We start from the raw sequence: 71,303 nt of genomic DNA, 5'->3' as shown, positions 1-71,303 counted from the left end.
AGAAATCAACTAATATTTTTTGTTTAAGTATACACATTGTTTGAGAAATTTAAATTATTAAAAGAATAGCTAACTTTGTGGTTCTGATTTGAATTATGTCAGTAAGTAATTGATTTACATTTGTGATTTTAACTGGAAATCTTGTTAAGTTTATATGAAGTATTGAATATTTTAAGACAACTTAAAAATAACCATACTTACAAGTTTAATGTATTAGATTTACAAGCCTTCTTTAAGTATTTAGGAAAGTTTATTTGCTGATTAAAATACTTTAAAAGGAAATTAAATGTATTACACTTAATAGTGAGGTTTGAAGTGCTTAAAGGAATCAATTTATAAATTTATAAAATGAGTCAAATGTTATCAATAACCCCTAAAATAGGTTGTTAAAAATTGCCTGATAATATGATTTGTAAGCTGAATTAAGGCTGACCCAGCTTTATAATTTGCATTTTTTTAGTAAATTGAATATTAATTCCTTTTTTTTTTTTTTTGGTGGAGGTGGGGAGGTAATCAAGTTTGTTTGTTTGTTTGTTTACTTGTTTATTAATGGCTCCACTGGGGGTTGAACCCAGGACCCTGCGCATGCATTGAGCTATACCCTCTCCCCGAATATGAATTCTTAAAAGCAAATGGCCTGTGAATATTTTTTTTATTCACATAATGAGGAAGTCTTACTGGCTGGAAAGAAGTTTGCTAAGGTCACATGGCCAGCAAGCAGCGCAGGCAGGACTCCACCCCATGCACCAACCCTGAGACTAAACCATCGGTGCCACCTTATTTTTCTATTGACATGATTTTCTTTCCCATTTGCCTGTGAGCCACAGGCTTACAGAGACTTTCTTTCTTCCTTGAATCCCCAGTCACAACACAGTGCCTTTTTGGCACCCCGCAGGAGCTCACACGTGTGTTGAATAAATGAGTAAGGAGACCCTAGTGAGAGTAGCATCCTGGAGTCCGAGAGAGGGGACTATTTCAAGCAGGGAGGGCCCCAATGTCAAATTCCACCAAGCAGTCATGTAAGACAAAGTCCAAAGGGTGTGATCAATAGGAGGTTGTTGGTGACCTTCTTAGAAGCAACCTGAATTCTCTTCAAGTCGTGTCGGGGCAACTGGCCTCCATATAATTGTCAAAGTCTGAGAAGTCAGGGGGCTGATAGAAGACACTAGTCACCGTCACATCCTTATGGAGATGCCAGCAGAGTCTGCATAGCCCTGCAGAGCCATCAGGACTCTTGACACAACTCCCTCAACTGTACCATCAACAGGGCAAGACAGCAAAATAATATGTGACCCAGTCTTGCATGGTTGGATGTTGAGGTGGTCCCCAAGGTCTTGTCCCCTGGACCTTTCCAGCCTTGTTCCTGTGCTCAAGGAGCTCCAGGCAGTCTGCGCTTTCCTCATTTCTGTCCTTGGGCCATTCTGGGCTTGCTCTTCTCTGCCTGCTGACTCAGTATCTGCCCACGTGCTCACCAAGCATGTAGGAACTAAGCCCTCACCGTATGCTGACACTGAGCTGGTCACTGGGACTTGAAAGATGAAAACGGTAGGACTGCCCTCAAGGGAGGCTGGAAGGCACTGAGAAGAGTGTGCAGATAAGCAGACACTTATGGAACAGCAGGGTAAGTGTTACCATAGAAGTGAGGACGGGGAAACTGAGAGGCCCAGAAGAGGGCACTGTTCTAGCCTGGGGTTTCAGAGAAGACTTCCCCAAGGTGGTGATGACTTTAGTGGGGGATAGGAGGATGTAGGGGGAGGTAAGTGAGGCAGGTGGCAGGGATTTGGCAATCCAGTAAGCTGAACTGCAGGAGCCAATTTATAACTGTGAGAAATCATAAGGTGTGTGGGGGAGTCTGAATGTGAGACTTGGTGACAGAACATGAGGCCAAGAGGCTGGCAGGAAGTCAGCAGATCCTGAAGGGTTTTGTCCAGTAGGGCTGTGACCCTGGACTTTACCTTGAAGGGGGTGGGGAGCCTTGGGAGGATTTAAAGCATTGTCAGCCTTGGCTTTAAATAACTCATTCTGGTGCCTCTCACACATCTTTCTTTCACATCCCCTTATTTTCATACCCTGTGACTCAAATATTACATGTGATTAAAGTGGTGAACTCCAAAAACAGGAAACACTTGAAGGCTGACACTACATTTGCACAGTCCATCAGCTGTCGTCAGGCAGGCCAGTCTGCTAGTGAATATCATGGGCCTTTCTCTACCGTGGTCCTTGCTCCTCCTTGGTCTTCTTACTGGTAAGTCTATCTTTGCTGCTATCTTCCAGGCACCTCTACCTGCCTACATGTTGGGTTTCTCCAGCAATAGGTAATTTTCGCTGAAAATGCTGCCTTCCTAAGAGCCAGAAGTATGTGGTTATGTATGTGTGGGTGTGTGTGGGAGGATGCTTGTGCTGTTACCTCAGGCCACACAACCCAGATTGTGTCCTTTTCACCCTCATATTTCTTCTGCTAATGAGCCACGAGGAGCCTGGACGTCCCCAGAGAGACTGATGGTGGGCCCATGAGATAGAGGATCCTCCACAGCCAGTTCCAGGACCTGCCTCTTGTCATTTCAATCCCCTTATGTCTTTCCCCTTCCTGCCTCTCCCACCAGCCCCTGACAGTCACTTTCATTGTGAATTGACTTTCCTTTCCCATAAATGACTTCAGCAGGAGATCTCAAACTTGGCACCTTGCCGCTGTTCCCCTCCCTCTTTGTTTTTCCTGCTCACTCCACCCCCAAGGACCTGAGTGGTGGCAGGGGATAGGCTTGGGGAATAGAGCTCTTGAGAAATCTACGGTGAGGAACCAGGTTCTGCTCTTGGTCTCCAGAGTTGCAGGCTTTCATTCTCCTTCGGGGGAAACCAGGTAGAACTGATTATCTGAGTCACCTGTCTTCAGGTGGCCCCTACCCCAGCCTTAAGGATGTCTCCTAGCCCACTATAGAATCCCTTAGATGTGTTTAAAACTTGGCAATTTATAAAGAACTTTTATTTGAATTAAAACAAATCTGATCCCCACGACAATCTTGTGATGTAGATAAGGCAGATAGTATTATGCCCCTTTTACAGATGATGGACTGAGGCTCAGAGAGATTAGGGGACATCTTTTGACACATGGCTGGTAATCTGTGAAAATGGAAGTCTGAGGAGCCCAGGTGTGGGACTGAGCAGTGACAGGGAAACTCAAGAACCACATTGTCCCCAAACAAAGTCACAGAATTGAAACCCAGAGGTTAGATTCTTGGAAAGTTCCCCTCGCCCCCACTTTCCTATCCCCCCACAGAGCAAGCACATCCATGAGCTTTCCTTCCTCCGTGGTGCCCAGGTCAGGTCCTTGGAGTTCACTAGCCACCAGGGCATCCCTTGGGCATTTGGCAAAAGAATAAGACAGGTCTTACCTTAAAAATCTTCATATTCCTTAGGTTCAATTCTAGAAATGTCTATTAAGGTCTCTTGTGTGCCGGGCCTAAGGAGTGTGTGTGGTAGGGATAGGGGTGGGTGGTGCATAGAGAAGAATTAAGTCTGGTGAAATCTTGCTGCTGGTGGCACAATGCAGTCATAAGAGAATCCGCTTTGGGGTCAGGCGAACTTGGGTTTCATCTGGATTCTGCTGCTTCCTCGGTAGTGACTCTGGGCAAGTAAGTTTCCTAAGCTCTTTGAGTCTCATGGTCTTTATTTGTGAAGTGGGAATAAGAATATCTGCCCTGCTAGTTCTTCCCTTACCTACTTTACTTCTCCGACAGGAAAGGTTAAATAAAATAGCATACTTGGCACAGGGTCTCGCACTGGGGACTCATGTCCTGATCTGATCTCTTTGTGTCTCTTTCTCCTCAGTTGAATCCAGGAATAGGATTCAGAAAAAGAAGCTCTACACACACCCCACTGCCCCTAACCATGCGGCTAAACCATCAGCCTTACTTTACTTTATTGCTCACATATTAATTCCCTTTCTACCGTCTCCTTTCCTGGGGGAGCTCAGGAACTATTGGGAAAGACCAACAACACAGCCATCTGTATGAGGCAGAATGAAGTAAATGCCTAAAACCAAACAAGCCAACCAAAGCCCAGGCTGAAGGAAACCAAAGGGAGACCGGAAGTGTGTAGCTCAGCTAAGTCTCCGGACAGGCAGCAGCACTTGAACTAGGCTTTGAAAGTTACTGTGCTCCAGGGTGAAGGGTGAGCACAGCTGCTTAGTCCAGGTGGAATCCCTCCAGGCTAGACTTCAGGTCCTGGGCCAGCCTGGGACGTGGAAGGTTCATCTGGTGCTAGCAGCCTCTGTCTTGCCCCCTTCCAGCCGGCTTGCATGATCCTCCAGGTGGAGCCAGAATAGCCCCATGGCAGAAATGAGCACCAGGGCATTCGGTGGATTGTGAGATGGGCACACAGGACACTGCACCTCCCCCAGTGTGGGGTGCCCACTCCCACAAGACGGCCACCACTCCCCTGCCCCATCACTATAGCTACTGTCAAAGGAGTTCTCAGTTCCACTTTTGGCAGAGAACCTCACCACCTGGCCTAGGAATTGGCAATGTAGCCAGTGCTCTGGATTTCGGTTTGATTCAGGATCCGGGTCAGGCAGCCTTTTCTCTTTAAACAGCTGTGCAGACTTGAGTCGGTTTCAGACTTTCTGCCTCCTGGGATTGTGTGTTAGTGTTACAAAAATTGTCTAACAGAAATGGGTCACACTACTTAGGAGTGTTTCTCCCACACCCCAACATTTTCTCTATGAGAGCACTAACTTGTTTTGGTGAGGATACAGATGAGATGGAATAAGTCACCAACTTATTCCAGTGACATTAAGTGCCAACAGTGAGGCCTTTACTTGCATTATCTCATTTAACACTCACAAAGTCCCAGGTGAGAAAACCAGGGCTCACAGAGGTTAAGCAACCTGCCTAAGATCACACAGCTAATGCCTGCAAGGGCTTGAACTCAGGCAGTCTGTCTAGTGCCCTGGTGCTTACGCTCTTCTCTCAAGTACATTATAGGCTGATATCCAAATGACTGTCCCACTGACCACACTTAACCTGGCTTGGCCAGCACAGCACAAACCCTCCCCCTGCTCTAGAAAGATCTATTCCCAGATTTCTGGCTGGGCCTCAGAGGAGCTGGTTTCTGTTTCAGAAGTGGCCAAACAAGCAATTATGGGGGATGCTGCAAAGCAGTTTGTGCTGTGGGCAAGGCTGGACTAACTGAGTTTGGGCCCTGTTCCCTGAATTGGCAAGAAAGAGACAGAGTAAAAGTAGAGCTCATCCCTTTGGGACCCTCCCAAGAATTTTCTTTGCTCTCCATGTCACTTCGTACCTGCAACCCTTAGGACAGCCTTCATCGATCATTTCCTTATTTGTTAATTAATTAATGTAAAGGCTGAAGAAGACCACTCTGGCATGGAGGAATGGGGAACATGACCTGTGTTTCAGGTCTATCGTGAACTAGCTGTGTGGTCTTGAGCAAGGCAACTAAATTCTGTGGTCTCTGTTTTCTCCCCTGCAAAATAGGAATAATAATCACTGCCCTGACTCTCTCTCAGGCCTGTTGTGAGCCTCCAACGTAATAAGCTGCTTCTGAAGCTTCTGTTCTGTGTCTGCAGGACCAGGGGCTTCCGGAGAGGACTCAGCCCCCGTGGTGGTAACTGGGACCCTAGGGGGGTCTGTCATTCTGCCCCTGCAGCTGCAGGATGAACAGCAGGTGGAGAGCATCCTCTGGATGTGTCGTTCGGTCCCCAGGGCTATAGCCACGATAACCCTGGTAGAAGCTGGAGGGCCAGATGCCTTTTCCCAAGCGGAAACGCCATACTGGGGTCGTTTGAGTGTGGTGGGGCCAGGCCGCTCCCTGCAGATCAGCGGCCTGACCTGGGAGGACGCAGGGCCCTACCGAGCCCACGTTAATCTGCGGAATTCCCGCATCACCCACACCTGGGAGTACAGTCTGCACATCTACGGTGAGTGTCTGGGGGATGGCGACAGGTAGGCGTGGGCAGAGCCAGTCTCAGTCACTTTATAGCTTTTCCCACTTCTCTTCCCTAACATTTATAATTTTCTTTCTAGTTTCAAGGCTAACGTGTTCACTGAGAAAAACGTGTAAAGTAGACTTGCCTGGGAGAACATCCAGAAAAATGTTGGGGCCCAGGATGTGCCCCAGACCATTTGCAGCAGAACCTCTGGGTCTGTAGCAGGCAGAGAATGGGATTTCAGGTCCCGAGAACCAGGTTTTGCCACAACCTAGCGGTGCAGTCTTGAGCTTCCTCTTTGCTAAAGTAGGAACGCTGCCTTCTGTGAGAGTGACATTCATGTGAAAGGGCCTCGTAAAGCTCTGTACAGATGTGCGAGAACACTATTATTATATTCCTTAACGAAATTTAAACAATTGTTTTAGCAGGGAAACTACGAAAGAGGGTGAGTGGAGGCAAGGGGAGTGGGTGCCAGGCAAAAGTGGCAGCAGTAAGAAAGGCCAGGGTCCAGCTGATTGGGCCAATGAAAATACAGTCAGGCCCTTTTAGACTCAGGCAGCTTATTACTAATATTGACAGTGAGAGGGAGAGTGACCGATGGTCTCAGGTCCCTGGGTCCTTGTCCCACACCCCAGAAAGGATGACACTGAAATAAAAGGGGCTGGATGACTGCAATGGGAGTTGCTGAGGAGCCAATTCTCGACTGCAGAGGAGAGGTTTTATAGTCTGCTGCCCTGTTCTGCGGGGGTGGAGCCGGAAGCCCTGCACCTCATGAGAAGCTGCCTTATGCCAGCCCCCTAGGAGAGATCAGTGGGAGGCCAGTGAGAGATGGCTTCAAGGTAACGTCTCAGAGGCCACCCTCCTCTTGTGTTCTGGGAGGCTCACAAGGCATTTTTTAAGACTCAGGTTAGCTGTGGTTCCAGTCTTTCCCTGGGGAACAGGATGCCATGGGTGGCAAAGTCACCGGGAAGCCATGGCAGAGCTGTTCCCCTACAGTGGGTGGTAGGACAGGTGCCGATGATGAGTGAGGATGAACACAGGGGAGCTAAGTCATGGAGAGAAGGTAGAGAACTTTCTCAGACCTCTTCCCTGGGTTGTATGACAGGAATGATTCCTGTTAGATGAAGGCTTTTTTTTTTTTTTTTTTTTTTTTTTTTTTTTTTTTTTTAGTGAGGGATGATGGAATTACCTCTAGTCCATTTCACATGGTTGGCGAGAAAGCATTTCTGCCATAAACTGGCCAGGGATGGCTATGGCCCATTCCTCAGATGGGATAAGGGAACGATGGGTGGGGGGCTGCTGGGATCCGGGGGAGGATTATTCACCCCAGAGGTGGTGGCAGGACCCCACTTGCTGCGCTGATGGTCATCCTGGCAGGACAAGCTCAGTGGGGGTTCTGGGCAGGATATGAGGCTGTGCTAACCAGCTGGAGGCAGAGTCTCCCAGAGAGTGTCCTCGGGGCTGATGCTCCAGAGGCAACAGTGACGATAAGGGGTCAGATTTTCATCCTTTGCAGGGTAGTTCCCAAGTTATTGGAGCCTCATAACAGCCTTGCTAGCAGGCAGGAAAAGTTTTTATTTTGAGGCTGAGGAAATTGAGTCTCAGAGGAAAAATGACATACCTATGACACAGAACTAGATCTGGGAACAGAGCTCGGGTACCTCAAGGCCACATCCTGCTTGGAACCCTGGTTCTCTGTGTTTCTTGTATGTCACTGTATTTATCTGCCTGAGCTAGAGAGGACACTGGGGAGAAAAGGGCCTGCAGAAGAAGTCACAGGGGAAGGGTTTAGACCCCAGGGTCTGGTCCATGGAAGACACACTGGGGTGAGGCAGCAGCAGGTTACCCCGCAGTGGAAATGTCTAGCTAATCTTCTCCTGGGGAGACATTCTGGGCTGTATGGCCTATTTTGCCCAGTTGAGCTGCCCCTGGGGGTGCTGTCAGGTGGGCAATAGCAGAGCAGCCTTCTCCCAAGCCCTGTGACTTGTTGAGATTGTCCTGATTGTCTATTGTCTGCAGCTGTTCTTGCTGCCGCCCCAAACCCTCCTGGTTCTGGCCTCGAGTGGCAGGTGGGCAAATAAAGGCAGTATGGATACCTTACGGAGAGCATCCGAGTGCCTGGTCCTGGGGGAAGAAGGGATGGAGTGGAAGTTGAAGGGAATGCTGGGATGTGGGAAAGATCTCCAAGGCACAGGGCCATATCCTCTGGAAGCCTTGTTCAGCATCTGGATGCTCAGTGAATACTGCAGAGCCCTCTACTGGGGAAAGATGTAATTACAACACAGTTCCATACTTGCCGGTACCTAGAGTCTTCATCGGCAGTGCAAGGGCGGGAAAGCCCGCTTTAAGTCAGATCCACTGGGCTTGGGTCCTGGATTCATCACTTAATTGATAAGACTCTAGGCAAGTTACTTTAAGCTCTCTGAACCTGTTAAATAGAGTAGGTATAACACCTTTTCTACCTACTTGTGGGAATCCAATGAAATATTAAGTGACATGCCTTGTAAAGCCCAAAGCTCTAGAATAGATGAGAGCAGATCTGCCTATGTGTACTCAGGATTGTGCAGGGTCTTGGCAGCAATCCCCACTGCTTCTGCCCTGAAAGGAAGGTCCAGACCAATTTTCCAGTCCTCAGTTTTTTCTCTTTTGCACGTACAGAGCAGCTGGCCCATCCCCGGGTCACACTGAGTTCCAGGATCAGTGGGAATGGACACTGTCTCGTCACCCTGACATGTGTGGCAGAAAGCAGAGGAGGCACTGTGACCTACAGCTGGACACCCCTGGGGCCCCGGACTGTTGTGTCCCATGGAGGATCTGTCCTCAGTGTCTCCTTGAGGCCTGGGGATGGTGCTTTGAACTTTACCTGCGTGGTCAAGAACCCCGTCAGTAACAGCACTTCCCTCCCCGTCTCGGTGCCGCCCTCGTGCACAGGTACCTGGAACCTGAGCACATACTCTGCACAGCAGCTCTGCACACGTATGGAGGTTGGAGGAAGGGGTCCTGTCCCCTTCAAGTCCTGAGAGAGGGGGTGGGCCAGGGTGGGTCCATGTGGTGAGGGAGAGGAAGGAGAAGATCCACTAGAGCCGATGGGGAGGGGGGAGGGGCCTGGGCAGGAGGGGCTTATGGGATATGTGTTTGCCCTGAGTGGGCAGGCAGACCCTGACACTGAAGCTGTGGTTTCCTCTCTCTGCCTGCAGGGCCAGGAGTCCTGGGAGGGGACATGGTAGGGGAGATAGTGATCGGCATGCTTGGGAGGTCAGCCATTCTGCCCCTGGAGGTCCCAGCAGGGCAGGAGGTGGAAAAGGTTACCTGGATATCTCGAAGACTTGTTGCAATTTTGCAGCCAGGACCAGCAGGCAAACCAATCCTGGCTGCTGGGACTCAGGGACCCTACAGCAGGCGACTGAGTGTCCCCTACCATGACTACTCTCTTCAGATTAGCCCCCTGGGGCCGCAGGACTCTGGCCCCTACAGAGCCTGGATGACTCTGCATACTCCCCCGATCAACATCACCAAGGACTTCACCCTGCGCATCTATGGTGAGGAGGGTGGAGGGCCTACACTTTAACTTTGACCTTTCCTCTCCTCTGTGTGGCTGGACCAGAGCTTTCTCACAGCTTGAATCTTCCCTTCTTGGCACAGAGAGGCTGCAGGAGCCCACTATCACGGTCAGCTCTCAGATCATGAAGGATGGGACCTGCTTCATCACCCTGGCCTGCTCGCTGGACCAGGCTGGAGAGGATGTTCAGTACAGCTGGGACCCTCGCGGCCAGGGAGCAGTTGTGTCACATGGGGGGACCACCCTCAGTGTCTCCAGGAGGTCTGGGGTCAGTGACAGCTATCGCTGTACTGCCAAGAACCCCGTCAGCCAGAGCTCCAGCTCCATCCCTACCAGCTCCCTCTGCTCAGGTAATGACTTCCTTCTGTGAACCTCTCCCTCCCAGACAGATTCTCAGCATCCTTGCCTGTCTTCCTTAGGGTTCTAGGAGTAGCTGAAGAGAAGGAGGGCAGGATTAGTTTGCAGCAGGGCGTGTCTCTGGGTGGCAGGAGATGTGGGCTCTGGAGCTACCGTCCTGCTCTGTCCACCTCCTGTCCATTGGCCTCAGACCCCTGGACTAGCGGCAGACTCAGTTGGGTATTCAGCTCTTTCCTGGGACTCCCTGAGGAAAGGTGCTTCCCCCCTCTCCACTCAGTCCTGCAGAGCCCACGGAGGAGGGGTCCCAGGCCTTGCTGCCTGTGTCCTCAACAAGCCCCAGCCCCTCCCCTCACCCAGAGCTGCCCTGGGATGGTAGCTGAGACTGTGTTCCTCTGGCAGGCAAGGGTGGCCTCTCCTGGTTTCTACAGGCCACGGCAGGAAACCACCTTAGTCCAAACACATTCTGTCCCTCTCTTCTTCTTGGCTAACTTCCATGACAGTTGCTCTGCTCCCTGTCTTCAGTTCCTCGTCAACTCTTCAACCCCTGGTGGCTGGTTTGCACCCAGTGGCACCCTGATTACTGAGGTCAGTGGCTACTCCTCAATTCTGTTCTCCTCCACCTGCTCTCCTCAGCCACATGTGCTGCCCTCTCCTGGACTTCTGCTCATGGGTCACCATTGTCGGCTGAAATAAATGTGCAGCCTAAAAGTTGAGAGTTATGTTTTATTTGACGGGAGGACTCAAGCCAGGATGACAGCCTCTCAGATAGCTCTGAGGGGCTGCTCCAAAGAGGTAGGGGAGGAGCTAGGATATATAGGAGCTTTACAACAAAGACCAGGTTGTTGGAACAGTAAAAGATTGCTTGTTATCTAAAGAAAGCCAGGTATCTCAAGTTCAAGAATTTAGTGCTTTTCTGGGTATGGGAGGAAGCAAACATTTGGGCTCATTGAATTCATTCCTTTGACAAGCACCTAGCTATCTAGGGCCAGTATCTTGTCCTGTCTTATTCTGAGTCCCCTCAGAGTGCACCATTGTGAGTGGCTGCAGAGGCTGGGCTGCAGGCTTGCTTTCACTGGGCCGATGACTTAATGGCTTCAGCATTCTTTGTTTACTGATACGGTTTTGCAGTATTTTTCATTCCCACCATCTTTCTCAGGACTGATGTTGCCCCATGCCTAGGCCTCTTCCCACCCCTCTTGTTTTCTTCCTGTCACCAAAGGCAGAAAGCTGGACGTCATTTAGAGCTCTGTCTTCCCCACAGCTACCTGCCATTGCTCACGTGGGCCTCACTTCACATCTTCCTCGCCTGGTCCCCTAATTCCTCTTCCTTCCCAATTGCTCTCCTGATTTGGGGCTAATTCTCAATGAAAGAAATGCTTGTGTTTCTTTTCTGCTTAACACCCTTTGATGTCTGCCCGCTATCTAAGGTATAAATATTCTGATACCTCTTCACTCATAAGCAGAGCATTTTAAAGGCGCCCTGTGTTGTTCTAGTTAATGAAATCAGTGAAGAAGAGGTCCAGATAAATTCCCACCCCTCAGGGAACTCAGTTACAATCATCACAGATTGCAGCCATCCCTAGTAAATGACTTTAGCAGAGCACTGCTCTTGCTGGATAATGGCCTTTGTGTGTGTGTCTGTCTCTTCCATTGAAAGGTGACAAAGTCCACGCTCACCCTTCTTTGCATGTAATAGGTGTTCAAAATGTGGATCTGACAAGTATTTAAGGAGCAGCCTGTAACAGGACACAAGGAAACAGGATAATTGTCTTCAGATATCCCCATTGTCCCTCCCTGTCCAGCTCTGATGAAATGATGGACATTTCAGCTCCAGCCCCAGATTTGGCTTCCTCAAGGGTCCTCTAGCCCACATCTCTGACTTTTCTTCCTGAAAAACTCCTTCCCCTGTTTCCTTGTCTTCCTGTCTCTTTTCTCCTCTTCCTCTTACCCTATTTCTAACCTGTGGTCATTGTTCATTCAGCCTCCTTCCTACCCTGCTCCTTGAGGAAAGAATTTCTTCTCTTTTTGATCCTGGGAGCTTGGCATATTGAATAGATTTGACCTTGACATGTGGAGAAGCCAAGAAGAGGAATGTGAGAAGGAGGTCACCCTGTGAGACACAGAGATAAGGAAGTCTACACAGAGATAAAGGAGTGTGACCTGATACCAGCATCTCCTGGTGTGAGTGAGAGAGGGACATTGTACTGATTAAGGCATAAAACTGATTTCATCTGCAAATTGAGTTCAAAACAACCTAGAAACTGCTACGTATCTTCTGTTTAAAATAATCTGTGCTTTATTTGTGTTTTAAAATGTTCACAAAAAAGAGGGCTTATTCATTTAAGAAAAATTGAAGTCTGAAACATAATTAATATATTATAATAAAACATAATTAATAAAATTATTAAATATTGTGCATATATGTTACTTTTTGCTAACATTCGAGTGAATAGGCACCGAGGGCCCAGTGTCAACTCAAATTTCATCTCCTGGGAGCAACCTTTTGACCACCTTATTTAAGTAGATCTTCCCTGTTATTCATAGTCATTGTACCCTGTTCGATTTTTGTCAAATTATCACTATTTGTAAATATATATTTATTTGTTAATTTACTTGTTTGTTGTCTGCTTCCCCCCCACAAGACATTCAGCCTATGAGGATAAGAACTGTATCTGTTTTGTTCACAAGTGTAAACCAAAAGGGTAATAGAATCCCTAGCTTACAGTAGATATTTCAATCATTTTTTAAATGAATAAATTACTAAATAGATGAGAGTTGAGAATATTTTCCTTAAGATTTGAAGACTATCAGGAAATTTCATAAAAATCTGGGGTCTATACCATTGTGTGTGTGTTTTTTTCTTTCTGCTTTTGATAAAAAGGAGAAAATGGAATCTTTATCTTAAATTTCCTTGAATGATCAACAGCTAGCAAAAGAAAGAAATTTTAAAAAGAAGTCTTTTCTGGGAGGTCCTGACAGCGAGCTGCTCTGAAGTGCTAAAAAGGTTGATCTAGAGTTTGAATCATATACAAACAATGCAACCAAAAGTATAATTCAGGTGGGAGAGATAGCCTGAACCTCTCTTCTTCTTTTTTGACTCAGTTGATTACCTTGGTTCCTATTTCACTTACAATGAGGACTGACAACCCATTACACACAAAGCTTCTAGTCAAGAAGTTAGTGATTTATTCCAAAATATAAATGGACAGCTGGGATCACAAAATATTTGAGGATAAATATGTTCTATTATGAAAGATAGTCTCTAAATAAATGGAATCATTTAAAAAAAAAAAAAGGAACTTTGGAGAGAGATAATGCAGGGAGCAAGAGAAAATGAAATAACCCCCTCCCCAAACCTATATTTAATATTCTTAGAAATGTATGAGAAGACATTGCATTTAAAAACAGGAATAGAATGGAAGATGGTGGCGTAGGAAGACCCTGAGCTCACCTCCTCCCACAGGCACACCCAAATCACAACTATTTACAGAGCAATTATTGATGAGAAAAACTAGAAGCCTAGCAGAAAAGATCTTCTGCAACTAAAGATACGAGGAAGGAGCCACAATGAGATGGGTAGGAGGGGCAGAGACAGGGTATAGTCAAGACCCACACCCCTGGGGTGGGCGACCCACAGCTGGGAGGATAATTATAGCTGTAAATGTTCTCCCCAAGGAGTGAGTGATCTGAGCCTCATGTTAGGATCTGTAGCCCAGGGTTCCTGCACCAAGAAGATGTGCCCCGAGAATGTTTGGTTTTGAGGGCCATCAGGGCTTACTTTAAGAAGAACCAGAAAGCTGTGGAAAATAGAAACTCTGCTCTTAAAGGGTACACACAGGATCTCACACAGCCTGAGACCAAGGGCAGAAGCAGTCATTTGAAAGGAGTCTGGGTCATACCTAGCATAACTCCTGGAGGGGCAGGAGGTCACCCTGGGGACATGGACACTGGTGGCAGCTGTTTTGGGTAACTTGTTCTACCATGTGGGCACTGGTGCCGACAAGCACCATTTTGGAATCCTGTCTCTAGCTTATTAGCACTGGGACCCGGCCTAGCCCACCAGCCTGTTGGCAGCAGTACTGGGATGCCAAGCAGCTAGCTGGGCAGTGAGTGACACAGCCCCACCTACCAGCAGGCCTGCTTCCTTAAGACCTCGTGAGCCCACAGGCACCTCCTCCTGAGGTCCCAAGACCCAGCCTCTCACACCAGTGGGCTGGCACTAGCCCTGGACCAGCTTCACCCACCAGTGGATAAGCACTAGCACCAGGACCCCTTAGGCCTCAGCTCCAACTGCCAGCAGGCTGAAACATCAACTTTGGGACCTCCTGGGCCTTGCAGGCAGAGACCCTGAGATCCGGATTTGCTCCCAGTGACCTGCACTAGTCCCAGGACGTGGTTTCACCTACCAGCAGGCTGATACCAGCTTTGAGACACCTTGGACCTCTTAGCCAGTTGCCCCATGATCCAACCCCACTCACTAGCAGACCAACACTAGATCTGGGAACCCTGGCCCCATAACTACCCACTTCAGAACACAGCTCTGCCCACCAGTGGGCCAGGACTAGCCCCTGGGCCTCCTGGGACTACAGAGCCAGCAGCATCATGGCCAGACCTGCCCACCAGTGGCCAGCAGCCTCTGCACAAGACAGGCCTGGCAGCCAACTGGGGGCCAGCCACACCTATCAGACCACCCACAGTAGTCAGCCTGCCACAAGATAAGGACTCACGGGGCCCAAACAGGGTGCACTCTAAAGCATATAGCTCTGATGACCAAAGGAGAGTGTGCTGCTGGGACACGCAGGACATCTCCTACCAAAGGCCACTTCTCCAAGGTCAGGAAATGTAACCAATCCCTAGATACATAGAAATAAAAACAGCAAACGAAACAAAATGAGGTAACAGAGAAATAAGTCCGAAATGAAGGGACAAGGTAAAACTCCAGAAGGACTAAGTGAAGTGGAGGCGAGCAATCTACCTGATAAAGAGTCCAAGGTAATGATTTGAAAGATGAGCAAACAACTCAGGAGAAGAATGGATAAACAGTGAGAAGTTAAAAGTTTTTAACAAAGAGTTAGAAAATATTAAGAACCAAACAGAGATGAAAAATACAATAACTGAATTGAAAAATACACTAAAAGGAATCAACAGTAGATTCAATGATACAGAGGAACAGATCAGTGAGCTGGAAGGCAGGGTAATGGAAATCATTGAAGCAGAACAGAAAAAATTTAAAAAAAAAAAAAAAAAAAAAGAGGACAGTTTGAGACCTCTAGGACAATACCTAGCATAATAAAATTCACATTATAGAAGTCCCAGAAGGAGAAGATAAAGAGAAAGGGGCTGAGAACATATTTGAAGTTGTAATAGCTGAAAACTTACTTAACCTGGGAAAGGAAACAGACATCCTGCTCCAGGAAACACAGAGAGTTCCAGACAGGATCAACCCAAAGAGGACCACACCAAGATACATTTGTAATTAAAATGTCAAAAGTTAAAGAGAAAGAGAAAATTAAAAGCAGCAAGGGAAAGCAACAAGTTGCGAAAGAGGAAACTTCCATGAGGCTATCAGCTGACTTTTCAGAAGAAACTCTGTAGGTCAGTGGGGCGCAACCCGATATTCTTAAAGTGATGAAAGGGAAAACTTAACAACCAAGAATACTCTAAGTAGTAAGGCTTTCAGTCCGATTTGATGGAGAAATCAAAAGTTTTACAGGAAGGCAAAAGCTAAGAGAGTTTAGCACCATCAAACCAGCTTTACAAGAAGTGTTAATGGAACTTCTCCAAGTGAAAAAGAAAAGGCTACAACTAGAAACTTGAAAATTATGAAAGGAAAAATCTCATTGGTAAAGGCAACTATACAGTAAAATTAGTAAATCAGCCATGTATAAAGCTAGTAGAAAGGGGAAAAGGCAAAAGTAGTGAAATCATCTGTTCCTGCAATAAGTAGTTAAGGGTTACACAAAACAAAAAGATGTAAAACATGATGTCAAAAACTGTAAATGTGGGGTGGGGTATAGAAACTCAGGCCGGTTAAGTTACATGTGAATTTAAGAGACCAGCAACTTAAAGGAATCATAAATAGCTAGCTAGCTATGTAGAGTGTGGGGAATATAGTTAATAACTGTGTAATATCTTTTTATGGTGACATATCATAACTAGACTTATCATAGTGATCATTTTGAAATGTATAGAAATACCAAATCAGCAATGTTGTGTAATAGGAACTAACATAGTTTTATAGGTCAATTATACTCCAAAAAGAAACAAACACACAAGCTTATAGAAAACGAGATCAGATTTGTGGTCACCAGAGGCTGTAGGATATGGGGAGGGGGAATTGGATGAAGGTGGTTAAAAGGTACAAACTTCCAACTAGAAGACAAACTAGTACTAGGGGTGTAATGTACAACATGACAAATACAATTAACACTGCTGTATGTTATATGTAAAAATAGTTGAGAGTAAAGTAAATCCTAAGAGTTCTCATCACTAGAAAAAGTTTTTTTTTTCTATTTCTTTAATTTTGTATCTATATGTGTTGATGGATATTCACTACACTTATTGTGATAATCATTTCATGATGTAGGTAAGTCAAATCATTATGGTGTACTCCGTAAAATTATGCAGGGCTGTATGCCAATGATATCTCAAAACTGAAAGAAAAAATAAAATAAAACCTTAAAAAATAGAGCCAGGAGTAGAATGCCAAATAAAAATTGAAAAACCAGAAAATAAGAAACAGCTCTAGAAAATTAAAAAAACATGATAACAGAAATAAATTTAGAAAGTGGAAAATTTGGAAAATGATGTTGAAGAACTCAGAAAGCAGAGCAAAAGGCAGAGATGAAAATAAAACAGAAAAGATAAGACAGTTAAAGAATCAGCCCAGCAACCGCAACATCTGAATTATACAAGTTCTAGAAAGAGAGAGTAGAGAAAACAGAAAAGAGGAAGTTAAGAAAGAAACAATATACATTTTTTTCTTAGAGCTAAAGAACATATGTTTCTAAATTGAAAAGTGTTAAATTCAACCAAGTAAATTTGAAGATGTAATTGGATTTACTCAGTGATTTCTGAATAGGGCAGCATTCCATCTGTAAATAGAAAGGGGACTCTGAGGAGTTGTGCAAAATGAAAGATTTTTATAGAAGGAGGGGTGAGCAAGGAAGTCCTTAGCAAAAGAATTGTTTCAGGCTGGATCACTTTTGGGGAGGAAGGTGAGGGCCTATCATGCAGATGACTTCTTCCTTTGATGGGGAGATGGAGAGGACTTGTGATCTCATTGGAGCTGAACAGAAAATTCTAGACTGATTAATTAAGACTACGTTCCTGGGGAAGTTCAAAACTGCAACTGGGTCAGATATTAAATCTAGATTTCTTGTCTTGGACTTTAGCACAAGTGACACTATTTTGGGTCTGTGGTTTTCTCTTTCACAAAGAGCTCATCTGATTCCCAGAACAATACACGAAAAATGCCTACACCCAGTCACAAGATCGTGAATAAAAAAGACCAGGAACAGAAAAAAGATTTTCAAAACTTTCAGAGGGAAAAAATAGATCACTGTGTTATAGTAAATATGTTAAGATATTTGTCCCTGGTTCCTGGCACAAAACTCTTGAAGACCACGGAGTTTTGTAATGATAGGAGTGTCTCTTGTCATTCCTAAAGAGTCCCTTTGAGCCACCTGAGTTTATGCTAATAAAGTGCCTCAGGATGGAGCTGGTCACCAGAGAGACCAAGTGATTAGAAAGTTGGAGCTTTCAGCCCCTCCCCACCGACCTCTAGGAAGAGGGAAGTGGGGCTGTAGATTAAACACTGTACAAGCTCTTAAACAACACGATTTGATGAGCTTCCAGGTTGGTGAACACATCCACACATGGGGAGAGTGACACTTCAATTCCACAGAGACAATGCTTGGAACGATTCCAGACTTCACCCTATGTATACCTCTTCATCTGGCTATTCATCTGTATCCTTTTTATTATTCTTTATAATAAACTGATAAATGTAAGTAAATTTTTTTTTGAGTTCTGTGAGCCGCTCTAGCAAATTAACCAAATCTGAGGAGAGGAATGTGGGAACCTCCAATTTATAGTCAGTTGATCAGAAGCACAGATAACTCAGACTTGTGATTGGTGTCTGAAGTGGGGGCAGTCTTGTGGGACTAAGTCTTTATGATACAGGAAAAAGGAATACAAGAGAATGGCCATGTCCTAGTCTCTGTTGAGTCCCCGGGATGTGCTTCCACCAAGTGAGGGTCCTTGGCTTCGCACAGGAAAGAATTCACATGTTAGCCATAGTTGAGTAAAAATAGATTTATTTAGAAGGTGTGCACTCCATAGACAGAGAGCAGGCCATCTCAGGAGGCAAGAGGAAGGCCAAGAGGTGCAGAATTGTGTGTTTAGTTTAAAGTAAGAGTGGATACTCCATAAACAGGGTGTGGGCTGTCTCAGAAGGCAAGAGAGAGTGACCGTGAGGCATGGTGTTGCTAGTTTTTATATGCTAACAAATAAGAGCATTATTCCAACTACTGGGGAAGGGGTGGGGAGTCCCAAGAATTGGGCCATTGTCCTCTCTTTGACCTTTCATGGTTAGCTCTGGAACAGTCTGACACTGTGGGTGTGTCATTCACCATGCTGGTACTTTATGAAGTTATAATGAAGCTCCAGGTCCTCAGGAGGTCAAATCTCCTGCAGTCTTGGGCTTCCAGGTCTATTGCGAGTTGACTTCTTCACCATCTTGGTGTTAACTGCTATGTCATTCCCCTAATGGCTGTGTCCTGCCTCCTTCTTTCCTGTCTCATGTAAGCTTTGAGATTGGATGCTATCTCCAGGTAGACAGTGTCAGAACCGAGTCAATTGCTTGGTGGTGTTGGAAAACACATATCAGAGTCACAGACGAAAAACTAGGTGGCAGAGTGGCATGAAACTTCAGCAGTACTAGAAACAAGAAGAAAATAGATTCTGGAGTAGAATGATTTTCAGCTCGGAATTTTATATAAATCAGACCAATGAGCATTCAAACTAACATTCAGGGCTGAGATTAAAAGATAGACACTGCCAGGTAACCCAGAATCAGAAAGTTACCTCCCACATACTCTTTCTCAGGAAGCTACTGGAAGATGTGCTCTACTTTAGTATAGGTAGTAAACTAAGAAAGAGAAAGGCAAGGGATCCAGGAAATGAGAGAGGGGAAGGGACTCTACAGGTAGTGGATTGAAGAAGTCTCGGAAAGAGAGCTGTGTGGCAGGACCAGAGAGCATCCAGTCCAGATAGTGGTGTGCAGGGGTGGAAAATTTTTCTTTCTTCACCTCTAGGTTCTTTGGATTGTCTAATAATTAAACTGACATAAGACAGGTTAAGAGTAGAAAAACAAATATAATTCAGTACATATGGGAGCCCCATAAAAATATAAGACTCAAAGAAATAACCAAAACAGCCAACTTTTATACCTCTTAGACAAAGAAACAATAAATCTGTAGAGAATTGACATGACAAAGGGGTTTGGGCTTGGAATAGTAAACTGGTGGAGAAGTACCAAGCTTTGCTTATATAGCCTTCTTGGCTCTAGAGTCCTCATCTCTAGTGATAAGGATACCTTCTACCATTCTGGTCCAGGGAGGGTATGTTTCACATGGGAGATTCATCTGTTTTCAGGGGGACAAAGGAGGATCAGAGTGTCCTTGTAACACCAGTTGTTTCTCAACTACATTTAATTTAAAATAATTAATATGCCAAAGTGGCATATTTGGGGCTTACATATTCTGAACCCCTATAGGAAGAATGCAGAGTTCTGGAGACATAGAAAAAGTGGAATTGCTTGATTCCCTGATTGTCTAATGTGTTTAACCATACTGAGATTAAGTTTTATTGGTGAAAAAAAGAGATTATCCACTACAGGAAAGACAAAGAGTTGTTAGGAAGTGGAATCATAATACTCTATGTGGCTCAAATGTGAATACATATTGTCATAAATATTGAATATTAATTTAACAAAAAGCTATGTCATAACTATCCTGGTAGTGAGACAGGAAGGGGGCAGGCCCCAGCCATTCAAGGAATGCTACAGCAATTAGCATCAAAATGGTGAAAGATTCAACCCCCCGTAGGTCTTGAGGCTCAGGATGATGAGAGATTTAACTTCTAGTAGATCTTGAGCTTCATTGTATGCCCATTGTAATATATTAACATGGTGAATAACATGCCCACAGGCACCATGGCTATCCCAAGGCTAGCCACAAAAGGTCAAAGAGTGGAAAATGGCCAGCTTCCTGGGAATCCCAGCCCCTTCCCCTTAGACTGGTCCTTCCACTTATTAGCATATGAAGCCACCAAGCCCATAAAAACCAGCAACAGGGCTCCTTGCGGCCTCCTCTCTCATTCTCTCCCTCTTCGGAGATGGCCTGCATTCTGTCTATGGAATGTGTACCTACTGTTAATCTGAGCACCCAGCCCCCACACCTTGTGGCCTTTCTCTTGCCTTTCAATGTATCTCTCTGAATAAATCTACTTTCTCTCAACTGTGGATCACTCTTGAATTCTTTCCTGCGTGAAGCCAAGGACCCGCACTTGGCGGGGCACGTCCCAGGGGCTCAACTGAGACCTGGGACACAGCCCTTCTCATGCGCCACATCTGTTTTCCTGTATCAGTAGGGTGTGGAAAGGTCTGTGAGTTGTTAAGGGGTTATAGGAGGCATGTGGGGTTGGGGAGGGCAAAGTGGGGGACAGTATAAGAGAGCCAAATACCAATTTCCATAGCAGGAAGTCAATTATCGATGTCTGAACTCAAGAAAAAGAACCAGATACATTATTTCTAAATATCAAAGAAATATCATAAAAAACAGACCCAAGAATTCATAGTTTCCTATATGGAACACAGCAGTTCTGGGGTAGAGCAGAGGTTGGGTATTTTTTAAGTCTTATGTTATTAGTTGAATTTTAAATCTCATATCTATACATACATATGTAATACTTTGAAAAAATTAAAATACTGAAAAACACAAAGAGATAAGGAACAACAACAACAAAAAGACAACTGAAAGTTCTAGGAAATTGACTAGATGGAGGTGGGAAGACTTAGATTGGAGTTGGGAGTTCCTCAGAAGAAGTGTAAATGAAGAGTTTAAACAAAGATGCGGAGTTTAACCAGTAAAATTTTTAGCTGAAACAAATAAACTGAATTTCAGTTGAGTATCTTTTCAGTAAGTCTAGCTTCAAATTATGCATTCAACATAATTCAACATAACTAACTAGTTACTATTTATGCTTATTAAAAAAAGATAGGAAAGCACTTTAACAGGAAAGTCATTCTGGGGCTGTCAGTGATCTTGTCTACTGTTCTTTTTTTTTTTTAAAAATTTATTACTGTATTATTTAATTATTTTATTTGGGAGGGAGGTAATTAGGTTTACTTATTTTTAGAGGAGGTACTGGGGATTGAACTTAGGACCTCATGCATGCTAAGTAAGTGCTCTACCACTTGAACTATTCTCTTCCCCTCCTTGGCTACTGTTCTACACAACTGTCAGTCAGGCACTCAAATAGCATGATCCCTGACAGGAAATACACAGTGATTTGATGGCATGGACTTGCAAATGCAAACCTGTGTCACAGGGCACAGTATTCACTCTCTGCATCTAAAGAGAACCAGCATCCTTCATTTGTGGGCTATAGCCTGGCATGGGAATGAATATGGAGGAGAAGGAAGAATCAGTTCAGGGTCTGTTTTAGAGATCTTAAGAGAAATCACCAGTATTTGTGAGTGAAATTCTTCATCACCAACCTTAGCTGAGTAGCAAAAAAGGAGGGTAATTCCTCATAGAAAAGATCCTGAGTTACTGAAAGTTCTCAGATTCCCAGAGAAGAGGTTCAAGCCCTGGTCTTTACCCACAAAAAGGCTGGGAAGTGGGTGTTTATTAGATGTTGTTTTGGGTGTGAAGTGTGTCTGCCTAGGTGCTGCCAGAGGCACTTCCTGTGTGGCTGGAAGAAGTGAGGACAGGGAGAAAAATGAGGGAATGACTGACCCTCAGAAGTTAAATTAACCACAGTCCTGTGAAAGAGTAAGTGGACACTCCAGACTATGCAGAAACAAATTGTTGGGAGAGTCTCCTTAGCTTTTTTTAATTGAAAGGCAAAAAGATTTCCACAGTCTGGTTTTCCCACAGCTTTCTCCAACCCCTTACCTCTCTGCACCCCAGAGTGCAGCCATTAAAGCTCCAGGGTTGCTATGGGGCCCATGTACTACCACACCTGCTTCTCCCTTTGTCCAGAGGGCTGGCTGCCTTTGCTGCATCCACCTGACTTCCTGCCTCTCCTTTCCCATAATTCTTTATCCAAACTCAGACTGTGTCTAGCTGTCTCTTGACCCATTTGTTTCTCCCATCAGATGAGAGTTCTTTGGAGTTAGCGATCACGCCTTATTTATCTCTGTTACTTGGCCATAGCACATAGTAGGTACTCACTAAATGTTTCTTGAGTGAGTGAATCAATGGGGGAAAAAAAAAGAACAAATGAGTTAATTAAAATCTGCGTGGAGGAAGGAACCTATCCATTCCTGTTTATCTCTACCACAGTGGATAGGTTCTAGTTGGGAGGTATTTACACATTTGCTGATGTTTATTTTAAAATTTGAAGCAATAAGAAAGTTCATAAATATACACAAAATTCAGGGGTATCTATATCCTCTCTGCCATAATTCTGATTGGTCTTCTGTGGCAATTATGTATCTCCTACAGCAAAATTATATTTTGCCTTCTTTTTTCTATATTCTTTTAAAACTCCCTTCCTGATTATGTTACCTCAATATCCTTCCCTCAGGAGGATTTAAGAAGTAAATAAAATTTAACAGTTTTACTCCATGGAAATACTGTATTTTTTCCCCAGTGCTCATGAAGCTTAATGTACAGATATTTTCTTAAGGCTTTATATTTTATTGAAAAAGCAAATATAAATACAACTGACTAGTAAATTGGCTGAATTTGTGCATGGTTTGCCAGCTGGCACCAGAAGGGGGCAGCAGCAAGCTCACCCAAGGCTTGCTGTGTGACTTGGAAAATCCTGAAGTTACTAGTTTGCATTGTCACCTGCTTTCAATGTTTCCTCTGTTTTTTTTTTCCCTTTAATTCATATAATAATTTATTGTTTACAGATGAATAATCTGAAGTAGGTATAGAGCAATTAGAAAAGTTGTTCAAAGCTTCACAGCCAAGGAAAGGAGTTGAACCATAACGGAATTCCAGCTTCACCTCATTTCATCCTGGGATATGTCAGAAATAGCGGTGACTTCCTAATAATGATACAACCAGCTGACAGCAGGTGCTGGTGAACTGCAAACTTGGCAAACCACTTCAGCATTCTCTCCTTGTTTGAACTCTTGGGGAGATATCACTTCTCTTAAAGTGGATTTTTGGTAAATTAGCAAAGCAACTGTATTTTCTTGTGTCTGTCCTTTGGTGTCTGTTGCTTGACAATGATGTGTGAATGGAGAATACCACAAACCATATCAGTAAGCAAAGAATGCTGAAGCCGTCAAGTCATCAGCAGCTGCCGCCACCCCCCAGTGAAGACAAGCCTGTAGCTCAGACTTTGCAGCCACTCACAATGAGGGGACTCAGAATAAGAAAGGACAGGATACTTACTGGCCCTAGATAGCTAGGTGTTTGTCAAAGGAATGAATTCAGTGAGCCCAAATGTTTGCTCCCTCCCATATATAGAAAAGCACTAAATTCTTCAACTGGAGATGCCTGGTTTTCTTCAGTTAACAAGTAAGGTTTTAATGTTCCAACTACCTGGTCTTTATTGTAAAACTCCTATATATCCTAGCTCTTCCCCTTCCTCTTTGGAGCAGTCCCTCAGAGCAATCTGGGAGGCTGTCATCCCGGCTCAAGTCCTCCTGCCAAATAAAACATAACTCTCAACTTTTAGACTGTGCATTTATTTCAGTTGACAGATGTATCCCCACATCTTCTATATTTGCATTGTAGAGGGTTAATTATGACCAAATACCTTCCTTTTTTACCACTACCCTCTGTGTTGAAACTATCTTCTGTACATGTGAAGAATTTAGATTCACCCACACTAAGCTCTACTTTGCTAAGTGGAATTGTCACTTGAAGAAGAGCTTTTTTTCTTTTCCTTTGTGCTTTGTCCAGTTTCACTTGTTCATAGTGTTGCCGAAAGATCGGCCCCCTTTCCTGATGAGCCAAATAAACCAGAGACAAGGTCTTGGAGCTGAGAAGGAAAGAGGCAGCTTTATTGCTTTGCTGGGCAAAGGGGACTCACAGCAGGCTAGTGCCTTCAAAACTGTGAACCCACCTTGGGGATGGGGAAGGGTGATTACACAGCCATAGCTCAAACAACAAAGCATTGATAACAATCAACAGAATTATTTTCTTCTCATAAGACTCAGAGTGACATCACGGTGTCTCCAGTTGACCATGTCTATAGAGGCTAATGGTTGTTAGCCTTTCCATCTCTTTATCTTATAAACACCCACAGCACGGTCTTCTTGGTAATTCAGGCTATTTTGTAAGGTTACAGTTCTGTGATCTTCTCCTTGGAGAATGACTTAGAGACCAAGCATGATTATTACTTTTGATTACTGGAATAAAGTAGAAACAGTAAGACCAATAGCTTTAGTTTTAAAAATGGGCCTGGAGCTGTGGGTAGCAAATGGTTGGTCAGGTTTGTTGATCGTTCTAAGGGCAAGTGTAAGAATAAGCGATCTGTTAGCCTAAGTATGGCCATTTTATTAATTCTCCTTCAACAGGGCATTGTAGGCAAAGGCCTTGAACCTGAAACTTCAGACCAGGGTTTCTCATTTTCTCTCTCTTTTTTTTTTTCTCATTTGTGAAATGAAGGGGTTGGACTGAGTGATCCTTAGAGTCTATTTCAGCTCCAAAATTCTGTGTGTAAGGTTTAAATAGGAGAAGTGTGCCATTGGTCTGGCTCTGGGGGCAGAACAGTGAAGCACAGAGACAAGCGTTCCCAACCCTTATGAGACTTACACCTGGTTGGAATTTCCAGAGCCCTGTGGCTGTCACCTTGATGTGGAGGGTGTGAGGAACGGAGGGTGTGGCCTGGGTCTCAGCTGGGGTTTGACCAGTAGGCACTAGGCAGTTATAGGAAAATGGAACACAAGAAGATGGCTGTGTCCCAGGTTCCAGGCAAAGCTCAGGGCCGTGCCCCGTCAAGTGAGGGCCCTTGGCTTTGTGCAGGAAAGAATTCAAAAGTGAGCCGTAATTGAGTAAAAGTAGATTTATTTGGAGAGATACACACTCCATAGAGTGCAAGCCATCTCAAAAGGCAAGAGAAAGGCCATGAGGTGCAGACTTGTTAATTTTTATGGGCTCGATAACTTTATATGCTAACAAGTGATAGGATTATTCCAACTACTTTGGGGAAGGGGCTAGGATTCCCAGGAATTGAGCCATCACCCACTTTTTGACCTTTTATGGTCAGCCTTGACACTGCTGTGGCACCAGTGGGAGGAGCTATTTAGAATGCTATTGTATTTCAGTGAGCGTATATTGAAGCTCAAGGTCTACTGGAAGCTGGATCTTCTGCCATCTTGGTGCTAATTACTGTGTTATTCTTTTAATGGTTGTGCCCGGCCCCCTTCTCTCCTGTTTCAGGTCCAGAAAACAGGTGATGCAGGAAACTGTGTGGGGTTTGCTGGAATAAGCGAGGTAGGAGCAGGGAGCAGGTTATCCTTAGGACCAGAAGATCAGAGACTAGCTTTGGGCACCTGACTGATGGGGAGGAAACACAGCTGAGGACAGGACAGCTGTGCTCGCAACACCTCCAGAACCAGAAACCTTTTTTAACATCCCTCTGGGGAGCTGCTCCTGAGTGGATGGGGAGGTGTGCAGGTCCTAACATGCACAGTGACTGTGAGGGAGAGTGGAGGACACCTGCAGATCGAGGGGGAGGAGGAGGAGATAGAGCGAGCACCAGGGGAGTGAGGACTGGGAGGAGCAGTTTGGAGACTTATAAGCTGTCTGTAAGGGTTGTGTGAATGAATGAATGAAACAGAGGAGAGAGTTAGAGGGTTAGGTACTTGACTTGGTCTCTGAGCACTGGTCGGACACCTCTTACCACGTGACTCAATACTTTAATCGCCTAATTAACCGCTACTCCAAAAGTCTTCAATTACTTCTTACACTTAAAGGTCTAGGGGCTCAGTTCCAAATGGAGCATATGATTCGGCAGTGGCTTCCTTAGTGAAGGAGAGTGAATAAAATGGCCACACTTAGGCTAACAGCTTGCTTATTCTTATGCTTGCTCTTAAATCCGCCAACTAACCTGACTGACTGGTTGCTGTTCTCAGCTCTAGGCCCATTGTTAAAATGAAGCTATTAATTTTACTGTCTCTGCTTTATTCTAGTAATCAAAAGCAATAATCATACTTGCTTTCTGAGTTGTTCTCCAGGGAGAAGGTCATGCAACTGAAACCTTACAAAATAGCCTGAATTACCAAGAAGACCATGCTGTGGGTGCTTACAAGATAAAGAGATCAAATGAATGACAACCATTAGCTTCTATAGAATTGGTCACCTGGAGACACCATGATGCCCTCTGAGTCTTACGAGAAGAAAATAATTCTATAGTTTGTTACCGATGCTTTATTGCTTAAGTTATGGTTATATAACCACCCTACCACAGTTCACACTTGGGTTTGCAGTGTTGAAGGCACTAGCCTGCTCTGATTCCCCTTTGCCCAGCAAAGCCATAAAGCTGTCTCTTTTCTTCTAAGCTCTAAGACCCTGTCTCTGAGTTTCAGTTTGGCTCATCAGGGACAGGGGCTGGTCTTTCCGCAACGTTAGTACTAGGTAACTTTTGTTGAATGCTAATTATGTAATAAATGTTCTCCTAAACCCTTTATGTGTGTGATTACCTTTAATCTTTAATTTCACTACACACCTATGAGGTAGAAATTATTATCTCTGTTTTCTAGATAAGGAAACTGAAATTCAGAGATGCTAAGCTTCTTGCTCATGGTTATAGAATCAGGAGGAGGAGATATATGATACCCAGAGCTGTTCTCTATCTCTCTAATTCTCTCTTATTCTATCTCTCTCTCACCACAATTTTCAGGATGCAGATTAGTGATTAACCACCTTTAGGAACATGGGCTTTCCCCCCACCTTTCTCATTTTAAAATTAAGAATCCTTTTATTTATTTTTGTTTCATGATGCTCTAAGCCAGTTTATAACTTAGTTTTTGTTTTGCCTAGTGTCAACTGAAAAATAATGCAGGAGGCTGCAAATAAGAAAAGAGTTTATTTGGGGCCTTAAGAACTGCAATTCAGGAGACACAGATTTGGGTAACCCCAAAAGAGTGTTCCAGGGAAGAGAAAGAGTCAGGGGGTTATAAAGACAAACAGCCACAATGTTGTTAAAAGTTGCCTGGGTGGAACAGACTCATAGATGTGGAAAACAAACTGGTTAACAGGGGGGACAGGGGTGGGGAGGGGGGCGGGGAAGGGATGGTTTAGGAGCTTGGGATTAACAGATTCACATTACTATATATAAAATAGATAAATAACAAGGACCTGCTGTATAGCACAGGGAACTATATTCAATTTCTTGTAATGAGCCATAATGGAAAAGAAACCGAAAAAATACACATGTATATATATATACATGTATAACTGAATCACTTTGCTGCATACCTAAACTAACATTGTAAACTGACTACACTTCAATAAAAAAATAAGAATTAAAAAAAAAAGACTAAAAAAAACAAGATTGCCTGGCAAAAATTTTGATTGACTCTGATGGGGATCAGGAAATATCTGCCCTTAAGGAATCATTTTAGGGTCGGGGTCCAATAAGTAGATAGGTCATCATGAATTATTTTAGAGTAAGGGTCCAATAAGCATCTTGAGTTGCTGGCAGATGTTCTAGATGACTTCATTAGGACAAAAGGTGATCAGTAGGTGATATTCCATCAAGGCTAAGATGTGCATGAGTCACACTTCCTTAATGGCCTCCTGGCTCCATTTTGGAGAGCTCTCTTAGCAACCCCAACTCCATTTTGATTTTCCCTCCACAGTAGTTTGGGGTGCAGATGGTGTGGAAGAGCAAGAGCAAAAACTTTGAGTGGTCCTGGTCCTGGAGAGCCCTGATCCCCACCCTATCTCCTCTTAAGTCCCTGGTCTCTGGTCTCCTTCAGCCTCTCCACCACTCACCTTGCTGTCCACCCATCTCTAAAGGGTAGACATCAGCTGTTAACCTCTGCTCTCCTTTGCCCTCACCTTCATCTCTTCCTGGCCTTTTGTTGTTTGCATTCTTCCCAGACTGAAGAATCCAACTCCAGGATCCAAGAAGAATCCTCAGCTCCAGGATCATTCCTTTTGGAAGCTGCTCCATCCGGGCTGTGCCAGCCTCATATGGAGTATCTACCTTGGCAAAGGGGAAGCAATTCTTGGCCCCTGGTACATCCTGTACTCACTTTCCATATCTCATCTACCATCTCATTCCTTAGTGTCCATTTATACCTCAATCTCCCACCTGACTGTCAGCAACTAGAAGCATGTCAAGCACATTGTAGGTGCATAATAGATGTTAGTTCAAAGAATAAATGAATTTTCTAACTAGAGAAGATGAGCAATAGCAGCATCTATTTTAAAAGAATGAATGAAAGTCCAGAGCAGTATTATTTGTGAGACTAAAATCAAAACCAAACCAAACCAATAAGGCAAGACAATCTTTGGCTCATTATCTTATCTGTAAAATTTATTATGAGGATTAAATAAGTTTATAGATATGTATGTATATATGTATATGCACATATATGTGTATGCATGTATACATATGCACATATACCAATATGTTAAATATTTAGAATGATGCCTCTCATATAGTCAATTCTCAATAAATATTCAATATTATAGATTATCATTTTATGATTGGTGAGCTCTTCTTTCTTGCTGGTCATCTTCTTGACAGATTGCAATTAAAAGCATTCTTAGCTTTATAGCCAAATAGAACCCAAAACATCTTTAAAGTTTGTCTACAAATACATGAATGGACATGTCTGGCAGAGTTCTCTCCCCCTCCTAGGGATGAAATAAGAAGGAAAGGGGCCATGCTCCACCCTGGGCTAGTCTGTAACAGGCTGTCCCCACTAGGAAGTTCTTGCTCACGGTGTCTTGCCTTGTATGATGCTTGGTTATCTCCAATTGTGTGATGAACATTGTTTATGGAGAGTTATGTATGAAAAAAATTTAAGGCCTAAAAATATAGAAAGGAATGTTATCTAAGGAATTACATGGCTGCCACCAGAAGGAGAAAAATTGATCTTTATGGTTGAGTAAGGTAATTCTACTAGGGGTGAGGTCTGGTTAACACATAATGCAGATGTACAACGTACACCAGAGGGGAAGGAGGAGGTCAAAGGGCAGAGAAAACGTTTTATTTTAATTTTTTTTCTCATGCCTTAAAATGTGAATTTTCATTTTATCACTGGTTTACTAGAAACCGATACATCTCAGAAGAGACAAATGGAAGAGATGGACAGAGCAAAGTATGTAGGAAGGGATGTGGAGCCTCCATTCCTTCTCCAGGCTCACCACTCTCCGAGCACCTCCATGTGTTCACCAATCTGGAAGCTCTCTGAACCCCCTTTGGTTGGGGATTTTTTATGGAGGTTTTATTATGTAGGCACAATTGATTAAATCATTGAGCATGGCTGAGAGAACTCTGTCTCCAGCCCCTCTTCCATCCCTAGAGATTGGGGATGGGTAGGTAGGGGGGTTGGGGGAGGGGATGGGGCTGAAATACCAACCCTCTAATCACATGATTGATTCCCCTGGCAACCAACCCACATCCTGAGGCTATCCAGGAACCTCCAGCCACCAGCCATCTCATTAGTATACAAAAAGACATATCATTTTGAAGATTCCAAGGGTTTTTGGAGCTGTGTGTAAAAGAAGTAGGAGAAAGATCAGTATGTATTTCTTATTATATCATAATATCACAGCTTCTCTCATTAGAATGTGAGCACCCTGAGAGCAGAGACCTCTGCTATGGCTCACTGCTATATTCTGTGTTCAGCACAGTGCCTGGCAACAACTGGGGCTCATTACGTCCTGCTGAATGAGTAAATGATGAAGGCAGGCATGAATGAGTGAATACCGGCCTGAAACAGTACAGACATCTTTTCTCCCCTACCAAGGTTTCTATATTTGAGAACCTGGGATTTACAGCTCACTAGCACCAAACCACACAGCTCTAGGGGCTGCAAGTATTGGACCTTGATGTGAAAGTTAAGTTCCCACTTTAACTGGCTGGTGGTTTCCTTTGCTTGCTGCTGGCTGAGCACCCAAGGTGAAGTCCCCTACTGCATCTGGCTTTGGGAAAGACCTTCAGTGTCCACCCTCCAGATCTACTGGTATCCCTAGGCCCAATTTCATCACTGGTGGAGGGAGGGAAGGTTTAGGGGGGAGAGTAACTCTAATTGTATTATCATCTGAACTGGCTCTGAAGAGAGAGGGGGTGGGGGAACGGATGTATCTGAAAGCTGACAGTTAATCATTCTCCCCCTCCCAGTCTTCACCCCCTCTGAAGCTCCTCCAACCTCAAGCCACCCTCTCTAACCTTTTCCTCTGATCACAGTAGAGGGGCTTCTTCACCTCCCCCTACTCCGTCCTCACTCGGGGAGGCACTTTCCACCCTCCTCCTCCGCACCCCTAACATGTAGGTCTCAGACTTTCCCTTGCCCCCAACAGTGGGCAACACCTCTTTTTTTCCTCACTGAATGTTTATTTAAGTTTCTTCCACTCCATTTTGTAATATGTGCTTTCGCATTAAAGAACATTTAGAAAGTGAATACAAGAAAACCAAAACACCTATTGCCCACTCCCCAAAACCCAGTATTAATATTTTGATGTTTTTTTCCTTCTGATGAAATAAATTCGTATTTCATGACATGACAAAAATTTTTTTAAATGTGAAATTTTTCTTTGCCCATTTGGGCCTCCTCCTTCCCTTTTAGTGTGTATTGTGTATCTGCAATAACCAGATCTCCATAAGGGATAACATTTCTTCTTAATCTCATAAAGTGTCACAACTCCATAGGAGATAACCTTCCTTCTTAATCTTCTAAAAGTGTCACTATGACCCACGGCACACTACTTGCTTTGTACACATAAACCTGGTTTGTGTAAACTGTCAGCAATCCGTCAGTTGACCTATGCCTGTTTGTCTCAAAAACTTATATAACTGTGCTTCGACCTCTAAAACAGGCTGAACAGTCCTCAGAGCTTTCTGAAAGCCTGTCTTATGGGTTATAATCCTCAAGTGGGCTTGAATGAAATTTTCCATTGCTTTCTTAGATCAGCTGTTGATTAATTTTTTTCATCCACACTTCTAAAAATTTTTTTTGCAGTATTTTAAAAATGCAGTTATAGGCATGCAGTATATTAAAATTCACATTCTACTTTTTTCACTTGTAATGCTGTAGGGGAGGCAAAAGAACCTTCCAAACTCTACCTTTGGTTCTGTGACTGAAACCCTCCCCTGTAATCAAAGATCAACAAGAGAAATACAAACATAAGTTTAGTAACATGTTTACCTCACATATACATGGGAGAGGCCCAGGAAAATTGAGTAAAAATCCCCCAAACGGCCTAACACAACCTTAAATACCATCTTCATCTAAAGACACAAGAAAGATGGGTTTTGTTTGTTTGTTTGTTTGTTTTTCGTTTTTTTAATTTGCTTTTTTAAAAGATTGAAGTATAGTCAATTTATGATGTTTCAATTTCTTTGTTTTGTATATACGTATTTATTGAACTGTATTCAGTTTACAATGTTGTGTCAATTTCTGTTGTACAGCACAATGCTTTAGTCATACATGAACATACATATATTCATTTTCATATTCTTTAAGAAAGATGTTTTAGTGGGGGAGTCAGTTATGGGAGGTAATCAGAAGAAGCACAAAAAGGTTAAGTGTTTATGTAGCTTAAGTCGCTGCCTTCTCCATTGTTAAGAGTTCCTTGTGATTTAGTCTTCCTTTTCTTTCTGGTACAGAGAAGGAGACACCCTTAGATGTGGAGATTTCCTTTATAAATATGAACGTCCCTTATAAAAGGGTAACTTCTGTTCAGTTTTTAGAGCCTCTCCTGTGTCTATTTCTTAAAAATAATCAGCTCAAAATAATCTTTATGCTCAAGAGGCATAATTTGGGGTAGCATATTTGGCTACCCTTCCACATCATCACATTTTCTAGCTTTATCATCCATAATTCCTAATACCTGTATTCAGTTAACCTTTCCCTTTGATCAGACTCCTCGGTCCAGAACTTCACTCTCACACACGGCAAAATAATGCATGTTTCTGTATGTAAACTTCACAGTCCTTTTTCAAACAGGATGATTGTCAGTCCCATCTTGCTCAAGAAACATTGTTTTTAATTTCTTTTGACACTTGGCAGGAGGGGAGATGAATTCCCATCTTCCCCATCTCTTCCTGCCTCTCTTTGCTGGAAGCCAGTGTTGAAATAAATTTTTAGGTCAAAAGGTGGAGCTACTTCTGCCCAGGGTGTCAGGTCAGCAAGTTGAAACTCAGGTAACTGATGTCTCTGCAAATGCTCTGCCTGATCGGAAATGCAGTGTACCCGGTCAGCCACTCCCCCAAACACCAAGCCAGCTCTGGGTCTTCTCACCCCAAACAAGGCTGACTATGTGGCTCCAGCCAATCAGATATTTTCTAATTTCCCCTTCCTTGTTCTTTATTCTTTACCTTATAAAAAGCTTCCTGTCTCCTGCCCATTTTGCAGTTCTTCAAATGGAGACTGTACACTTCATGAAATATTAAGATTTGTATCACCTAAACAGTTTTCTTTATTATTTCTCACCAGTGAAGGGGACCAAGTGTGCTACTCTGGCAGGTGGATTATTTTGAGCTCAAGGCAACCAAGACCCAACTGACTCAGGAAATGCTTTTTATCTCCCCCTAAACTGCCTAAAAGAATTTAGAAATGGGGCATGGGCGAGAAAGAGAGCTATTACTAGAGAACATTTTCATCTGAGAGAGTTATCTGCATGGCAAGGCAAACATCTGGTAACTAAACATTTGCTCATCTTTCTGTGAATTGCCTTCGACCCCTTTGAAGTCCCAGACCCACATCTCTTTCTTTAGCTTAGGATGGTATATAAGTCTACTTGCCTGATTGCTTTTGAGTCTCATATTCTTATGGATCTCCTGTATGTATAGTATAAAATTAAATTTTTCTCCTGTTACTCTGTCTTCTGTTGATCTAATCATTATACTGGCCAAAGAACCTAGAAGGGAAAAGGGAACATTTTTTCTCCTCTACACTAGACACCTTTCTTTTAAGGGCTGAGTCTCCATTTGCTTCTGTATCTTATCCTGAGTTGACTTTTGGGAAGCTGACCATTTGCAATGTACTGTCTTCATCCCTCAGCATCAGGTACCATATTTGAATCTCCTACTACAGGACAAGCACTCACACTTGTTTCATATAATCCTCACATTGCAAGCCCTATAAGGGTGTTAGAGATAAGAAAATAAAGGCTCATGGAACCCAAGTCTTTGGTGAGGGTCACTCTGCTAGTTAGGGCTTTCAACCCCAGGCCTGACTGTCTCCAGAGCTATGTTCTTTCCTACCTCTACAGCTGGAAAGAGGGGGATCCGCCCCTCTCAGGCTTTGGCTCCATCTTCCTCATCGTCTGCAGTGGATAATGCGTGGTGGAAGGAACACTGCTTTTGTGCTAGCTTTGGTTGCAAGTCTCCTACTTTCTCTTCGCCTCAGTGTCAACATCTGTAAACTGGACATATGTACCCCAGACTGGCTTGCCTCATAGGAGTCATATGAAGACCTATGGGGCAAGTTTACTTTACATAAAAGCCACAGGATTGTGGGGTGGGGATGTGTGGGGCGACAGGGGAGTCTTAAAAGACTCACCTGTTGTTGGGAGGCTCAGGCAGATGCAAAATGCTAGTGGAATCTCAATGACACATTTTCTCCAGTGGAGCCAGTCAAATACCTGAGCCCCCACCCAGAGAGGCTTTGATCTCAGTTTAGGAAATACTGTAAATCAGTGTTTTTTTGTTGTTGTTTTTTGTTTTTTTCCAGTTAGAATAATGGGGGACTCACACTCTTGCCTAAAGACCACCTGGTTTGAGGCTGAAGGAAAGAGAGCTGTGTAGCTCAGAGAACAAAGTACCAACATTTTGACTAAAGACAGAATCACTCTTAATAATTTTTCCTTTTTCCTTCATCTCCAATCTGACTTGGCAAGGCACTTAATTTAAAATTTTGGTATTTTTTCCATCACGGTCATGGGGCTAAGAACAGGCCATCCCAAGGTGTGCCTGTCTGGTACATAGATTACTTTGAGCTTAAAATGTAACCAGGGTAAACATCAGATAGATTCACTAAACTTGTAACCTGCCTTTACTAATCAAGCTCGCTTTAGTTGTTTGTTTGTTTGTTTTTTTATGCCTTCCAAGAGTCATGTAGCCAAAACAGTGTGATGTTTGCCCAAGATGTTTTTTCAGGAACTTGGAGTCAGTTGTGTTTAGTTGGAGCTTGAGCCAGTTGAGACTGGTTATGACCATGACCCTCCAACTGGGCATACGTGAGTGTCTTTTTGGTGACCTTTTGATGTCAGAGGGTCCAAAACTCCACCCTGAGAACATCCTAACACAGCCATCTTCTGAATGAGTTTCATGAAGAAGCCTATAGCTTAGTTGTGCTTGTGCAGAACAATGATTATCTCACCTTTTCTTATTTCCAATCACCTTTCCCCATGCTCCCCACACCTCAGACCACCCTGCTTCCTTATCCCACAAACACCCTGAGCCCCTTGCCTTTGAGGTGGTTTGAGGTTTGTTCTCCCATCTCCTTGCTCAGCAATCTTGTTTTTGTTTCTTTTTTTTAAACTTTTTTTAAAATTGAAGTACAGTCAGTTTACAATGTTGTGTCAATTTCTAGTGTGCAGCATAATAGTTCAGTCATACATACACATACATTCATTTTTATATTCTTTTTCATTACAGGTTACTACAAGATATTGTATATAGTTCCCTGTGCTATACAGATGAAATTTGTTGTTTATTCGGCAGTCTTGTGAATAAACCTTTTCTCTGCTTCAAACTTCAGCATCTCAGGAAGAATCTTTGGACTTCTTCCTTAATGCCTAAAAGATTTTAAGATAGAAGTCCTGTTAGGGAAGAAGCTATCACCAGAGATAACTATATAAAGTATTAGTGTTAGGCAGTTAGATAGAAACGAGCACTGGGTAAGGGGAGAGGAAAAGGGAGGGAACAATCCAGAAGATAATAGTACACCTGCTCTCAGGATAAGGGGCTTCAAAGAGTTTTGCTTTTTCTAAATGAGAGCCAGCAACAAAAAAGGCCCGTCAGAATGAACACTGCAGCTGCACAGTAGAGAGAAGGACCCAACTCAACATAACTCAATGCTCATTATAATGTAATTAGCGTTGCGGTTTGGGCCCCCTCCCGTGGGCTTTTCTGTGTGCATCACGGGTAAGAGCACGCACAAAGGAGATGGGTGTGCCTAAGCACTCAAAGGACCTTAGCCATCAATCCGTTATGAGAATGCCCCTAAGCCAGGATGTAAGACAGGAGAAACCAAGGAGGAGCCGCCAATTTCCTCTCCTGGGTTGGCCCACCTTCAGTTCTTGAAGGTGGACTCTACTAACTTGCGCTCTACTAATGAAACTCTCTGTTTACACAATGCTTTCACTTTGAATGCTTTTCTCTCTGATAAGATGAAGAACCGAGGCCTTTTACCCCTCCTCAGGGTAACAGTAGTAGCGGTAGACAGGGAGGAATGTAGCAGAGCCTGTCTGATCAAAGTTCTCTCTGTGACCATTATCTTTGGATGGCCCAGCAAACATTTGTTTACCAAACATTAACTCTATTGATCTTCCTGTGAATTATCTTACTTGCCCTTAAAGCCTCAGACCCCTACGTCCTTTTTAGTCCAGTATATATATATATGTATATATATATTTTTTTTCATTCACATTGCAGTATTTTCGTTCACATCACCACAGATGGAGATGGTGACAGAAGGGACCATTTCCAGGGGGTTTATTCAGTTTTCCTGGGTATCTCACACACATACAGGAGATACTGTTATTAAACTTCTGTTTGTTTTTCTTCTGTTAATCTTTTTATGACAAGGGTCTCAGCCAAGAAACTAGAAGGGTAGAGGGAAATTATTTTTTCTCCCCTACATCTGCACGGCTCCCCATAGAGGCCAGCTGGGCCCTCCTCCAAGTTCCTCAGAGCTAGGAGACTTCCTTCTACTTACACATCATGTTCCCTCTCAAATCAGTCTCAGACTGTTCTCTTGGTCCCCTCTTGTTTTGTTCTTGAAGGTGTGAACAAAAAATACTGCAAACCACATCAGTAAACAAAGAATGTTTGTTACCCCGCCTCCCCCCAGTGAAGACAAGCCTGCAGCCCAGCCTCTGCAGCCACTCACAGTGGTGCACTCTGAGGGGACTCAGAATAAGAAAGGACAAGATACTGGCCCTAGATAACTAGGTGCTTGTCAAAGGAATGAATTCAATGAGCCCAAATGTTTGCTTCCTCCCATACCTAGAGAAGCACTAAATTCTTTAACTTGAGATGCCTGGTTTTCTTTAGATAACAAGTAATCTTTTATTGTTCCAACTACCTGCTCTTTGTTGTAAAGCTCCTCTATATCCTAGCTCCTCCCCTACCTCTTTGGAGCAGCCCCTCAGAGCCATCTGAGAGGCTGTCATCCCGGCTCGAGTTCTCCTGCCAAATAAAACATAACTCTCAACGTTTAGGCTGAGCGTTTGTTTCAGTCAATAAAGGCTTATTATCTCTTATATTGGCCATCTTATATATGAAGCCTTTTTTTTCCCCAGGTATTTCCTCTCTCCCTTTCTCTCTCTCTCTCTCTCTTTCTCTCTCTCTCCCTGTCTCAGCTTAAAACAGTACTTTTTATTTCTCACTATTCTGTGGACTGGCTAGGTGGTTCTCCTGCTTCATGTGGTGTTGGCTGAGGTGCTGAGAATGATGGAATGTCCGAGATGGCCTTGCTCTCGTGGCTCGCAGCTGGTGTGGCTGCTGGCTGTAAGCTCAGCGGGGCTGTCAGCCGGGGGGCCTGCTCATCTCCCACGTGGGCCTTACCACACAGAGCAGATACTTTCTCCTTTTCACACATTTTAGCACACATTTCTTCCCCTAATTTCTGATAATTCATATGCTGGGACCCACACAATGGAGACTGCCCCAGTGGCCTGGCCCACATCAAAAACCTAAACTTCATGGAGGAGGGAATATAGCTCAGGGGTAGAGTGAGTGCCTAGCATGCATGAGGTCCTGGGTTCAATCCCCAGTACCTCCATTAAAATAAATAAGTAAATAAGTAAACTGAATTACCTCCTCCAGCAAAAAATAAAACAAAACAAAAATACTAAACCTCAGTCAGTCTGCACTTATGGGAAATACCTGTCAAGGAAGCTAACATCCACCAGTCACAGTCCTCCAACTCAGCTTTAGCTAATTCACCTTACCCTAGAAAACAGAACCTGCCAGCTTGATAAGGAAATAGGAAATTCCCAACCTCCCAGCCAATCATGTCTTGCTTCTCTTTTTTGTGGGGGGAATAATTAGGTTTGTTTTTACTTATTTACTTTTTAACCCAGGACCTCACGCATGCTAAGCATGCGCTCTACCACTGAATTATATCCTCCCCCAGCCATGTCCTATTTCTGAGTTGCCTCTTTTTTTGGTGGGGAAGGTAATTAGGTTTATTTAGTTAGTTGTTTTAATGGGAGTACTGGGATTTGAACCCAGGACCTCATGCATGCTAAGCATGTACTCTAACCACTGAGCAATACCCTTCCCCCCTGAGTTGCCTCTTCTGAAACACTCTTGCCCCAAATCCCTCAGGAATAGTTCTTCACTGCCTGTGAGGCTCTGTGCTCCCCCAGTCTATGGATCATTTTCCCTTGAGTAAAGGAGATTCTTTGCACCCTCAGACCTGGGACCTCAGGTCCCTTCCCAACGTTAGCATTCAAGGTCTGTGTCCAAGAACACATGAAAAGCAACCCTCTCCCTCCATGTGCTTTTCATTTCATTAAAAGAGTGAGCTTTACAGGGGCAGAGGTCACGTCTGTCATTTGCTAGACTGACCTTGCGGGGGTTCCAAATAAATATTTGTTGAATGAATTAAACAACTTTAAAGGTTTGCAAGTGACCACCCCCTGACTCTGTCTCCTCTAATATATGGGAAACGTGTCTTCAGGTGCAGTTCCTCCATTGAGATTGTTATGGAAACGACAGGCCAGCCAAGAAACAAGCACCACTCGGAGGGTTGGAGTACTGAGATGTATTACGCCGGCGGGCTCAGAGGGGCTTCTGCTCCGAAGCTCTGAGCATCTCCAAGACATGCGCATGAGGTTTTATAGGGTAAAGTACAAGTTTGGGATATTCGGCCAATAGGCATGGAACAGCTTTAGCAGCATCATTATCACAAAAGTGGAGGCGGGGAGGCAGCAAACCAACATTCCAAAGCCAGATATATCTCTTTGAAAACCCAGCTGGCTAGCAAAAAACATGAACAGCAAACCAACACTAATTAACTTAGATTTACGAGTTAGTCCAGCAGAACTCAGATCAGTATTCCGATACTTAGATTTGTGAGTTATCTTGTTAGCCCAGCCCAACTTTTCTTTCACATCCTTAGACTTGTGAGTTATCTTGTTAGCCCAGCCCAGCTTTTCCTTCACAAGATGAGCTCCTGTACAGCCCTAAGGCCTGGGCTTCTCCCTTGCAGCACAAAGTGTAAATGAAGCGAGAGCCAGGCACACTTCTACCTTTCCAGTCAGCCAAACCCAGTCTTCTACCTGGCTTCTCTGTCCTTGTGTACTTTGTCTCTCAAGTCCTGTGGATCCACACCTGACCCCCTGGGTGTCAGGACTCTGTGGTCAGGCCTGCTGCCACTTCCTATGGAAGCAGTTCATGGAAGACCAATTTCAGGAAGGCAAAGAGCACGTCTGGCCCAAATCACTGTGAGCTCTGCACAGTGCCAGGCACATAGCTGATGAGTCAGTAAATAAATCCATTTCTGACTGCTGTCTTCTGCTTCTGGCAATGTCAGCCGCTCTGAAGTTCTTGCCCTCTTGGCAACCAGACCCTTGGATATTCCTCATCTCCAAGCCCTGGCGTGGGAGCTGTCATTCATATATATGAAATTGAGTTTGCATTTCAACAGAGCCGCTTCTAAGCTCCTGGCTTGGGGTTGGCTGATGGATTCACAACCACATTTCCAGGGAGGGATCCAGGGTTTGAGGCAGTGAGTAGAATTAGGAACTCAAATCTGAAGGAGCATAAAAGATAGCTTACTCTGGAAGGATGTCAGCCTTCTTCATTCTTCTTTGATGAATCTGGTCAAGTCAGTGACTTTTTCTGAGCATCCTTTTTGGGGCAAGACATGAGGGAGCACATGGCTGTTTAGATGGCATTCTCATAAGTAAATAGCTTCGGTGTATCTGGTGACTTTGGTAGTGAGTAAGGTTTCTCCATCTGTTAGGCGACATAAGGATGCGGAATGCTGGAGCAGGGCTCTGTATCCCCCAACTCAGGAGACCCCACCATCCCAGACATTCTTTATTGCAGAGGGTACCAACCCAAACCTCTTGCTGTGCTCGTTCCCTCTGTTTAATCACTTCAACTTTAGGAAAACCATTCCTTAAAGCTAACCTACATTTACCGTGTTGAATGCTTAATGAACTGAACTTTCCTCTCAATAATCTGCCCAAACCAACTAAGCAAACTGCTTTACCCATCCTAATTTTTCTGATCTGTTTGGGAGAGGAGACAGGAGGTATCCCTGCTTCTGCCAAGCATGATCTGTGAAGGAATAAGCTTTAAAATCTCAATATATAAGTAGTTTGACTGGGGAACAGTAGAAACCAGATGTAGCATTGCCAGACCATGGGAAAAAAGAGGAACACTCTCTTGCCTTTAGTTTACTGGTGGCCCCAGCCACCCCTCCCCTCCCGGGAACAGCCTAAGCCATGGCCTTTCTACCCACCCATGCCCTTAGTCAGGATCCTGCTGACTTTCCCTATCATTCCTACCTGGAACCTCTCACCTACTCTATTTGTTCCACATCACCCTTATTCAACTCCTAAAACACATCTCTTCTAGTCACCATATACTTGTGTAACCCTAAGCAAAGGGAATGGGACATCCTGGAGTACCTTTTAGTATCAGGGAATATGAGATCACTGGGGCCCAAGAAATTCTAAGCTAAGCTTGAACCAGGGAAAAGGATGGAACAACTAAAATGAAGTTCAGCTCTAAAGCTTCTTACCTTTGTGGATATTTGCACAGTGGAATAAATTGAATTTACTGGATTTTCCTCTGGAATAGTATTCTATTAAAAACAAACAAACAAACAAAAGAAGTAATTACCTACTCCATGGGTTACATAGACAAGGCCGAAAAGACACCCAGAATCCAGAAAAGGGAAAGCGGATGTGGGAGGAGGTGGTAAGAGGGAGGAGGGGGTTCTGGAGCTGGAATGGATGGTAGGAAGTGCTGTTTTCACTGATGACTGTTATAATTATTGATGACTTTTTTCCAAGAAGCATTATTTTTAAGCTGTGCTGTTTATATTACTTAATAAATATATAAGATATACAAGCCCCATGAGTTATGAGCCTCCTAAGCTGATGAAAAGATAATTTGAAGTAATATTGCTAATGCTGCCCATAAACTTTTCCATCAGTCAAAAGAGCTGGTGGAGCAAATCAGAAAGGATGACTAAAGGGACAAAACAGAATAAACCAACAGGGATGGCAATAACAAAAGCTCCTTCCAGGCTAGAGAAAAACATCCTGGGTTGGTGAAGTTTATTCCTGAACATTCAGGACAGTCCTGTGGTCTCTAGGGGATGGATCTTGAGCAAGGGAAGAGGATGGCGATAAAGTGACCAATTTCGACAGAAGTCAGGCTGAGTGGAACACAGGGTGGTCTCCCCTGTGAGGAAGGAAGGAGCTCCCAGGACACCAACTTCGAAGAGAAAGCGCAGTGTTTCCTCTTTGAAAAGTTGTGGATAAGTGTAGGAAGATGCATCGTGATCAGGAGACACTGAAGGCTGGGGTAAAATTAAGATTTTTGAGGCTTGAAAGTGTTTTTATTTCTTCATTAAACTGGCCAATGTGGAAAAGGTCACTGTGACTCCCAAGGGGTGAGTCTAGCCAGGGCGAGTCTAGCCTGGGCTGTGATTATTGTTCCCGGGCGAACTTTTGAAGTTGTCTACCTAGTTCATATCTCCAAATTGTCTTTTGTTATTTGGATTTCTTTAAACCTTATTCTTATGATTTTCTTTTCAAAGAGTTTTCTTTGAATTAACCTTGTTTGCATTCATTTCAGCCTGATGACCCCCACTTGGGAAGCCTTGACTGTGGGTCCAGAGGCACCATGGGTCCTCTGAGCCTGCTCCTGATCATTCCTTGAATTATCGCAGAGGAAAAGACATCTCTAAAGCCAGTCTTCTGACATCATAACTCAAACAGCACATCAAAGTCACACTTCTCTATCTGCTATCCTATGCAAAAGGAAATTAATCTGTTGAGTGGCCTTTGTGAACTGTGGAAGGGAAAGAAGTGATTACACAGATCACACTGTGAGCATTCCTGGCTGGGTCAGAACCAGGTGCTCTGGAGGCCACCAACTCCCGCACATGAAAGAATCTATAAAGACTTGGGGGCGGCACAGGGGCATTGGGTTTCAAGGGTTATACATTTTCATTTCCCATGTTGTTTAAATCCATGGAAGCATCTCAAGCTAAACAAAGAGGGCCTCAGAGAGGAGGATCAGGCTCCAGAAAAGATGGGAAAGAACTCACATTAAGATCAGGGATTGTGTCATACTCCAAGGTCTCTCCAGAAGGTGGGTAGTAGTTAAGAATTTCCAGACGAGGGTCTATTTCCCTTTTCTCTTCAATGAACTCTGAAACCAAGTTGGGAGAGAATCACACCTGGCCCCTCCTTCCACTCACCACCCCAACTGGCCCACCATCCCATGACTCACTTAACCGACTATCTTGATTTCCCTGTAACTAAAAGGTTTTGGGACATGGGACTTTCAGTGCTAAACCCAAGAAAAACCCGACATGAACTGTTCACCCTCATCACTTCATTTCCTAATCTTTGAACCAAGGCAGTCAAAAGAGGACACAGGGGAGGTCAGAAATACTTTTGTAGTGTTTCCAAGAGGGAGGGAATATCTCCAAGTTTGCATTTCATACCCACCCAAAAGTTTAGATTCCTTCCCAACACCCTGCATGGACAGTACCAGGGGGAACCTGAGAATACAAATCAGCAAGGTTTAGGTACAGAGAGCATGGAGTACAGCATGGAGAGAGGCAGAGAAAGGCTTCTCCAGGAGGAATCTGTCTAGACTGAGGTAGGGAGTAAAAAGGAGTCTCTGGAGTTGATCCAATGGAGAGAACTGGGGTTGGTTGGGGGCTCTGACAGGGATGGACAGATTGGAGGGTGCTGGTCTAGGGGACCTCAGAATTGGAAGCCATGGCCTTCCAGTTCAGGGAAACAGAGTCAACAGTCTGGGGCCTATGGCAGCAGGAGGACTACACCAGTAAGCCCCTCTGGGGGAAGGAGAAGGGAAGGCACTGGAAAGGGAACTGGGACCATGGCCTCAGGAGAGAAGTTAAAGGCTCAAGTATTCCCTTCACTCCAGAACTAAGCAGTCCTGTAGGACAGACACTATGGCTTCTTCACTTCTGTATCCTTAGTGCCTAGCACCAAGCATGGCACAAAGTCCAGTGTAGGCTTGTTGAATGAATGAGGGAGAAAATACATGAATGAAGATGAAGACAAAAATAGTACATGCTCTACCTTTTCTTTCTCTTCGTAAGATCAAAATAATCAGCATCAGTGCAAGGGAACAGAGCGGGATGAAAAACAACAGGAGGCTGAAGATCACAGAGGAAGCCAGGCCACCAGCAGCACCTTTAAAGAGAGAATGGGTGGAGGTACAGGGAAGGGAGGAGAGTCAGCCATGGAAAATGACCCAAGTTTTAGAGTAACTGTACCCTTCCTCCCAGTGTGGTGACTTGACAGGGACTTCCAATTTTCACAAAGGTCTTGTTCCTATGGGGACCAGGAGCTGAAGAATATATAGGTCCTGAGACCAGAGGTTCCTGGAGAGGGAGGAGAGACAGTCACCTTCACAGAGCTTCCACGCAAAGATAGGGGTTGAAGAGTTGCTGCTGATTGGGTTCCTGGCCATGCAGATGAAGGTCATATCCCTTTTCTCCCCCCTCCAGGATATGGGAAGGACGGAGCCACTGTGGGACTCATTGGTTGTCTGCCCCAGGGACTTCCAGCTGTAAGTTACATCTTCTCCTCCCTGTTCCATGGAGCATGTCAGATTGGTTATACAGGTGCCATTTGTACTGTTCTGCAGATCTATGGTGACTTTTGGCTTTGACAGTTGCTCTGTAAAAGAGAAACAGACAACAAAGTGTAGGAACTAGGCCATATCCCTCCCTTTACTGAATTATTCTTGTAAATCTTGGACCTGAATCTCCATGTGTGCTACAGAGTGGGGAGGAAGCAGCAGTTCAGAGCAGAATGATAATTCTTCTCTGAAAGACCTAGAAGAGAACTATCTAGGTCTGCTTGACCACAATTATAAAACAGCAACAATAATAGTAATAGAAAGAATTACAATGCAACAAGAATAAGCCGCCATTTACTAAGCACAGGCATACGGCAAGCACTGTGTTAAATGCATTTTAGATGTTACCTGGGTTTATCTTTTTTGGAGGCTTCCTAGTCCCCTGTCCTCAGGCTTCCTTGAAGAGCCTCACTTTACTCTCCTGGAGAGAACAGTATTGGAGCAACACTTCTGGTCTCCCTCTCTACTGTGCTCACTCCTTTCTCTCAGAGGTTTAGCAATTGTTTCATTGTTGAAATGGTGAGAGTCTGCCATTTATCACCTACATTTCTCTATTTGTGAGTTTGGGCTGTCAAGATTGCTGTAAAAATGTGGTTTACCCTTTATTTCCCCTACCCTCAGCCACAGAATGCATGTCTTCCGTTCTTTTCAGCTATGTTTATATGGAAGACACTCTTGCATCAAGATAACATGGCCTGCCTCCTACAGGCAAACCTGCAGGCTCATCTCCTGGCATCCCTGATATCTCCTGGTGTCTGCAGCTCAGGGAGTGAGACACTATTGTAGCTGGGCAATTGTTTCATAAGTTCATTGTCTCTGCATAGGCTCCAAGGTCTAGACTTGGGGGATAGCATTTCTTTTATCTAGCTTTACCAGAAAAAATAAAGCTGATGACTTTATCTTCCTTCTGATTCTTGTGTCCGTTTCTCAATTAGTTAAAATCTGTAGGGGGAGAGGTGTGATTGATGTTTATACCTGATAATCTTTCTAAGATAAGTATCACTTTCCTCCCCATTGCATATATGGAAACTAAATTTCAAAGAGAATAAGTAACTTTGCTACGGTGGTGCAGCTAGTAAGTAGAGAAGTCAACATTTGACTTGTGTGATTGCCACTTCCCATAACACCCATCTGCTGCACCACAGTCCCTCTCACAGAATCTCTGAGTAAGAGGGGCCTGAGGGATCAGTGACATCTACTTCTTCCGTGTAGGAGTTCCTTCTTCCACATTCTTGCCAAGTGTTTATGCAGCCTTTGTTTGAACAGCTCCAATATCAGGGAGGTCATCACTTTACGAAGGCAATCATCCACTTTTGCAACTGACTTTGCTTACCATAGACACGTAACTCATAGTCCTGGGTGAGGGGACTCTGGATGGATGAGCTGTGTATCTCTGCACGGTAGGCACCTGAGTCATTCTTCTTCAGTTTGCTGAGCTTCAGGGAGTAGTTTCCATTTGGGAAATCCACCCTTTCCTTGTTACGTTGTTGGGTGACTATGATAAGGGCATTTTCGTCTGCCATTTTTGGTGCAATGGTGATGAGAGTGGTTGTGTTGAAGATCCAGACAATGCTGTCAATCGAATCTACTGAGAAATTCAGAGGGAAAGTCACAGACCCTCCAAGGGCACCAACCAGCTTCTTCACGGCTCCAGAGGCTGCTGGCCCTGCAGACATGGAGAACCATAAAATCAACCTGAGTCCTTGCCACCTTATTCTGTGCCAAACATTTATTGTAAAGATTATGCCTGACACTTAACGCAATCCTGAAATTTAGGAACTTTGATCTTTTTACACAGGGATCAGCAACTTACAACCCATGGGTCAAACCTAGCCTGCCACCTGTTTCTGAAAATGAAGTTTTGTTGGAACACAGCCATGTTTTCCTCTACATGTTGTTGATGGCTGCTATTCCACTACAAAAGTTGAGTTGAGTAGTTGTGACATAGATCGCATTGCCTTCAAAGCCTAAAATATTTAGTATCTGGCTCTTGACAGTAAGAGTTTGTTAACTTATGATTTGAAGAAAAAACTGAGATTCAAAAAAACCTAAGTCACTTATCCAAGGGCACAAAGTAGGTGGTGATTTGAGGATTTAACCCAATGTCATTCCAGCTCTGGAGCCTGGACTCTTTCTACTATGGCTTAATTTGAAGGTCACCTGGCATTTGTACCAGCTCCAGCCCTCTCCCTAACTCCCCTCCCTCAGTTCTCTCAAGGGCTCAGGTGTCAACTCTGAAGTCCTGGGGCCTCATGGAATCCCAATTTCCCATTCATGTCCTTTGGTGACCTTCCCTCAAGAATGAGTTGCTCAACCAGTGCCCCAGAGTGAGAGAATCTGACACTACCAAATGTTGACCTAGTCCCTTGATTACTGGTCTAGGATCTTGACTTGACAACTTTCTTTTGATAAATTTATCTCTAAAAGCACTGGTTTCTCTCCCTGTGTGAATGCCTTTAAGAGCTGAATCCAGTTTTCGAACATTTTTCCCCCTGTAATTTATCAGGCAGTGCATATATACTTTGGATCACTCAAGCCTTTATTGAATCATCTTGTTAAGTAAGCTGATTTTTCAAAAAGCTGCCCTCCCTGCTTCTCTAATACTAAGGCAGATGGCTTTTTGTCGCTCTTTGTTCATCCCATAGAGTGTCAAAATAGTCCCAGTAAATATTACCAACAAAATCAATCTTATTTTGAACTTATGATTGATCAATTAATGTATTCATCCTTTTACTACAGCGATAAGATGGAAAGGGTGAATATTTTGCAGTCAAATCAAGATTAGATATCACTTGCCCCCAAGTTAAGTGCAATTCTTGGATTTAGGTCACCTTTGAGTAATTTCATTTTCACATGAGGTTTTGGGGCGATGTTTAAGTCGAGGAGGTGAAAAACTACAAGGATGTGCCTTTAGAGTTTGTAGCATGTGTGCATGCATTTAAGCCGTGAGTAATTAATTGTTCTTCTCACACCTTTGCATATGTGGTGCTATCTTCTCAGGGTAAATTTCAAGAAGTGAGAATTGTTTGGAGATGTAAGACAATGTCTCCAAATTCATTGTTCCATGTTAGAATATTATTGGAGGATGACACTGTAAATTGCTGACATGAACCTAGATAGAGGATATTGTTCTATCTTAATTGTATCTTCAGGGTGAGGAGAAGGGTCATGAAAGAAGAAAGCATCTCCATGCCATCCCCTAAATGTGAACTCTGAGGATAGGGGGCTGGGCTGGTGAGTCCTAACCAATTTTGTTTTCTCTTCTCAGTTGACTGTGAAAAGGGATCCAGAAACAAGAGACTTCTCTCAGCTGCTAAGACTGAACTGAAGCTCCCCTTTCTCTGATGGCTTCTCCACCTGCTGTGTGTGGCCCTATAGAGTTTTAGCATGTCCAGGTAGGTCTTGCTTTTCTCATTCACTCATTCCTTCCTTTAACAAGAATTTGTTTAGTTCCATTGTTGTTCCAGGCACTGTTAAGGAGCTGAGGATATAACCGGGGAGCAAAAGAGTCATGATCCTTGCATTTATGGAGCTGGGAGTCATTCAGTAAGTAACAACAGGTGTTATGAAAGGGGAAGGGACAGATACTTAGGGAACACACAATGAGGAAACGTAACATGATCTGTGTGGTCAGAAGACTCTAGAGGATGGCTGGCTACTAGCACCTGTCTACAAGACTTGGGAGGATGGGGCCCCATGAGACTCATGTACCTCCCACGTGGATCAGTGTGGTGAGTGTTACAACTTGCCTCCTCTGCATCCATTTCACTCATTCCTCATTTTGTAGCAGCCAAGTGGGTAAGACTGACAGGCATCCAGCTCCAGTGGTAACCTTCCCATGGCATAGTAATCAGTTAGGGGGTATCACACCTCCCGGGTGGATTGTATCTGACAGAAGTCCAGGGTTTTGCTCCGAGGCCAGGATGACCGCATGATGATGTGAGGAATTATGAAGTCTTGGACTGCCACCCATTTACTACCGACCAGCAGCCAGGCCTCCTCCCTCAGCTGATCCCCAGTTTGCCTTCTACCTTATGCTTTTGTTTGTGTTAATCCTTCTCTTTGTCCACCTAGCTCGTGTTTAAAACCCGTAGTGCCTCGTTCAAAGCCCTTCCCCGAGGAGGTCTTCAGCTCTTTCTCACACCTGCGCCCTAGAATTCCACCACGACTGTCACTTCATTTTCCCCTTTAAATTCCCCAGAAGGAGATACTTTCCTGGGTGGTGATTAGACTTTTACCGTTTTGCTGCGAGCTATTGGATGACAGATCTACTGGCATTAGATTCCAGATCGCCTGGTGATCGGGTCTGGGGTCTCACCCAGGAAAAGGAGTAGATGGCCTCCTCTTCCAGGGAGCATGGAGCTGTGTAAGAAAGTTAGAGCTCTGGCCTAACTGGGGGTCAAGAGACCTGGGTTCTCTTCTCATTCCACTGTAATAATAACTCCAGCAACAAACACTTGGTATCACTCTGTAGTTCATAAACTAGTTTCATGGGCATTACCTTTCTTAATCTTCAAAGCAACTCTAGGTGATAGAGGTTAAGCTCCACTTTATAGATGAGGAGATTGGGGCTCCAAGATGCGAGTGACTTTCCTAAGGCCCCAAACTGGGAAGTGGCAGGAGTGAAATGAGAAGCTGGTTGGTTCCTCAGACTCCTCTAGAAGTGTTCTTTCCACTACACCTCCCATGACCACTTTGAGTTTCAGTGTTCTCACCTCTCATAAGAGGAAAACAACAACCCTTATTTGCTAGGATTTTGGGAAGGATGGAGGGTTCATACAGATTTGAAAACATTTTGAGAAGTACAGAGAAGTCTGAACCATGGGAGGGAAGGACAAGCAGTAGAGTTATAAGAGGCCTTGAGAAAGCTTCCCAGTTTCTGGTCTCATTTCTTCAAGGATGGCTAAAAGTGAGATTTCCCAAAACCTCTTTGGATGGCTTTTCAGCAAGGTAAGATTTAGAGAAGATGATCTGGGCCCTAATGCCTATATACCAGTCACTGGCTAATTCACAGCAAAAGAGTATGTCCCATCACCCAATCACCATGTTGGGGGAGATCTCCTACAGTGAGCATTCCCACCAACCTACCTTTGGAGGTGGCGGGATCTGGCACAGGACACGCTTTGCCTTATGCTCTGGCCAAGGCTCAGATATTTTTGACATCAGGAGAGTCAGCCCTAAGGTGCTCTTCATAACAGGAAGGAGCAACAGCTCCTCCCCTTTGCCACCTGCCTTTCCTTTGGGCTGTCACCTTCTCCCCCCAAGGCTTAAGAGTTAAGTGGAAGAAGAGAGCCACATTAGGAGGAAGAGACATCATCAGTATAGCCAGAAGCAAGTGATGGTGACCTGGGAGGCAGACTTCAGCATAAGGGAGAGTGTGAAGCTCACCTCCTGCTTGCCAGCCCAGTCCCTGAGCTCCTCTCCCAGTACTCAGTGCCTCCATCAGAATGCACCAGTGTGTCATGCTTGGTACTCTCATCATGGAGACCAAGGACCAGAACATCTCTAAGCTGGGAGTAATTTTAGGGACTACTCAGTTCAACCCCATTTTACAGATGAGGAGACGGATGCTCAGAGGGTTATAGTGATGTGTCCCAAATCAGTGGAAGATCAGGATTAAGAATGAGGGCTCCAAAGGCAGGATTTCCCAAGCTGTATGCCCTGCTAAACTTGAGGTCTGTGGCAGTGCCTCAGTCTATTTCTGGGGAGTGTAGAGGGAAGTCTATGGGGTGGGGGAAGGAGTGGAGGCTATTGAACAACCTCCTCCATCAAGGAGGCTTTAATTCTGTGTATTAGAGTCGTTTACGTCTTTGTTTCTGTGTAAGATTTCTTTTTATGAAAGGAAACCATTGCTTAAAAAAGAATGATTTTGGAAACGAATACTCTTTACCTAGCTTCCTCTTAACCAATGTACCTGGAAAGAGCAATGAAAATCAGTGCCATGTAAGATGTACATGGAACAGAGGCTGACAAACATCCCAATTCACCATATGCTTTTGCCAGCTCTCCAACTGTAACCTGCAACATTCACATTCAAGTTTTTATCACTCTGCCTCTCACTCATCTTCCACTCCTTCCTTCTTGTCTCTTCTGGTCCTTTTCAACTCATTTCCAATACCTTCTCACACACTTTTTCTGTTTTCCTTTTATTAATTGTCTCCTCAACACGATTGCATCATATCATCATCATCATAATAAATTGTGCCCATTTTCCAGATGAGATTACTGAGGCTAAAAGAGCTGCTCCTTGGCCCCTCTGAACTTGTCCAGGGTGGTTCCTGGTTGGTGCATCCACATCCTGAAAATGGAGTGACCTGCTCTTCTTTCCAGCGCCTACCTTGGCCTCATGTATCAAGAGGAAAGGAATTCCTGGAGAAGATTCAGCCCAAATACACACTTACTGAGCACTTTTCCTGATGGTACAATGTCAGGCAGTTTGTTTGGTGTCATGAAATGAGCACTAGCTTTGGAAATTCAATCTCTGCTCTACATCTTAATAGCTGTATAATCTTGCCTAAGACACTTGACCTCTTGGAGGCTAAGTTTCAAGGATAATAATATCTATTTTACAGGCTTGTGAGGCAATTGTATGAAAAATGCCTTGGATGTAATAGGAGCTTAATACATGTTTATTATTATTATATTGTTTTGCATTTGCTATCTCATTTAAAACATGACAATAATTCTGCAGCTTAGATTTCATTTACATACTTGTACAGACCGAGGTTCACAGGTTGAGAAACTGACCCACAGTAATAGAGCTACTAAGTCAAACCCAAGGAATCCTTGTCCAGGGCCAGCACTTCTTCCACTGTCCTGCCCACTGGAGGTTCTAGGACAATCTTAGACTCCTTTCAACTATGGAAGGTATACACACATGCTGTCAGACTCTTGGAGCAGGGCACACACTTGTCAGGTTTCAAGTGGGCACCTGGGTTTTGAAAAGTCCTGCCGGCTACCCCCCTACCCCACCTACCCCAAGTTCTGATCACCATTTCCGTTCAGAGAGTAATTTTTAAAGTGAAGGTCTGTTTTAGAGCCATTTGCTTAGAACCAGGTGCTTGCTAAAAATGCACACTTCTAAAAAACTCAAGGGTTAGACTCTGCTGATACTGAAACCTTCATGAGGTCAGAGGGCAGGAAGGAAAGAATTGGGAGCCCTGGCTCACAATGTGGGCTTGGGGAGGTCTCTTCAGGCAAGTCGGGGGCACACATAAATGAATCAGCTACACCAGGTCATCAGAGGGAGACCTCGTGGTGGTACCCTCATGAGTTTGACGATCAGAGAGATATTCCTAACTCATGGGGCTTCTGGTTCTTTCTGAGAGCCCTGAGGACAGTAAAACCTTCAAAGACTAGAATACCTATGACAGGTACAGAAAAGTCCTCAGTCCTTCGTGGCATTAAACACAAAGTACCTACAATGTGAACTAGCTTTCTAAGTAGAGACTTATTGGATGGCTTGGGTTAAGAGAGCAAATTTCAAATGTTTTCTGCCATCTATATGATTGTTAATGCATAATCATTTAAAAATATTTCTCTAAATATATTTAAAATGTATTTCTAAATATATTTCTATAAATATACAACATAAAATATATTTATAAATGTTATATATAAATAAAAATATTTTAAATATATATTTATAAGTAAATAAATATACACCTGTACCATCTCAATTTGCTTTTAAAGTTACTCTCAAAATGAGGGGGGGTTGAGGTCCAGGGAAGATGTCATTCTTTATCTAATTTATGGCAGAATTCAGTTCAGAACACAGGTGTTCCTAATAATACCCAATGCCACTTCTTTCAGCCCTTCCTTCTCTGGGACATTCAGAAAGATAGTCAATCCCCAAAGTTGCTCCTTCTTCTCTCCCTCCAGTCTCTTCCTGCACTCTGATTCAGAGATCACAGAACATAAAAAACAATATTAGATGAGGGGGCAGATCCTCCTGAGTCGAGCCAGAGGCACAGAGCAGACCCAGGAGCTTGGAGGGATGGGGTAGGCAGTCAGGAGAACACAGGATGTGGCTGGGCTTACCTGTGAGCTGGCAGAGAAGGAAGATTACGACGAAACCTGCCGGGAAACCAAGCATATTTCTCTCTGGATGTCAGTTAGAAAATAAACCCACTTCCCTCTTGTGGTGCTCAAAGCTCTTCGCCTGCTGGATATTTAAAGATAGGAGGGGAGGAGTTATGAACTTGACAGATAAGAATGAGTCAGCTCAGTTCTCTATGCTCACTCTTACATGTAGTATATATTCAATAGGTGAAGGAAAAAATGAATCAGATAATAAAGATGTAGAACTTTCATTCTACAAACGAGGAATCACAGTCTCAGAGAGGCTAGGAATTAATCAAGGCCACGTGAGCAAATTTTTTCTGGTATACCAGATGACATTTCAGAGATTCAGAACAGGATACATGGAAGGAAGTAGATGATTATATGGGGAATGAAAGAGTGGCACTGGGGATAATGATACTATCTATTGAGGTTTGCTAAGTACCGGGAGTAACCTGCATTCTTTTATTTACTCCTCAAAACAACCCTGCGAGTGAGATACTGTCATATTTCCTATTTTACAGATGAGAAAACGAAGGCTTAGAGTATCTGACAGGAAAATTAAGACATTCTTTTAATCAAAGGAAACCATTATAAGAGTAAAAAGGCAAGCCATCTAGTGGGAGAAGATATTTGTAATACATTTATTCTACAAGAGCTTTGTATCTTTAATATGTGGTTGTCCAATTGTTTCAGCACCATTTGACTTGGTGTAGCTGATTCATTATTGCTTTTACACCTTTGTCAAAAATCAGTTGATCATGCTTGTGTGGATATATCCTGGGGTTATTCTGGATTATTCTGTTGCACTGATTTATATAACATAATCATTGATACAGCTTAAGCCTGCTATTTTATTGTTTGTTTGCTTCTTGTTTCTTCTGTTTTTCTTTTTCTTTTTGTTGTTGTTCTGTTTTACTTTCCTAGCCAATCTGTAGGTTACTTGAATATTTTCTATAGTTTCATTTTGATTAGTCTGCAGCGTATCTTGAGTGTATCTTTTTGAATAGATTTTTAAATGGCTGCTCAAGGCATTACACTATACATACATAACTTACGGGTTACTGATGTTCGCATTTTACCAATTCAACTAAAGTGTAAAAACATTACCTGCACTAGATTCCTTTACCATCCCTCCTTAATAACTTGTCTTAAATATATCTTCTCCACACACTGAGAATCGTATTAGGTAACGTTATAATTTTTGCTTTAATTGTCAAACATAAGTTAGAAAACTCAAGAGTTTTCTAGTCTATTATATTTACCCATATTTTGACTCGTTCCATTGTTCTTTCTATATTCCTGATGTTCCAAGTTTTCTTCTTTTATTATTTCTTTCTTTTTCAAGATACTCCTTTTAACCATTCTTTTAAGATAGGTCTGCTGGTGACAAATGTTGTTAGTTTTCCTTCACCTGAGGTTGTCTTGATTTTTTTTTTAACTTTTTTTTTTTATTGAGTTATAGTCATTTTACAATGTTGTGTCAAATTCCAGTGTAGAGCACATTTTTTCAGTTGTATGTGAACATACTTGTCACATTTTTTTTTTTGCTGTGAGCTACCACAAGATCCTGTATATATTTCCCTGTGCTATACAGTATAATCTTGTTTATCTATTCTGCATATGCCCGTCAGTATCTACAAATTTTGAAATCCCAGTCTGTCCCTTCCCACCCCCCACCCCCTTGGCAACCACAAGTTTGTATTTTTGGATTCCACATATGAGTAATCTCATATGGTATTTTCCTTTCTCTTTCTGATTTACTTCACTTAGAATGAGATTCTCCAGGGACATCCATGTTGCTGCAAATGGTATTATGTTGTCAGTTTTTATGGCTGAATAGTATTCCATTGTATAAATATACCACAGCTTCTTTATCCAGTCATCTGTTGATGGACATTTAGGCTGTTTCCATGTCTTTGCTATTGTAAATACTGCTGCTATGAACATTGGGGTGCAGATGTCTTTTTGAAGTAGGGTTCCTTTTGGATATATACCCAGGAGCGGGAAGAGGTTGTCTTGATTTCACTTTAATTTCCTTGTTTTATATCCTAGATTGATAGTTCTTTTTTTTTTTTTAGCACTTGAAAAATGTTATGCCACTCCTCTTGCCTTCATTGACTTCTGGTGAGAAATCAGCAGTCATTTAAATTGTTTTCCTCTATAGTCAATGTGTTGTTTCTCTCTGTTATGAAACATTTTTTTCTTTGTTGTTAGTTTTCAGCTGGTTGATTATAATGTGTCCTGGAATGTATTTCCTTGAGTTTCTCATGTTTGGGATTCATTCAGTTTCTTGAATCTGTAGGTTTGTGCTTTTGTCAAGTTTGGAGAAATTTCAATATTTCTTTGAATAGTTTTCTTTTTTTTTTTAGCCCCTCATTCTTCTTTTTCCCCTCCTCATTCTGGGACCGTGATTACATGAATATCACCTCTTTTCTGATTTCCACATAGAACTTTGAGTTTCTGTTAATTTTTCTCAGTCTATTTTCTCTCTGTTGTTCAGATTGGGCATTTTCTCTTGTCTATCTTCAAGTACACTGATTCTTTCCTTTATAATCTCCATTTTGCTATTAGGCCCATCAAGTGAGATTTAAATTTCAGTTATTACATTATTCAGTTCTAAAGTTTCCCTTTGTTTCTTCTTTATATCTTCTATTATTTTGCTAAGACTTTCTAGTGGGTTTTTTTGTTCCTTTGTTTGTTTCCAGGGTGGTGATAATTACTTGTTGAAGCGTTTTTACAATGGCTGCTTTAAAATCCTTCTAAGATAATTCCAACATCTGTCATCTTGGTTTTGCTGCCTATTGATTGCCTTTTTTCCATTCAAGTGATATTTTCCTGGTTTTTGGTATAATGAATGATTTTTGACATTGTGGTGGTGGAGTGGATGACCTTATTACCACTGAGTGGTTGTGAAAATCCAAATTCTCCCTTGACCTTCCTTAATAACATTCCAAGCAAGAAGAGGGAGTAGTGTCTCATAATTTCAGGGTGAGAATGGAAGTTCAGTCTTCCCCACCCAGATGGATTCCTTCTATTGCTAAGGGAGAGTGGAGGGCTAGACTTTCCACTTGGCTTTGCTAATGAGGTGGGGTTCCATATTTTTCCAATCGCATTTGGCTGGAATAAGATGATTATTGTCTAAGGCTTCTGTCTTGCTAGGCCATCTCTTTTCCAGTCTTTTGCCAAGAAAGAGCAGACTTTTCCTGGGATTGGCATTTCTGGGTTACAGACTTGTTTAACGTACAGACCAGGATATATAGATGACAAAAAGGAAACCTAGAGAACTAATTTCTATGTCATTCCTTGGATCTTGAGGTCCCTAGCCAGTGTTTCTTCTCTCCACTTTAAAATTTTCTTGTGTTTGTGTTTTCTGTATAATGTTCAGGGTCTTTATCTGTACTTAATGGGAAAAACAGAGAGAAATGTGATGCTTCATCTTCTTCAGAAGGAGAAGTCTGATCATGTGTTTTTATATCCTTTCTCTCTTCTGACATCATTGAAATAATGGTGGAATTTTAAAAAAAGGACTCCTTGTTAATTGGCAAAATGAATCCAACATGGATACTTCTCTTATCTAACTTGAAAAACACAGTAATGATAGATGAAACATTTTCAAATGTATTAAATTATATAGCCTTGCTCAAAACTAAGATAATTGCTGAAAATAAGAAATGGTGTAGAAATCCATTACACATGAGGAGATAGGAACATGTAAAAAGGACTTTGATACCAAAATCATGCAAAGACAGGAAAATAAAATTACAGACCAGTATCACTTCTGAACATAGTTGCAAAGATCCTAAATGAAACATTAACACATCAAATCCATCAGTATATTAAAAATACATCATGACCAAATATCAGTTGTCCTAGGAATGTGAGAATAGGCCAATGTTATAAAAACTTATCAGTGAAATCCATTACATTGACTAAAGACAAAATAACATGATTATCTCAGAAGATGTAATAAAAATTTGATAAAATTCAGTACTCATGATTGCAAAAATGTGTAGGAAACTAAAGCAAACATCATACTTATATGCTAGACCTTTAGGAGCAATACTATTAAAGTCAAGACTAAGACAAGAATTTCTCCAGTCACTGCTACTGTTCATTAATTAACTGGTGTCTTGCCCAAAGCAATGAGAAAAGAAAAATAAATAAGATGTATGTGGATTAGAAAAGGAGAGACAAATTATCATTATTTTCAGATCACATCACTGCTAACATAGAACATCCAAAAATATCTGCAGGCAAATTATGGAACTAATAAGAGAGTGAACAGGACTCCAGCAAACAACTGTAATTTTATTTAAGATACTGTTCTAACTTGGCTCACAGTTTGGCATTTGTTTACTTTTCTTGACCAAGTTCTATTAAGAGCCAGAGCAATATTTTCCCCAAGGTTACACAGTATTTTATTTGCAGAGCCAGGATAGGAATCCAGATATTGTGACTTCAAATCCAGCGATTTTTCCATTATGGTGTATTACTCATTTGTTAACCATCTTAGTACAAACGTGGCAATGGTAGAAATAGCAGTTTTGAAATGTTGTGATCTTGATTCTTGATATTCTTGGTAAACAGAATGAGGTTGTAGAGAAGGCATTTTGTAGAAACTCATCAAACGGTAGTTTTGAAGCATTCAAACAATTTCACTTTTGTGCTTTATGTCAAGGCTTTCCTTGTCTTAGAAATGACTATGCCAAGGTTTCTGGAAAGATATGAAGAGAAAATATTTTTGAGACAGGAAGGGGCCTGGATAGGGCAGAATGAGATCAGTAAAAAAAAATCCTAGGGATGCCCCATTAATCTGGAGAGAAGAACTGAAAAAGAAAGTTTATGCTAAAACAGAAAATAATTGCCTTTGAAACATGGAACTTAGCATCAGAAACTTACTATTTGTTAATCATCTCCTCATATGTTTGTGGGACATTTTTACCCATGGGTAAAATCTCTCTTGGTTCTCTCCTACCCAAGTCTACTCTTTATCCTTTGCTCAAAGTTGCAAATATCTCTCATCCATGAATATTGAAAAGTCTCCGGATTCAGTCCTTAGACTTACTCATTTCTTTATCTATTCTGATTCGTTAGCTGATCTCATTCAATCTCTTTATTTGAATACCCAATTTTATTTCCAACTGTGACTTTTTCCTGAATTCCAGTCTTGTATATTCAGTCACCTACTTAGCATCTCCATTTGAATGTCTAACAGACATCTAAAACTTCATATGTGCCAAATCAAATTCTTGCTTCCCTACCCTCTTTTTCTTCCTCCACCTGTCTTCACCTCAGTAAACTGTTGCACAGTCCCTAAGTTTTTCATGCTAGAAAATTAAAATTATTCTTGGCTCCACTTTCTCATATCCTGTATTCATTTACCAGCAAATTCTATTAGCTCTACCTTAGAAAATGCCTCGAACCCAATCACTTCTTATCACCTTTACCAACCTTTGCTACCACTGTCTCTTGCCTGCACTATTACAATGGCTATCTAACTAATCTCCTTACTTCAACCTTGGCTTCCTGTAATCTATTCTTGATGGGCCAGTAGAGTAGCATTTATAATATGTAAATCAGATCTCATTATTACTCTGTTTGCCAGTTGTTTTCTGTATTACTTAGAATAATATGCAAAATCCTTTCCAGGGCTTCCAAGACCCTACATGATGGCTCTTGGCCACCATTATGATGTCATCTCCTAGCTCTTTTACCCAGCTTTTTCCAAATCTGTTACACTAACCACCTCACTGTTACTGAATACTCCAGGGACATTCCCACCTCAAGGTCTTTGCACTAGAGGAAAGCTCTTCCCCTAGATATCCACATGACTACCTCTTCCTTAAGATTTACTCAACTTTGCCTATTAAAGACAGCTTCCTTGTCCCCTTGATAATACAACACTCCCTGATCTTTACTCTCTATTCCTTTATTCTGCTTTATTATTTCTTTTTCCTGTAAAAAAGTTAATAAACAGAAACCTTAATTAAATAGAGTTGGGAGACCAACAGGGAGAGTTCTCATGCCCTGAGATGTTAGCAAAGCCCAACAGGAAGAAGAAAGACTCTTCTTTCCTGGCAAGAATCAGCCAGTGAACAGCCATGAGCTTTGTTAACTATAGCCCTCCCAACCTTCTTTTCCTCTCTATAAAAGTGTTTTCCTTCCTTTGCTGTGTGGGGACCTTGACATGGCTTATCATGGTTGCAGAACTCAAATTGCAATTTTTTGCTGATTCCAGATAAACTCATCTTTGATAGAGAAATAAGTGACAGCCTATTTATTTCAGGTCAACATTCCATAGAACTTATCATGGTAAAATCTAAGAATTCTAAGAAGAAGGACTTTGCTCAGTACTCTATTCTCAGCAATTAGAACAACTGGTACATAGTACCAGTACATAGTAGTTCCTCAAAACATGTTGAATGAATGAGTGCATGGATGAATGATCAATAAGAGTTGAGTAATTATTAGTGATACTCAGTATTTTTTTCTATTCAGAGGAAAATTGGGAGCAGAAAAGGGATAGGATTTCTCAGGATCTCAGGACTCAATCTTCTGTGAGATTGGTACAGTGGCAGAGAAGAATATGAAGAAAGATTCAGAAACTCTGGGGAGGTGAAAGAAAGTTTATAAAGAATAGAATGCTATTATATTTTGAAAAGGAAATGTGTGTCATCTCAAAGTGAGAAATGGTTATTGTTTTAAATGATGGCAGTATTGGTAGAACTCACCTAATTTTAAAAACAGCTTTCCAATAGTATTTCATCTTCAAAACATTTATAATTCAAGTATGTTATGCAAAAGTGGCCATAGAACAAGCACAGCAGTCACATTTCTTAGGGTGTGACTTTGCATTCAATTATCATTAACATTTTTTCTATGTAAAATAACTAAGCATGACATTAAAATATGAAATAGAGAACTTTAAATATCAAGCTGAAAAAATACAAGAACATTTTGTTACCTTTCTCACTAACACATTTCAATCACAATTTGACCAAATTTTTGGATGTTTTCAATAGAATGCTTCTCCTAACTCACCTGAAATTTTTATGTTAGTGTTAAAATGTCCCTGGGAATGTGCACAGCTTTAATAATGTAGTACTTTGAGATGTCGCAGAAATCGGCTGCAGATGCGATGGGAGTGTTACGTTCTCATTGGTCAGTGGCTTCCCGGCAACACCTCCACAGAGTCTACCCTCCTGTTAGCAGAAATCCTCAAGCCCAGTGCCTGAAGCCAGAAGCACACCCACTTCCTCTATGGGCCCTCACTTTCCTCTTGCCCACGTGCAAATTTGGACTCTACAGATTGTCATGCCCTCTTCAGATCAGCTGGCTATGAGTATCTGGCTGTGCTTTCCTGAAACTGACCCCGATTTCTACACGTCACTTCCATGTGGGCAGAGGTATGAGAATTGTGATTAGATCTCATGTGTCTCATGTACACTCCAGTCTCCATGCTTCATAAATCACATTCTCTCTCTCTGGGTCCCACCGATCATGTGACATGTCCTTTGGGGAATGAAGCTCTGTGAAGCAAGGTTACCCCTTTCTTGTGCCCAGGACCATGCCTGATATGACTAGACCCCCATATGCTGACCCCAAACACCCAGTGATCTACCTTAAGTACTATGGTGAAGGGTCCTGGTTCCCCTCATTTGTCATTTACATGACTTTTATCATTCACTGTATTATGCATTGAAAATACAGTTGAAAGACATTTGTCTGCATTCAAATAAGCCATGCTCTGTTGAGGGAAATCTGTACATAAGGCAACAATTACAATGCAGAGGGCAAGGGCTGTGATGTATAAAGTCTAAATGGTGGTTGGAGCACAGAGTTGTTCTGGTAAAAACTGCCTTCTCTTACCAATCTCATGGGTTATTTTGGGGGCAAAACTGTAGAATGGATGTGAAAGTACTTTGTAACTCTAAAGCGGAATACTGTAGTGACTGCAAGACATATGGGGTGGCAGTGGGTGGGGATGATCCTGTTAATCTTCCTGTGAGGGTCTCCTGGGTGTGGGAATTTATTCAGATGTCTAGAGCTCAGAGCTGATCCTAGTTCAGTTTTCATAACTTCTGAAATGTGAAAATCAAGATAGAAGAAAGGAGAGCAGAGTAGCCTTGGGTATCCCAAGTCTTGTGCCTGCAGCATTGGAACCTCTTTCAATCCTGAAAGTCTGGAAAGTAGAATCCTTTCAGGCAGGTCTGGTCCCAGCATCTCTCTTTGCAGGTCTTCCACTCCAGCATCTCAGAACATGGTTCTTCTCTGTGTCTAATTTCCATTTCTCCTGTTTTAATGTGTGGTGATTTCCAGATTTGGTTGGAAGAGAAAACAACTACAAGCTTTTGCTGATATCTCTTCATTAACCTCTCCAAGAAGATGGTATATAGTAGATGAGGTGATGTAGGAAATGTCCATTTACCCACAGATTGTCCATATTCCTTGTTACTCACAGCACAGCCCCTCACAGCACTCTTCTCAGTATAACTCCAACCTCTCCCTCTCTCACTCTGATAGTATTGCCCAGTGTGTGTGTGAGCACACAGATGCTCTAGCCACACTGCCTAGACTTGAGTCTTGCTCTATCCCTTCCTCCCTGTTTAGCCTTGGGCAAGATGACTTTAATGCTCTATGCCTTGTTTACTCGTCTGGGAAATGAGGATAACCATAGTTCTTGGTCTACAAGATTATAAGTATTTAACAAGATAAGAGATATTAAAGTAGCATCGAGACTACCTCCATGTAAGTTGTCAGTAAACATTAACCATTATTTTTATTAATTCATTTAAAACAGCTTCTAAACACTTACAAAGAGCCAGGCATTGGGTCTTAGGTATAATCAGATGAAGTCCCAGTCCCAGTTTTCAGCAGAGGAATGCTAGTGAGCCACAAGCCTGCTCTGTCTTTCCACTTACCCTCTGCTCTTTCTGTGATGCTCTAGCTCCCTCTCTGTTGCAGAAAAGCCACCTGACCCCTTCAGACAGGTCACAGCACTCTTAACTGATACCTCATCTCAGATTCCCTGACTCTTTGCTGCTTTTTGCTGACACAGTTATGTGTGCCACATGCCAGGCTTGGGTAAGAGAGATGGGGATGTAGGAAGGGGGGCTGGGGGTGGTGCTGAGGGGTGTGTGTGGGAGGTGACAAACACAGAGATATCTGCCAAACCTAGTCTGTTTTCACAGGGGGCCTACCGCCAACTGTAAATTCTGATGTTTATATTCATATACAGTCATCCTTTGGAATCCATGAGGGACTGGGTCTAGACAAATTTACTTCTTGCTTTCCAATTGGATGCCTTTATTAGCTGACTGTAATGACTCTGACTAGGCCTTACAGCCCTATGGTGAACAGGAGTGGTGAGAGTGGGCACCCTTGTCTTGTTTTTAACCTTAGCAGAAAAGCTTTCAACCTTTCACTATTGAATATAATGTTAACATTTTGTTATACATGGCCTTTATTATGTTGAAGTGCATTCTTTCTTTGCCTCATTTGTTGAGATTTTTTATCACTAAGAGATACTGAATTTTTTCAAATGCTTTTTCTGCATCTATTAAGGTGATCATATGATTTTTATCTTTCATTCTATTAATATGCTTTATCATATTTATTTATTTGTATTTGTTGAAATGTTCTTGCATTCCTGGGATAATTTCTGCTTGATCATGGTGTATAATTCTTTAAATGTGTTGTTAAAGTTGGTGTGCTAGTATTTGGTTGAGAATCTATGTGTCTGTATTCATCAGAGATATTGGCCTGTCATTTTCTTTCCTTGTAGTTCCTTATGGCTTTGGCATCAGGGTAATGCTAGCCTAATAGATGATTTTAGGAATATTCCTTCCTCTTCAATTTTTTTGGAAGAGTTTGAGAAGGATTGGTGTTAATTCTTTTTTTAAATGTTTGATAGTATTCACCAGTGAAACCATCTGGTCCCGGCCAGCTTTTTCTTTGTTGAGAGGTTTTTGATTGCTGATCCAATCTCCTTTTTTGTTGCTGGTCTGTTCAAATTTTCTGTCTCTTCATGATTCAGTCTTGACAGTTCGCATGTTTCTGGGAATTTATCCATTTCTTCTGGGTTATCCAGTTTGTTGGCATATAATTGTTCATAGTAGTTTCTTATGATGTTTTGTATTTCTGTGATGTCAGTTGTAATACATCCTATTTCATTTCTGTTTTTATTTATTTGAGTCTTCTCTCTTTTTGCCTTAGTCTAAATAAAGGTTTGTCAATTTTACCTTAAAGGGAAATGGCATATTTACTGAAACATGCAAGAAACTTACCTCCTGAGAATATAACAGCATGGTCAGCCTTGTAAACTGTTCTACACAAATAATGGGAGCAGTGGAGGGTGATTAGAGAATAGTGAGATAAGTGAATGAAATTTAATGCTTTCCAGAACATTCATAGAAAAGTAGAAAACCACTGTTTTTTTTTCTTTTTCAGAAGTTTAAAAGTTTTAAAGTTTTATTGACTTCGTGATATACAATAGTTTCCTTAAAAATGAGCAAAGTGATATCACAATCTTAATTTCTCAATTTAAAGAAGTAAACATATTAGAATTTCTAAGGAACCCAGTCCTTCTCAAATTTGCAATGTATTTCCAACACAACCCAGTTCAACACACACACATGTACATACACACACACACATTCACTTCAATACCACCCCAACCAATAGGCTATAATAAGAAACAGTGACATTCCTAACAATTCACTGGTTCTTCTTGCTTATGGATACTCACATAAATTGGTCAAAGAGAGTCACACTCAGGAGACGTAGAAAATATGAAAGGCGTGAATGAGTGCTTTGCATCTAGCTGTGCATGGACTTCATTCACAATGCCTAGATATTGACCAGGAAGACTTCTTCAGGAGTCTTATTATTTTGTCAGTTTCCGTCCAGAATATTTGTATGTATGGGTTCTGTGCTGCTGCACTTGGACCTCAGAGATTCTACTTACAGCTACACATGCTTTTCCTCAAAGAGTATCAACTAACCATCAAAGACACAGAGACAATTTTGAACATACAGACTACTGTGTTATGGATAAAGAATTCTAACCATACCATAATTGCTCAAAAAGCTTATAATTCATTTCCAAAATGATAAAACATTTAATCATGTAGATAAAGGACAGCATGGGCCATAAAATTAATCTTGGCAATGAATAAAAACAGCATCATCTAGGAGAGTACCATCTGCCCAAAATACAGAGATACATTTAGAACAGGCAAACCACTGTTAAAACACTTTTGTTATGAACCTCCATCCCTGAGGATGATCATACCTGTGGTTCTGGAAGATCTAAAAGGGGAGAAAGTGTTGGTACTTCTATCTATAGTTCCTCAACCACCAGAAATTATTTGTAAAGGTTAGCCAACTATGAAGTTAGAGAGAAGTCACTAAGAACTCCCTCACTTCTGACATTAATTGTTAATTTAGGGAGTTCCCAAAATCACACTCAGTTTTCATAACTCACTAAAATTCACCTCCGTTCATAACTGAGTGGACATAAGGGACTCTCCAAGTGGTTCTGGTACCCAGACCAGGGCAGTGAGCATGAGCCTCACCCTTGCAAGTCCCTGTGAACAAGAACAGAGCTGGAACCACAGGATTAGTGCACACTGCAGGGCTTGGGTTTGAATCTTGTCTCTGCCACTTGGCCACTGTGTGAGGTTCTTGCTGTGCTAATGTCTCTGGGTCTGTCTCCCCACTTGTTAAAAAAAGATCACTGAAAATTGCTTTACTTATGGTTTATTATAGGGAAAGGATACAGATTAAGATCAGCCAAGGGAAGAGATGCTTGTGGCACAGTCCAGGAGGGTTGGAAAACATGTCCTCTGCCCATGGAGTCATGGGCAGCATCAACTCTTCCTGGCAATGATGTGTGACAATACACATGAAGTATTGTCAGTCAGAGAAGCTTACTCCAGTCTTGCTGTCCAGAGTCAGTACTGGATTTCAACATTTAGGTTCCGATATGGCTGATCTCAATTTTCACCCTTTCAGGAGGTAGAGCTGATATATATGACCCAAAACCCCCACCCTGAATCACATTTTGGATGTGGCTCACAACCTTTACCCTAAATCACATTGTTACTATCTGGCAAGTGCAAGCCCCTCTGGCAAACAAAGACACTCCTAACAGGCTGGACATTCCAAGAGTTTAGAGATTACCTCTCAGACTTGGTGGAAAACCATCCTTGGCTGGGTTTGTTTGTCAGAAAAGCCATGCAGACCAGACAACGGTGAGGGTGGAGGGAAGGCTGCCTTGAGACTCACTCTCTTGTGAAGGAGCCAACTGCCTATATTAATATCAACTTTCTCTTCTTATTAGAAAAACTCCCTCATGAATAATGTGATAGGGGACAGATGAAGCCACAGAACAAGAGTAAATTATTCAGGGACCATGTGTGAGAAGAGAAAGGATGAAGGACACAATTTTTGGAAATACCAATAATAAAAATGAACACAGGAAATAGAATCAGAGAGGTAGAAATAAAACAGAAGTGCTGTCATGGAGGAAAGAGAACATAAAATTCTAGGGAAGGAGTGGTTAATAGGTTGAATGTTGAGGGAAGACCCAGGAAGATGAAGGCTAAAAATGACCACTGATTTTGACATCAAGAGATCACAGTTTCAGTGGCTTGGGGAAGGCAGAAGCCTGTCTGCTTTGGATTCAGGACTGGATGAGAGATAAGGAAACAGGGATTGTGGACTCTTCTTTCAGAGAACTAGATTTCTAAGGGAAGGAAAGAGGGAGAATGCAGAGTCAAGAAGAGTTTTGTTTAAGATGAGAAAGTTGTCATTACAACCCTGTGATATAGGTACTACTATTATGCCCACTTGTGAAGTAAGAAACTGAGGATCAGAGAAGTGAAATCCATTGTCCAAGGTCTTATACATGCTCCACAAAGCAGCACCCAGGGCATCTGCTATCTTCCTCCTCCTCTGCTTTGGCTGGCTGATGATGCTCAGTATCATGATCATCGCTCCTTGATGGTATCACTTTACCAAAGGTACTACTACCGCTGCCAGTACCCATCAATATCTATGTCAAAGTCTTATGCCTAGGGCACTAAGATTGAGTCCAGGGTATTGTTTCTTGAAGCTTTAGTGTTGTTTTTCACAGCTGCTAAATATCTGGGAACAATGAACATATTTTGTAAGAAAAAAATGAGAGAGGGCTGAACATTTTTATGGCTGTCATGACAGACAGATGCTATCCTTTTTCCTGAGGCAGGAGGAAGCAAGGTTAAGGTGGCATAGATTCATTTTCCTGCAGGATAAGCAGTTGAGTGATTTTTATGAGAGGCTCAATCATATCTGTGGGATAGGCAGGATAATCAACTTAGAAAGGCACATGAGATGTGATGGAATGCTCAAGGTGAATGTGAATCTTCGCAGTAATCCCTGAGGAGAGGAGACAAGTAAAAGAATGATTGGCAGCACTGAGGAAAGTACAGCTGAGGCTGGACACAAGATGTCTGGCAGGGTGACAGTGAATAATACTCAAACCTGTGGTCTCCATCACTGCCTCCACATCATGCCCACACATTTCCTACTTAATTTTCTACAGTGTAGTTTAGCTCCTACTGAATAGTGAGACTTACCCTCTCAAAGGTCTCCCACATCTCCTCAGCAGCCTGGAGTGATATAAACTCACTTGGATCGAATCCCAACTTCATTCCTTATTAGTGACGTAAATGTGAGTATGTAGGCTTTTCTGAGGCTCAGTATCTTTACCTGTAAAGTAAGCACAACAACACCTACCTTCCAGAGTCCCATTATGGAATAGATAAGATAATATATGAGCTCCTTGACCAAAGTCTGATTTATGAGCTTATTAAATGGTAGTTCTTTTCCTCCAACTTTGCCATATCCTCTCTTTTCCTCAATCTTCCTTATCTTCTACCTTTTTGGAATAACTGACAATATTCTTCTGCAATTTGATTGTTTAGCATTCAGAACACATTTTCCTGTAGAATGCTATTAACCATGTTAGACTATATCATTCGATTTTCTGTTCTCAAAAAGACATCAGATGTGCTAAACAGATCATGCACGTACTCGACCCTAAAGTATTGTCCCATTTTAAATTCAGGAACGTGCAATAAGCTAGAACTTGTGAACAAACAGATTCTGAATAGCTTTCAGGTTTGTCAAGTTTCAGGGAATGTACTCAAAGAATACTCTCATAGAACCAATTACCAGAAAGTCATAATTTACCATCCATAAATAGTAGAAAAGCTATCTTTCGGGAGATACTTCCAAGAGATTATAACATCTGGCCACATCTACAAGCTGATTATTTTCCAAATGTCATCCGGGCTTTTGCTATGTTCCAAGTGTGTTCATCAGTCAGGATGAGACCTAAAACTATATTTATTCTTCCAGTTACAATAAAAGTGACCAGAATAAAGACAAGTTGAATAGATAATCATCTACTTATGTAAATATACAAATAGTGATCAGAATGCTAGAATAGATCATCCAGTCAGAGCAGAAGGAAAGTAGAGTAAGCCCAAAGAGGAAGAATGGCCAAGTCATTTAGGGGAAGGGCATCTTCTAAGCAAGAGCATCAAGGTCCAGGGAGGGTGGGTAGAGCTCAGTGGTAGAGTGCCTACTTAGCATGCATGAGGTGCTGGGTTCAATCCTCAGTACCTCCATTTAAAATTTTTTTTAGAAAAATATTAAGGTCCAGATGGTACTCTCACCACATGAAGTAAGAAGATCAACGGGGGTAAACCCACTCTTGCCCCTGTGAGTTTCTCCTTTACTCTCACACTACTTCCACATTCATAGCTGTTCTGGCATCAGATATATGGGGTTTTCCCCACACTGAGCAATTCTCTGTGACACCAGCTGGGTATTCTATAACTCAACTCAATTTTGACACTAACCAAAGTTAATCCAGACCCCATAGGTTAAAGGCTCAGCTCCATGTGACTGCCCTCTACTTCAGACTCCAATTGCAAGTAGTAGGTCCCCAAGTTGCCCACAACTTCTACAAATAAATATCAGTTTATTGTATAATAAAGAATATGATAAAGGGCACAAATTAACAGCCAGAAGAAGAGGTTCATAGGGGAATATGTAAGGGTCCTGAGAGCAGGAGCTTCTGTACCTGTGGAGTTGGAGTATGTCACCCTCCCATATGTGGATGTGTTTGCCAACCTGGAAGTTCCCTGAACCCCATAATATTGGGATTTTTACAGAGAATTTATCACATGGGCTTTATCACCTCCATTTCCCACACTTTCCCTTTCTCTAAAGAATGAGGGATGGGGCAGAAAATTCCAAGCTTCTAATCATGGCTTGGTCTTTCTGGTGACCATCCAAGATTCCACAAAGAGTCACCTCATTAGAACCAAAGACAGTCCTATCATCCAGGAAATTCCAAGGGATTTAGGAGCTCTGTGTCAGGAACTGGAATCAAAGACTAAATGTTAGAACAAAAGATACTTCTAGCACTCCTATTTACAAGGATTTTAGAAGCTTGTGTCAGGAACCACTTTTAGATTTATACCTATGTCATCTATATCACTATTTGGCATCTATCTATAGTGATATCTATCATATATATGTTTTATATATGTATTATTTATTTGCTTCTTTGTTTATCTATTTCACATGGTGTCTGCCTCAGTTCAGGCTGTTTATACTTCATCTGCTAAGGCACCACCACAGTCTGGGTCTGGGGCTCTGACCCAACCCATACTGAGTCCTTAGAATAGATTGCTAGAGTGCCAGTAGGAAAGGGTTATTGTGAGTTCTACTGAGTTCTACTGCAGAAACATTATCACTATATGGACTGGTGCCTGGACAGGTTAAGCTAGGCCCAAAACACCTTTGGAACCATATTCAGTTAATTTGTTAACTTTTCATGAGCTAACTCTAATTTTGATGAAATGGTTTTCTTTCATTAAAAAAGTTACAGAATTCTGTCTGTACAATGTTGAAGAGAGAGAGAGAGAGAGAGAGAGAGAAGAAAGAAAGAAAGAAAGAAAGAAAGAAAGAAAGAAAGAAAGAAAGAAAGAAGAAAAGAAAGAAAAAAAAAAGAAAAGAAAGAAGGAAAGAAAGAGAAAGGAAAGGACAGCTTGAGTGATGCCCTTTCAATATTGTGGAAGGTCCAGATTGCCTTTTATTCTGGTGTCCAATATATTTATTTCGGAGGATATCTTTGAGTTTAAGGGAGAAGACAGCATTAAAAAAAATAGTTTCCCTATATAACAAGAAGTTTGTGCCAAGTGGCCAATGTGTGCTAACATTGGGGAACCTCTCCTCTTGGGAACCAGAATTCTTTCAAAAAGCTAGAAGGGAGAATTATTTTCCCCCATTTCAATCTGCTGCTGAGACTTTCTCTTCGTGACGTTTTTAAACAGCCTCCCACCTCAAAATAATGAAGCAGTCTAACAACATAGCTTTAAAAGAACTTAAAACTCTACATTTTTTTCATCTTTAACATTTTTTATTGATTTATAATCATTTTACAATGTTGTGTCAAATTCCAGTGTAGAGCACAATTTTTCAGTTATACATGAACATATATATATTCATTGTCACATTTTTTTCTCTGTGAGCTACCATAAGATCTTGTGTATATTTCCCTGTGCTTTAGAGTATAATCTTGTTTATCTATTCTACAATTAAAACAAAACTCTACATTTTTATAAAACTTGACAAAAAATAGAATTTTAAACAGTACACTCACAGAAGTATTCACTTGTCAAAACTGCACATGCCTCATGTGCGATCTCCAGCCCCTTAGCCTTGATGCCTGGTCTATTTGGCATCTCCTTTTTTGGTATGGTTATTCCCATCGTTGCCAGTTTTCTCTTTTTCTCCCTTTGGGTATCTTCTATCCTTTCTTTGCAAGAGTCTTTTTAGGCTTGGGTTCTGGCTTTGCAGGAGGTTTAGCAGATAAGCTGTGGTCTGTCTTGGCTTTATTACCCTTAGCATCCTGTAAACATTCCTTTGAGAACGGTGGTGGTGATGGTGGTGGTGGTGGCGGTGGGACTTAAGTGCTGAGTAAGGGCAAGTGGTGGATGACTGGCTTTGACCAGTCTGGAAGTTGCTTCTGCTTCTTTCTCTTCACACAGCTCACCATTTCTTGAGTTTAGACTGCCTATGCCCACTTCTACACTTCTCATTTATGTCTCAGCTCAATGCAAACTGAGATTTTCTCCCATGATTCATTTGAAATTCATGACTTATTAAACCCAATGGAGACTTTACTTTTTTTTTTTTTAATATATAGTAACAGGTGAGACTAGGAACAGAGGATAAGAATTTTTTTTTTTTTGTAAAAAAATCAAATAATAAGTGGTAAAAGCTTTACTCAAACTGAGACAGGAGGGAAGAGGGCAGGGCACAACCACTCAAGTAATGACAGCAATTTAACACCAAAATGGTGGAAGATTCACCTCCTAGTGGGCCTCAAGGATTAAGAGGCTTAACATCTAGAAGAACTTCAGCTTCATTATATGCTCATTGTAACAATGAACATGCCCGCAGGTGCCATGACAGCCCCAAGGCCAACTTCAAAAGGCCAAAGAATGGGCCATGGCCCAATTCCTGGTAATCTCAGCCCCTTCCCTAGGGCAGTTGGATTGATCCCACCTGTAGGTGTGTGAAGCTACTACGACCATAAAAAGTGGCAACACCATGCCTAGTGGCACTTTGAGCTCTCTTTCCCCTTTGGAGATGGCCTGCACTCTGTCTATGGAGTGTGTACCTACTTTTACTTTAACCTGAGCACCCAATTCCCACACCTCTTTCTTTGCCTTTCTCTTGCCTTACACTCTATGCGGTATGTATCTCTCTAAATAAATCTACCTCAACTCAACGGTGGCTCGCACTTGAAATCTTTCCTGCCAAGGATCCACACTTGGCAGGGTATGTCCCGAGACCTGGGACTTGGCCCTCTTCACGCCCCACATCTGTTTTCCTGCATCAAAACTTCTCACCCGTAACCCTGAATTAGACACTAATTTCCACTTTTACATAAATTATTTCAGATCTTTTTATATGCATATAAATCATATTATAAACAACCCTTCCTACATGAATAGATTTTTAACAAAAATAAGAGTTTATAGGATGCATTTTTCTGCAATTTTTTCCCTCACAATATATCACAGATTCCTTTTAGATCAATACATTCTGTTCTGTCTCATTCCAAATTATAGCCCCATATTGTCCTGCAGTATGTTTATACCATAATTTATCACCATGAGTTGGTACTTGTAAGTTATTTCCAACTTCTTTCACTGTAAATTATATGGTGATAAACATCATTTTACGTTTCATTGGTCCTTGTGAAATTGTGCTGATATGTTTGTATATAGTTTATTATAACAGAGTACCAACGATATCATGCAGTTAAAATTTTGACAGGTAACAGCAAATTCCTCTCCAAAACAACGGCACCACCCCACCTCCCCACCTTGCCTCTGGTAACCACAAATCTGATTTCATTTTCTATGAGTTAGTCTGTTTTTTGACGTATAATTGACCTACAACACCCTGTTAGTTTTTGTTACACAGTATAGTGATTTGGTATTTCATACATTTCATAACGATCACCATGATAAGTCTAGTTATGACGTGTCACCATACAAAGATACTTGTTGTTGACCATATTTCCTCCACTGTTCATAACTGTGTGATTACTTAAGTTGAAGTTCTCTTAAATTCAAACCGGCCCACTGGTGAGTAGAGACAGTTTCAGGCATAGGTGTAATGTCGGCCTACTTGCGGGCAAGGCCAGTTCCTGACATGACTGACTGTGGGGTCCAGGCTGTCCCAAAGCTGGCGTTGGCCCTCTGGTGAGTAGGGCTGAATCTTCGGGCAGCTGGCTGAGGGATCCAAGGTGTCTCAGAGATGGTGATTCCCTCCTCCATCCCCTTTTCACTGGACCTGGACCTGGACCTGGACTGCTCACTTGTCAGTTGAAACACCAACTCTGGGACCTCCTTGACACAGCCTTGCCCATCAGCTCCAAGACACCTTGGACCCCTCAGCCAGCTGCCCTGGGATACCACCTCTCTTACCAGAGAGCCAATACCAGCTTTGGGACATCCTGGACCCCACCCCCCCCACCTCACCCATAGTCATGTCAGTAACTGAGCCTGCCCACCAGTAGGCTGACACTAGATGTAGTACTGGCCCACTGGTGGGCAGAACCAGGTCCCAGGGCCTCTGGCTGTAGGGCCCTGGGGTTTCCAGGGTTAATGTTTGTGCACTGGTATGTAAGGCTAGGTCCTAGGCCCTCTGATGGACAGGGCCTGGTCCCAGGATAACTGTGAGCTCAGGAAGCTTAAGGCAGAAGCTCTGCTGGTGGAGGAGACTGTGTCCCCACCCAACTAGTTGCTTGACCTGAGGCGTCCCAATGCTGGTGCTGAAAGGCTGGTATGCTAGGCCAGGTCCCAGCATTAATAAGCTAGAGAGAAGATTACAAAATGGTTCTTGCCAGCACCAGTGCCCACGTGGTAGAACAAGATCCCTAAAACAGCTGCCTCCAGTTTCTATGTCCTGGTGTGAGCTCTAGGTGCCTCCCACTTCTCTAGGAGGCTCTCCAAGATCAGCACCAGGTTCTGACCAGCCTCCTTTCAAATTACCACTTCTGCCCTGGGTCCCAGAATGTGTGAACTTTTGTGTGCACCTTTTAAGAGTGGAGTAGAGACTTCCACAGCCCTCTCACTCTCCTGAAAGTAAACCCCACTGGCTTTCAAAGCCGAATGTTCTGTTTTTCATCTTCCTGGTGCAGGACCCCCGGGCTGGGGAGCCCAATGTAGGGCCCAGACCCTCCACTTCTTGGGGAGAACCTCTGTAATTGTAATAATAATCCTCCCATTCTTGGATCACCCACCTGGGATTATGGGTTTTGACTATATCGCACCT

The 71,303-nt window shown here is 42.7% G+C and overlaps 2 protein-coding genes across 5 annotated transcripts; one reads left to right on the top strand and one right to left on the bottom strand.

Annotated features, from left to right (window-relative positions):
* Window positions 1–2,101: 2,101 nt before the first annotated feature.
* LOC105100126 (SLAM family member 9) lies at window positions 2,102–12,678 on the top strand. 3 transcript variants are annotated; one of them, XM_031435949.2, is made up of 6 exons: window positions 2,102–2,245; window positions 5,582–5,932; window positions 8,600–8,872; window positions 9,139–9,480; window positions 9,584–9,850; window positions 11,839–12,678. In XM_031435949.2, exons 1-6 carry the CDS (start codon window positions 2,197–2,199, stop codon window positions 11,910–11,912), a joined length of 1,356 nt encoding a protein of 451 aa, XP_031291809.1. In that variant the 5' UTR covers window positions 2,102–2,196; the 3' UTR covers window positions 11,913–12,678. The 3 variants fall into 3 exon arrangements, with proteins under 3 accessions (XP_031291809.1, XP_064333973.1, XP_064333972.1); XM_064477903.1 differs by having other exon boundaries at window positions 8,600–8,925; window positions 9,378–9,480; XM_064477902.1 differs by having other exon boundaries at window positions 2,128–2,245; window positions 3,826–5,932; window positions 11,839–12,677.
* Window positions 12,679–34,834: 22,156 nt separating this feature from the next.
* SLAMF7 (SLAM family member 7) lies at window positions 34,835–51,485 on the bottom strand. 2 transcript variants are annotated; one of them, XM_031435951.2, is made up of 7 exons: window positions 51,369–51,485; window positions 44,662–44,994; window positions 43,094–43,366; window positions 42,764–42,877; window positions 41,755–41,858; window positions 40,216–40,278; window positions 34,835–35,029 (listed from the first exon to the last, which is right to left on the bottom strand). In XM_031435951.2, exons 1-7 carry the CDS (start codon window positions 51,421–51,423, stop codon window positions 34,997–34,999), a joined length of 975 nt encoding a protein of 324 aa, XP_031291811.1. In that variant the 5' UTR covers window positions 51,424–51,485; the 3' UTR covers window positions 34,835–34,996. The 2 variants fall into 2 exon arrangements, with proteins under 2 accessions (XP_031291811.1, XP_010991389.1); XM_010993087.3 differs by lacking the exon at window positions 34,835–35,029 and adding an exon at window positions 38,179–39,422.
* Between the last annotated feature and the right edge of the window lie 19,818 nt (window positions 51,486–71,303).

The sequence above is a fragment of the Camelus dromedarius genome, chromosome 23 (assembly GCF_036321535.1).
Source record: "Camelus dromedarius isolate mCamDro1 chromosome 23, mCamDro1.pat, whole genome shotgun sequence".
Classification (NCBI taxonomy): domain Eukaryota; kingdom Metazoa; phylum Chordata; class Mammalia; order Artiodactyla; family Camelidae; genus Camelus; species Camelus dromedarius.
The sequence above is the reverse complement of the archived record's forward strand: the minus strand, read 5'-3'. Positions and strand labels throughout refer to the sequence as shown.

Excerpts from the sequence above, each read along its gene's own strand:
- LOC105100126 (XM_031435949.2), top strand. The coding sequence starts at position 2,197 with ATGGGCCTTTCTCTACCGTGGTCCTTGCTCCTCCTTGGTCTTCTTACT. Across the intron at positions 5,933-8,599 it reads GTACAGTCTGCACATCTACG|AGCAGCTGGCCCATCCCCGG; the intron begins GTGAGTGTCTGG and ends TTGCACGTACAG. Across the intron at positions 8,873-9,138 it reads GGTGCCGCCCTCGTGCACAG|GGCCAGGAGTCCTGGGAGGG; the intron begins GTACCTGGAACC and ends CTCTGCCTGCAG.
- SLAMF7 (XM_010993087.3), bottom strand. The coding sequence starts at position 51,423 with ATGCTTGGTTTCCCGGCAGGTTTCGTCGTAATCTTCCTTCTCTGCCAG. Across the intron at positions 42,878-43,093 it reads TGCGTGGAAGCTCTGTGAAG|GTGCTGCTGGTGGCCTGGCT; the intron begins GTGACTGTCTCT and ends CTCTCTTTAAAG. Across the intron at positions 40,279-41,754 it reads ACACAATCCCTGATCTTAAT|AATACTATTCCAGAGGAAAA; the intron begins GTGAGTTCTTTC and ends TGTTTTTAATAG.